At 36.5% G+C, this 72,089-nt stretch overlaps 2 protein-coding genes, 1 non-coding gene and 2 pseudogenes across 3 annotated transcripts; 4 read left to right on the forward strand and 1 right to left on the reverse strand.

The window, feature by feature from the left end:
* Window positions 1-1,520: 1,520 nt before the first annotated feature.
* On the forward strand, window positions 1,521-1,627 carry LOC146930316 (small nucleolar RNA R71). The gene has a single exon (XR_015009058.1). It is a non-coding gene; the product is annotated as a small nucleolar RNA R71 (small nucleolar RNA).
* Window positions 1,628-9,564: 7,937 nt separating this feature from the next.
* On the forward strand, window positions 9,565-31,269 carry LOC146930317 (uncharacterized; annotated as a pseudogene).
* A 2,882-nt stretch (window positions 31,270-34,151) lies between these two features.
* Window positions 34,152-35,629, reverse strand: LOC146930318 (uncharacterized). Its single transcript, XM_085708297.1, has 5 exons — window positions 35,484-35,629; window positions 34,957-35,038; window positions 34,771-34,866; window positions 34,572-34,685; window positions 34,152-34,416 (listed from the first exon to the last, which is right to left on the reverse strand). Exons 1-4 carry the CDS (start codon window positions 35,540-35,542, stop codon window positions 34,587-34,589), a joined length of 336 nt encoding a protein of 111 aa, XP_085564423.1. The 5' UTR covers window positions 35,543-35,629; the 3' UTR covers window positions 34,152-34,416; window positions 34,572-34,586.
* Window positions 35,630-52,412: 16,783 nt separating this feature from the next.
* On the forward strand, window positions 52,413-52,871 carry LOC146930319 (uncharacterized). The gene has a single exon (XM_085707528.1). The coding sequence runs from the start codon at window positions 52,413-52,415 to the stop codon at window positions 52,869-52,871; it is 459 nt and encodes a 152-aa protein (XP_085563654.1).
* A 9,642-nt stretch (window positions 52,872-62,513) lies between these two features.
* On the forward strand, window positions 62,514-65,777 carry LOC146930320 (uncharacterized; annotated as a pseudogene).
* Window positions 65,778-72,089: the final 6,312 nt, after the last annotated feature.

The following is a 72,089-nucleotide window of genomic DNA, read 5'->3' on the forward strand; positions in this document are numbered from 1 at the left end:
TTCATAACATTTTCCAACTCAAATCCTACCATTGTATCACTCACTTGAAAGACAATCCTACCAAGTTTAACATCTATAAGAGCTCCTGCAGTGGCTAAGAAAGGTCTACCTAGGATTATCGGGACGTCTTCGTCCTCTTTAATGTCAATGACTATAAAATCAGTCGGGATGTATATCCCTTCTATCTTAACAGGTATGTCCTCAACAAATCCTATTGGTTTCATGGTAAAACGATCAGCTAACTTTAATTCTATCTCGGTAGGTTTCAACTCTCTTATTCCCATCCGTTTAAAGAGGGACAAAGGTAACAAACTAACGTTAGCTCCCAAGTCACACAAGGCATTGTCAACGGTCTCACTCCCAATCATACAAGGTATGACAAAACTACCTGGATCTCTAGGCTTAGGGGGTGTCTTTTGGATGATTGCACTAGTGTCCTTAGCCAAAGCTATTGTCTCATTATGCTCTATAGCCCTTTTCTTTGAAAAAATTTCCTTTAAAAACTTGGCATATAGAGGCATCCTAGACAAAGCTTCCGCAAGGGGATTTTAATACAAATTCTTTTAAGAATGTTGTCAAACTTATTGAATTGACCCTCTAATTTAAGATTAGCAATATTTAACGGGGAGGGAGCTTGGGTCTTATCAAGCGGTTTCTCACTCTCTATCACAGTTTTCTCACCTAAAAGCTTGACATTTTCTTTCTCGATGTTTTAAACCTTAGCAATAGTATCTCCTAACTTACTACCCTCAAAAGATATGACATTAACATGAGCTTTAGGGTTGGCTTCGGTTTGACCAGGAAAGACTCCCGGTGCTTGAGAAAGAGTGGACACTTGTTGAGCTATTTGGGAGATTTGTGTTTCAAGCATTTTAGAATGAGTAGAGATAGAATCAACTTTGGTATTGAGCTTGGAAAGAGAATCATTCAGAAATCCAGTTTGGTTTTTGAGTTCTTGAAGTTGTTTGTTTTGGTTGGCAATAGAATTTTCCAACAAAATTTCCAAATTAGATTTCTGAGTGAATCTCTGGTTGTTTGCGTAACCGGGTGGTGCTACTTGTCCATAGTGATTTTGGTTTTTATAAAAATTTTGATTTTGTCTCATCCCTTGGTTATATTGAGCATAGTTCATTTGCTCAACACCGTTAATAGCACTACCTAGTTGGCAATCAACACTAGCATGACCAGTTATACCACAAATTTCACAAGAAGGAGTAAAAGCAGAATTGATAGCACTAACATTGAGTTTTTCAAGTTTTTCAGTTAGTGTATCAATTTTAGAAGCAAGGTGATCATAGTTAGAGACTTCGTACATACCTGCCTCCTTTTTGGAGGATGAAGAACTAGTGATGGCTCTCTCGTCGGTCCATTTGTAATGATTTTGAGCCATGTCTTCAATCAAGGCATATGCCTCCGTATAATTCTTGTTGATGAGAGCTCCACCTGCAGCTGCATCAACAGACATCTTAGTGGTATAAGTCAAGCCATTATAAAAAGTGTGGACTATAAGCCACTTCTCTAGGCCATGGTGGGGACAAAGTCTTAGCATTTCTTTGAAACGCTCCCACGCCTCATAGAGAGATTCCCCATCTTTTTGGTTGAACCGAGTGATTTGGTCTCTAAGTTTAGCGGTTTTAGATGGTGGAAAGAATCGGGCAAGGAATGCTTGCCTCATCTGATCCCATGAAGTAATGGAACCGTCTTCGAGGGAATGGAACCAAGCGCTAGCTCTATCCCTTAAGGAAAAGGGAAAGAGTTGAAGTCTTACGGCCTCTTGGTTCTCCTTCATGGTTCCACTAATTCGTAGGAAAACAGATATGTGAAGATTGGGATCCTCAGTGGTGTTATACCCTAATTTTGGACCTAAAAATACAAACTCAGTCTTTCTTTTCTTGTATTTCAAGTCATGTGAACAGTCTCTGATCAATTACATCTTTCTCTGCATTTTATTTCAATATTATTTGCAAAATTCATGAAAAAGGGCATTTTAGTCATTTCCTATGTTAAAATTTCTTTCAATCTTTGAAAAAATTGTTTGAGTCTTTTCAAATAGTTTGAATAAGCCCTTATTTCAATTCTATGACAAAATCCATTTCAAAAATTGCATTTGAAGTCATTTTGAGTCAGTTTAGCCCCTAGGGGCATTTTAGTCTTTTCATGTGTCAAAACTCTGTTCAAATCTTAAAAATTGTCTCTGAGTCTTTCAAATTGGTTTAATTAAACTTTTGTTTCAATTCTCTGTTAAAAAATCCATTTTTAAATTTCATCTGAGTCATTTTTAGTCGTTTTAGCCCCAGGGGCATTTTGGTCATTTCACACGAAATTTCGGCAGAGAGAGGTTACTTTAAAGTACCTCATTTAAGCCATTGGTTCATTTTAGTCCGTTTTGTCAAATTTTAATCGTTTCACTTTACGTTTAGTCAAATTGCCATTTTTATTCCAATTTTATTTTTTAATTTTTTTTTTAGTCCAAAACTTCCAAAAATTGCATCCAAGTCCTTTTTCTAATTTCAAGTTTTATTTTTAAGTCCTCTTTTGATATTTCGAAACTTTATTTTATTTTTTTTAAATTGCAGATTAGTCTTTTTTTAAATTTACAGATTGGTCCTTTAGTTTTTAAAAATTGCAGAAAGGCCCATGTCCAAGTCATCAGTCCAGCACAGGTGTCAAAAGCTTATTGGGTCACAAGTCATAAGCTGGCCTATAAATACCAGCCAACTCATCCATGTGTCAGAGATCACCATTCAATTTCGGCCAACTCAACAAACACAATTACATTTTCTCTCTCCCAGATCAAAAGGATCAAACCCAGAAATTTCACAAGAACACGATGAAGGTTTGAACAATCTTCAAACCCTAACCGTTTCTCAACAACACAATCCAACACAAATTCACGAAAGATTCATCACCAAATACACCATTCAACAACAAATTTCACCAGAAAACGAATCAACAGCTCCAAATTTCCCAATTAAGTTGAGAATCATTTCGATTCTCAGATATCTTCAAACGAAGACTTCATCACTGAATCGTGTCTTCTCCCTGCAATTCGAACAATCAAGTGATCACAAGAAGAAGACACAGAGAGAAGAGGAGAAGAAAGAACGAAGGATCTCCAAACCCTGCAATTCGAACAATCAAGTGATCACAAGAAGAAGACACAGAGAGAAGAGGAGAAGAAAGAACGAAGAATCTCCAGGTAAACTCATCAAATCCTCTCGCCTTTTTGTTATAAATCATCATCGAAGATTTGATAACGTAAATAAACGGTGAATCGAAGCAAGAATCATGAAAACATTCGAAAAACATCAAAACCGAAACCCTAAAAGTGCAATTCGTGAGGATCAACCGTTTATTTGCGAAAATTGAGTCCAAATCCATAATCAGTGAAGAAGATAGAAAGATTAGGGTTTCGTTTCATGAGATTCAAGAAGCTTTGAAGATATAGGACCGAACGATTCAATCCTAGATCTAATCTGATCTAAGCTCTTTTTCAAGAAAACGTTTTCGAAATCATAAAGAGGATAGAAAGAGCTTCAAGAAGATGTGCTTATTTTTCAGATCGGAGTAGGTTGAAACTCCGACGCGGCGGCGCCGCCATGGGCCACCACGTCGGAGGAGGAAGGTCTCGTCGGAGAAGAGAAAGTCATTTGCAGACTCTCTCTCTCTAGTTTCGTTTTAGAGAGAGAAGTGGAGAGGGGAAGTGAACCAGAACCGGTTCAAGGCGTTATATAGGCCAACGAACCGGTTCGACCCATGGTTCCAACCCTAACCCGCCTCTTAAGCCCATTTCCCATGCCTGTGTGACTTTATGCTATGCACACCCCCCTTTCTTGCATGCTTTACTGATCTCTTGCTAATTGCACCCCTGCATGTTCAAAAAAATCCTTTAAAATTTCTAAAAGATTTTCCATGCATTCTTGATTGTTTTCTTGACATTTCTGTGGTATTGTTATGTGCTAAACCTTGATCAAAAAATAAAGAGTATTTTCTTGTAAAAGGTTTACCATTTTTGTCAAAAATTGTGAAGTTCTTGAGCCTAAAACCTTTAAAAATTCTAGAGAAATTTTCATATACATTTCTTGATAACTTTGTAGTGTTTTTGTGATGAGTCTTGCATATTAAAATGGTAAAGGGTAATGTGTTAATTCTCTTGCTATTTTGTGGTGCTTTTGTGTAAAAAATTGATGAAAATTTGCTTGATTCCAATTCCAATTTCTTGATGAATACTTGTGACCTATACCACTTGATTTTATGGAGTTTTAGCCACTGTTTGTGTTTGATATTGCTGCATGAGTGTGAACCTTGATTAGTTACTTAGTTTACAAGTTACTTGTGTAAATAAATAATGCAAATATGCCTAAGTTTGCTTCCAAAATGACAAGTTCACCATGTTGCCTTAATTCCCATTCTAAAATCTGATTCTAAACCTTTAAAAGTGTGTTGGAATGCGAGAATTATAGGTCATATGGCTCTTGCATTTTATGGTCAAATTTTAGTCATGTTTTAGCACTCATTTTGCCCTTGTTTTGGGTTGTTTTCTATGCTTTATGTTATAGTGTTTCTCTTGCTTTATTTCTTTTAATAATACCATGTGTTACTAACCATTTCATTTCATGTCTCATATATTTCATAAGCATCCACATTCCACCCCATATTCATCTCCATTTCTCTTGCGATTTAATTTGTACCAAGGCTTAGAATGTAAAGACTTAGGAGCTTTTGTAATATTTTTCTTATGCATTTTTAAAATTCTTGCAAGACCATAGAATGTATCTAGGCCAATGATGTAAAGGACAATGGACTCTAATAATGTACACCGACACAAGCACCGACACATGCACACACCTCACTTTAGGTATATAGCTAGATATATGCATGTTTAGATGTATGTTTAGGATTGTATGTCTAGATGAATGTTTAGGCTTTATACTTAGAAAAATCAATTTTCCAAAAAAAATATGAACAAACTTCACTCAAACCATTTTCTAAATAAACCTTGGGATCAAAATCCCATTGTAATTTTCCCTTTTATTTTCTTAATCAAATTTCAATGAACTTTAATCATGCTTGACTTCTTTTGCAAAATCACTAATCAAACCTCACCTTTTCTTAAATTCTCATGCCCTTGAGGCCTCTTTCTATTCTTCAAATTCCAATTTTCAAACTTAAAATCAACCAACAAAAACAAAAACATTTTTGGAAGAGAACTACGGTGGATTTGATCCCTTAAACGGGTACGTAGGCAAGGAACAAAATTCCTTCAATTCAAATAAAATAAAAATTCAAACACATTCTTCTCCCTCCAATTCTTCACTTAGAAATTCTTAGATTTAAATGAACATTTTCAAATAGCATTTAAAAATAAAGCGCGCGCGTAGAAATTAAAGACGGTTCCTATAGGTTACTATAGTCGTTATGGGTGCCTAACACCTTTCCGTAGCGAAAACAACTCCCGGACCTCGATTCTCAAGGGTTTTGCTTACTTTTTCCCTTCCCAAGAAAAAATAAGATATCACCGGTTTAAAAGGTTCAAACGTAATCAATGTTTGACACCCGAAAACCAAGATAAAACAGCTGGCGACTTCACTGGGGAGATTCGAGGGTTACGCCTAGTCTTTATTTCCACGCTTACGCTCTTTTTACTTGTTTCTTTTACTTGCTTTCCTATGTGAATAAATGTTGAATCTCTTGCAAACGTGTGGGGTGAGAATATCAAAAGTCCTGCACCCGGACTGAGTGAACTTAGGATTTAGGAGGGATATAATCGACAATTCATTCCGGGGGTTGCCTCGTGTTTTGGATTATGCGATCAATCCCACATAGCTGAGGCATTTTGGGGGTGATGTTGTCGGCGCGTGTTGTCGCGTTTAGGCACTTTACTTCTAATTGTTCTATGACGCTATGAACCGTAGATAACCGAACCCATCCATGGCCATTTTCTAGGATGTAGTGCGGAGGCTAAACCGAGTGTTGTCTCGAGTTTTAGTCGTCACGCAATACTACACTCAAGTTAGACCTTCCGCGGATAATCTTGGAGCGAGTGTTGTCTCGTGACACCATGATATACGTCGGAGAGGTTGCAACTTGGGAACTTTTTTAGAACCCGGTTACTATTTCCTAAAACCCTAGTTTCACCGGACGCCGTGTCCACCCATGACTCCTCGACTTTGAACTTCAAACCCACCATGTTTTCTCCGAACTTGAACATAATCATGCATTCATGCATACATGCATAAACTTTTTTCCATGCATTGTTATCGAAGGGCTTAGACAAGTTGAATTTGTAAACATTGTAGGAATGAAGAAAACTAAGTCCTACAAGTTCAAGGAAGTGGATTTGGCTAGTTTGAGAGATTTGGCACTCAAGATCGAGGATCCGACTGGTTTCCGACGCCGTTATGGGGCTTTACTTACTATTCTCCAGACTAATGTGGATGAGAAGCTTGTGCACACTCTAGTGCAATTCTATGATCGGGACTATCGGTGCTTCACTTTCCCCGACTTTCAGTTGGTGCCTACTCTAGAGGCTTATTCTCACTTGATGGGTCTATCTATTGCTAAGGGGGTACCCTTTGCGGGACTTGAGAATCCTCCTACTCCATTGGTTATTGCTAAAGATCTCTATCTCAAGACCACCGATGTCTCCAAGAATCTTGTCACTAAGGCTCGCATCCGAGGGTTCACTTCAGAGTATCTTCTTGGGAAAGCCATCCTCAATACCACTTGTCAGGACACTCTTGAGGCTATTCTCGCACTTCTCATCTATGGGCTTATTCTCTTTCCGAATCTTGATGACTTCGTGGACATGAATGCTATTATGATCTTCCACTCCAAGAATCCGGTTCCTACCTTGCTAGCTGACACATACCATGCTATTCATGATCGTTCCGGCAAGGGTCGTGGATACATTCTTTGTTGTGTGCCTCTCCTCTATAGGTGGTTTATTTCGCACCTTCCGGAGTCTTTCCATGACAATCCGGAGAATTGGTCTATTTCACAGAGGATTATGGCTCTCACTCCTAATGAAGTGGTTTGGCTCACTCTCGCTTCTAGGGTTAAGGAAATCATCTTTGGTGGTGGTAAGTTTCTTAATGTACCTCTTCTTGGTACCCGGGGTGGAATCAACTATAACCCGGAGCTCGCCTTGCGACAGTTTGGTTTCCCGATGAAAGAAAAGCCCATCAATCTTGCTACAGCTCCTTACTTCTTTCACTACTCCAATGCTCCCACGGGAATAAGAGAGGATTTCATGGAAGCTTGGTCTAAACTTCGAAAGAAAGAGGTGAAGCATATGGGTGTAAGGTCCGGTGTTACTCATGAGGCCTATACACAGTGGGTGTTAAACCAAGCTGTGGAGATTGGTATGCCTTACCCCTCTATGAGATATGTGTCTGCATCTATTCCTACCATGCCTTTGCCTCTACTTCCACCTACCCAGGAGATGTATCAGGAGCATCTAGCCATGGAGAGTCGGGAGAAGCATCAGTGGAGGGCTAGATACTATGAGGCTGAGAACTTGATCATGACTTTGGATGGAAAGGATGAGTAGCAGACTCATGAGGTCTTGACACTGAAGAAAGAGTTAGCTAAGGCTAAGAGAGAGATTGAAGAGAAAGATAGGTTGCTTATGAGGGACTCTAAGAGGGCTAGGGGTGCCCGTGACTTCTATGCACGATACTGCAGCTATGAGTCTGAGTCTGAGGATGATGCTTCCACTTCCTATGCTTAAGGATTTCTACTTCCTGTTGTTACTTCCAGTTGTTTATGTTGTTTTACATTTCAAAGTCCATCCCTTGGCTCCTGTAAAGCTATATGTTGGTTGTTTGTTTCCCGTTTATGTTAATTGTTGTTTAGTAATGTTTGCAAATTTCTAATTTGTCTAAAATTCTTCGATAATACAAAAAAAGAGTCTTTTTGCATATGCATTAACACATTTCATGCATCATATGCATTCATTGGGCATAAAAAACTTCTCTCGTGCTCATTGCCTCCTGGTTTTGTCCGCCGCAGCCTGAAAAGTGGCTCGTGTTCGCAAAGTCTACCAACCAGATAGAATTCATCAAACAAGATTTCACAAGAGAAGGATTATGGCTAACTTTGAAGAAGAAAATGCTCAGCTCCGTGCCGAACTGGCTGCTATGAAAGAAGACTTGGCTAAGGCCCATGATGCTATGTCCGCTATGATGGCTGCACAAGAACAACCAGCCACATCTATTCCAGCTGCTACTGAAACAATTCCATCTATCCCACTGTCTACTGTGGCTACTGATGCTCGGTTTGTTATGCCCAATGGGCGTCCTTATGGACTCTCGGCTTACTATTCTCCTAATACTGCTGCTGGTGTCTCTGGTGTTGCTGGTCAAGGACAGATTCCCGTATCTACTGCTATGCCTCAGGTGACTACTGTTACCGACCCTATTGTCCACACGGTGCAACAGGTGATTGATGTCGATACTCCGCGTGGACCAGACCCTGTAATGGAAGCTATGAAACGACAGATAAATGAGTTGGCTGGAGAACTCCGTGAGGTCAAGGCTAGCCGTGGAAACAATGTCTCTGCTAAGGCTCGTGATCTATGCTTGGTATCCCGATTTGAGATTCCTAAGAAGTTTAAGGTGCCAGATTTTGACAAATAAATGGATCTTCCTGTCCGCATAGCCATGTCATTCTGTACGTCCGAAAGATGGCCAATTATGCAGATAATGATGCACTGATGATACACTGCTTCCAAGACAGCCTAGCAGAGGATGCGGCAGATTGGTACACTGGTTTGAGCAAAGATAATATCCATACTTTCGAGGATCTTGCTGCTGCTTTTGAAAGTCATTACGAGTTCAATACCCGCTTGAAGCCAAATAGGGACTCTCTTAAGTCCTTGTCTCAGAAGTCAGATGAAACTTTCCGTGAATATGCTCAGAGGTGGAGAGGGGCAGCTGCCCGTGTTTCTCCTCGACTCGATGAGGAAGAATTAACACAGACATTCCTGAAGACTCTGAAGAAGGAATATAAGGAAAGGATGATAGTCTCTGCTCCAAACAATTTCTCCGACATGGTTACCATGGGAACTCGTCTAGAAGAGGCCGTCAGAGAAGGCATCATTGTTCTTGAGAAGGGTGAATCTTCAGCCAGTGCACCAAAGAAGTACGGTAATGGCCACCATAAGAGGAAAGAATCTGAAGTAGGGATGGTATCTGGCAACCCATCCGCAGCTGCTACGCAATTACCTTTGCCCTATCAATACATGCAGTACTCTCAACATCCTTTCTTCCCACCATTCTATCAGTAATATCCTCTGCCACCGGGTCAACCACCAGTGCCCGTTAATGCCATTGCTCAACAAGTACAACACCAGCCTCCTGTTCAACAACAACAGCAGCAACAACAGGGTCCCCGACCCAGACCTTCTTTTCCACCAATACCTATGCGGTATGCTGAGCTGCTCCCAACTTTACTTGCTAAGGGTCACTGTGTCACTAGATCAGGCAAACCTCCACCTAATCCTTTACCTCCCAGGTTCCTCATGTTCTTGACAATCCACTTCCAAACCATGCCGCTGTTAACATGATTGAGGCTTTTGAAAGAATTCATGTTCCTCAGGAGGGTCCCATGCTGGATGTCCACAACATTGTTACTCCCTTGGTACCGCTACATGTCAAACTTTGCCGAGCTTCTTTATTCAATCATGATCATGCTTCTTGTTCAGAATGTCTTCAAAATCCTATGGGCTGTTGTGTGGTGAAAGATGATATCCAGAGTCTGATGGATGACAAGTACTTGATTGCCAGTGTTGTATGTGTGATTGTGCCAGTGTTTCATGATTCTCCTGTTGAAACGGTATCTCAAACAAGGAATATTGAACCTTTGGTGATCAGGTTACCTGGTCCTGTACCTTACGCTTCTACAAAGGCAATCCCTTACAAGTACAATGCAACCATGATTGAGAACGGAGTAGAAGTGCCTCTGGTATCCCCAGCTACAGTTGATAACGTTGCTAGTGAAATTACAGCTCTGAGAAGCGGGAAAGTCCGTCCACCCTTGTTTCAAAAGAAGGTGGTTACACCTATTGCCACGGTAACTCCACCAGTTGCTCCTCCTATTGACAAGAGTCCCGGCCCAACAGGCCAATCTATTGACGAGTCTAATCTGGATGAAATTCTAAGGCTTATTAAGAAGAGTGACTATAAAATTGTTGACCAGCTGCTGCAAACTCCGTCAAAGATATCCATCTTGTCTCTGCTTATGAGCTCAGAAGCTCACATGAAAGTGCTGATGAAAGTACTGGAGCAAGCTTATGTTGATCATGAAGTCTCTGTGGATCAGTTTGATGGAATAGTGGGTAATATTACTGCCTGCAACAACTTGGGGTTTGGCGACGATGAACTCCCCGAAGCAGGGAAACACCACAATTTGGCTCTGCATATCTCAGTACACTGCAAGTCTGACATGATATCCAATGTGTTGGTAGACACTGGATCATCCTTAAATGTAATGCCTGAATCCACACTAAGACAGTTGAGTCATCATGGAATCTCTCTGAGGGGAAGTAGCTATTTGGTTAAAGCTTTCGACGGATCTCGCAAAGATGTTCTTGGGGAAGTAGACTTGCCAATTACCATTGGCCCCGAGACATTTCAGATTACTTTCCAGGTCATGGACATCAATGCTTCTTATAGTTGCCTCCTCGGAAGACCGTGGATTCACGACGCTGGAGCAGTAACTTCTACTTTGCATCAAAAGCTCAAGTTCATGAGGAACGGTAAGATTGTCACTGTGCATGGTGAGGAAGCATATCTGGTTAGCCAAGTATCATCTTTCTCTTGTGTTGAAGCAGGGTCCGCTGAAGGGACGTCATTTCAAGGCTTGACTGTTGAAGGTGCGGAGCCTCGAAGAGCTGGTACTGCTATGGCCTCATTGAAAGATGCCCAGAAGGCTGTTCAGGAAGGGCAAGCTGCTGGCTGGGGCAAAGTGATTCAGATTTTGGAAAACAAGCGTAAAGAGGGCCTTGGATTCTCCCCAACCTCTGGTGTTTCAACAGGAACTTTCTACAGTGCTGGGTTCATCAATGCTATTACTGAAGATGCTGCTGAAAATAGTTATGTGCCTACATTTGTTGTACCAGGAGGCACTGTGAGAAATTGGGAGGCCATTGATGTTCCTTTAATCATGCATGCTTCCATGTAATGTGTCTTGTTGCTCATGTTTTTCTTTGTTTTCAAAATAACAATCCTTTCGCTCTGCCCAAGGCGAAAGTGATATCATTGTAAGGGCGTGTTTGTTTCGGCATTGCCGTTATTAATAAAAGTTGTCGTCTTTTTCCGCGACTCTTTGCTTTTTTACTTTTTAGTGCCTTTTTCTTGGAAATAATGGTAATGCCAAAAAAACCAAAACATCTGTATTTTCTTATTAATTTCAAAAATCTGCATAAAAACATTTTTTCTAAAATCATCCCAATCATATTATGCAGATTGAACCATAATAAACCCGTTGAACACAGTGACCCTATGGTTCCTCCAAATTTTGAATTCCCTGTATATGAAGCTGAAGATGAGGAAGACAATGAAGAGATACCGTATGAGATCACTCGACTACTTGAGCAAGAAAGAAGAGCCATTCAGCCTCACCAGGAAGAGATTGAACTCATCAACCTGGGTACTGAAGAGAACAAGCGAGAGATCAAGATTGGTGCTGCACTCGAGCCAGAAGTGAAAAGAAAGATTATTCAGCTCCTCCATGATTATCCAGATGTCTTTGCATGGTCCTATGAAGATATGCCAGGTCTAGATCCCAAGATTGTGGAACATCGGATACCGACAAGACCTGAATGTCCTCCTGTCAAGCAGAAATTGAGAAGGTCTCGTCCAGACATGGCTCTTAAGATCAAGGCTGAAGTACAAAAGCAAATTGATGCGGGTTTCCTCATGACAGCTGAATATCCTGAGTGGATTGCCAACATTGTGCCAGTACCAAAGAAAGATGGGAAAGTTCGAATGTGTGTTGATTACAGAGATCTGAACAAAGCCAGTCCGAAAGACAACTTCCCATTGCCTCATATTGATGTGCTTGTTGACAGTACTGCTCAATCCAAAGTGTTCTCCTTTATGGATGATTTCTCTGGCTATAACCAGATACGGATGTCTCCTGAAGATAGGGAAAAGACGTCCTTCATCACTCCGTGGGGAACGTTCTGTTATAAAGTGATGCCATTTGGCTTGATAAATGCCGGTGCTACCTATCAAAGAGGTATGACAACTCTATTTGATGATATGATTCACAAAGAGATTGAAGTATATGTTGATGATATGATTGTGAAGTCAAGTGATGAAGAGCAGCATGTTGTGTATTTGAAAAAGATGTTTGAAAGACTGAGAAAGTACAAGCTGCGGTTGAATCCTAACAAGTGTACGTTCGGTGTACGATCTGGAAAGTTGTTTGGCTTCATTGTCAGTCAAAGAGGCATTGAAGTTGACCCTGACAAAGTCCGAGCCATCAGAGAGATGCCAGCCCCTCAAACTGAGAAGCAAGTCAGAGGTTTCCTCGGGCGTCTGAATTATATTTCAAGATTCATATCTCACATGACTACTACCTGTGGACCAATTTTCAAATTGCTCAGAAAGAATCAGCCTGTTGTATGGAATGATGAATGTCAGGAAGCTTTTGATAGCATTAAAGAATACTTGTTGGAGCCACCTATCCTTGTCCCACCAGTGGAAGGAAGGCCTTTGATTATGTATTTGTCCGTGTTAGATGATTCCGTGGGTTGTGTTCTCGGTCAACAAGATGAGACTGGAAAGAAAGAACATGCTATCTACTATCTGAGCAAGAAGTTCACCGATTGTGAGACTCGATATACAATGCTTGAAAAGACTTGTTGTGCTTTAGCTTGGGCTGCCAAACGCCTGCGTCATTATATGGTGAATCATACAACTTGGTTGATATCCCGAATGGATCCGATCAAGTACATCTTTGAAAAGCCTGCTGTTACTGGAAAGATCGCACGTTGGCAAATGTTGCTGTCTGAATATGATATTGTGTACAAAGCTCAGAAAGCAATCAAAGGAAGTGTCCTTGCCGAGCATCTTGCTTGTCAGCCTCTTGATGATTACCAGCCAATTAAGTTTGATTTCCCAGATGAAGAGATTATGTATTTGAAAGCGAAAGACTGTGAGGAACCACTGATCAATGAAGGGCCGGACCCCAATAGCAAGTGGGGGTTGGTATTTGATGGTGCTGTTAATGCTTATGGTAAAGGAATTGGGGCCATCATTGTAACTCCGCAAGGTCACCACATTCCTTTCACTGCTCGAATAACCTTTGAATGCACAAACAACATAGCTGAATATGAAGCATGCATCTTGGGCATTGAAGAAGCCATTGATCTGAGAATTAAGCACCTTGACATCTATGGAGATTTTGCGCTTGTTATTAATCAGAGAAAAGGTGAATGGGAGACTCATCATGAGAAGCTCATCCCTTACCGTGACTATGCAAGACGTCTGTTGACATACTTTACAAAGGTTGAGCTGCACCACATCCCTCGGGATGAAAATCAGATGGCTGACGCTCTTGCTACTTTGTCTTCCATGTTTCGTGTCAATCACTGGAATGATGTGCCCGTAATTAAGGTGCAGTGTCTTGATAGACCCGCTCATGTGTTTACTATTGAAAATATGCCGGATCAAGCTGATAAAGATGCGAATAATGGAAAACCTTGGTATTACAACATCAAACAATTCTTGCAGAATCATGAATATCCACCTGGTGCTTCCAACAGGGATAAAAAGACTTTGAGACGATGGGCTAGTAGATTCTTTCTGGACGGAGAAATCCTATACAAAAGGAACTATGACATGGTCTTGTTAAGGTGTGTTGACAAACAAGAAGCTGAGAAATTGATGCATGATGTACATGATGGTACTTTTGGGACCCATGCTTCGGGCCATACCATGTCAAGAAAACTGTTAAGAGCCGGCTATTACTGGATAACTATGGAGCGTGATTGCCACAAACATGCTAAGAGATGCCACAAGTGTCAAATTTACGCTGACAAGATTCATGTGCCTCCACACGCTCTCAATGTTATATCTTCCCTATGGCCTTTCTCTATGTGGGGCATTGACATGATCGGAAGAATTAAACCAAAAGCTTCCAACGGACATCGTTTCATTCTAGTGGCAATTGACTACTTCACCAAGTGGGTCGAGGCTGCTTCCTATGCAAATGTGACCAAGCAAGTGGTTGTCAAGTTTATCAAGAATAACATCATCTGTCGATATGGTGTTCCCAACAAGATCATCACTGACAATGGTTCCAATCTGAACAATAGCATGATGCAAGCTTTATGTGAAGAATTCAAAATTGAACATCACAACTCTTCTCCTTATAGACCTCAGATGAATGGTGCAGTTGAGGCCGCTAACAAGAACATCAAGAAGGTTGTTCAGAAGATGGTCACTACTTACAAAGACTGGCATGAAATGCTACCTTTTGCCTTGCATGGTTACCGTACTACAGTGCGCAGTTCAACCGGGGCAAATCCTTTCTCTTTGGTATATGGTATGGAAGTAGTTCTCCCTCTGGAAGTGGAGATTCCATCTCTTCGAGTAATCATGGAAGCAAAGTTAACTGAGGCTGAATGGTGTCAAAGTCAGTACGATCAATTGAATCTGATTGAGGAAAAACGTATGGATGCTATGACTCATGGACAGTTGTACCAAGTACGAATGAAGACTGCCTTTGACAAGAAAGTCCGACCTCGAGAATTCAAGGAAGGCGAACTTGTATTGAAAAGAAGAATAAGTCAGCAACCCGACCCAAGGGGCAAGTGGACACCTAATTATGAAGGACCTTATGTTGTCAAGAAGGCTTTCTCTGGTGGTGCTTTGATTCTTACACACATGGATGGTGTTGAACTCCCAAATCCTGTTAATGCCGATATAGTCAAGAAATACTTTGTCTAAAAAGAAAAGAACAGCGTGGTAGGTTGAAAACCCGAAAGGGCGGCCTAGGCAAAAATGCGCTTCCCGGTGGATCGAAAACCCGAAAGGGTGATCCAGGCAAAAGTTAGGGACAAAAAAAAATGAATATGAAAAAGCTCGCTGAGATTGTACGCAACTCAGGCAAGAATGAGCGCCTCGATGAGCCGAAAACCCGAAAGGGCGGTTCATGTAAAAATGAGGTTGATAAAAGACAAGTAACTATATCTGGCAAATCACCATCACCCCTTGGGGCATCTACAACTGTCAATGATCATCTTCATCAGAAGCTTCTGTACTTGTGAATTAAAAATTTCTATGAAATGTAGCGTTCATCGTGTTCAATGTATCACCAACCAATAAAATTATCATTTCCCAAGCTTTGTAAATCCGTGAAGTCATGCCCTCGGCTGACTCTCACTCTTCTACATCAATTTGAGCCCGTGCTTTTGTTTGGAACTCTATTTTTCTTTCTACCCTCAATGCTATATACAAAATATTTTCTTTCCATTTTGATAATGTCAATGTCTGAAACAAACATTTTTGAAAACTGAAAAACTTTTTTTTCCTGTCTATTTTGAAAGCAAACCTGAGCAATAGGGTACATTTCAATGAAACATGCATGAATAAATGAGTGTCACTATCTATTTCAATACATGTTACAAGCAGGTTACTCCCCAGGATGATCTGTGGTCAATGGCAAGAATGATAAAAACATAATGAAAATGAAAGTGAAAAATGAAAGATGCAAATAAGAAGCTCGCTAAGTTGAAAACCCGAAAGGGCGGCTTAGGCAAAAATGAGCACCCCGCTGATTGACAACCTATGAAGGCAATTCAGGCAAAAATGGGGCAATGAAAGGAATTTTATTCCCCGGTGAATCGAAAACCCGAAAGGGCGGTTCAGGCAAAAATGGGGTTGAAAAATGAAAGAATGAAAGAATGAAAATGATATGAAAAGCATTGACCACAGGTGCGAACATCCAATGTTTACCCAGCACTGACACGCCTAACAACGGCGACCTGTATCCAAGAATCTTCCAAGGATCCCTCCTCTACAAGTTTATATTGCCCTCAGCCATGGTTTCGATACGTCTCTCAACGACAGTCTCTCCAAAGAGGTTTTCCCTGTGAATATTTTGCAGCACGAGCCACTACGTGGCCAATCTTCCAATGTTTTGTCTGTCTCTGTGAAACTTCTCTGTCAAACTACGAACCAATCATGCATTTCAAGCATTCATACATGCATAATCATGCATTTTATGTGCTCATACATTCAATAATCTTGTTATGCCATACATACATGCTGCATTTCCAATTTCCACTTCCAATTCCAATCTCAATTTCAATTCCAACTGTCAAATTCGATGCAATCTCCAATCTCAATTTCAATTCCAACTGTCAAATTCGATGCAATCTCCAATCTCAATTTCAAATCATTTCAACTGTCAAATTCGATGCAATCTCAACTCTCAAATTCCAATGTCAATTCAATCCAATCCTAATTCGAAGCAATTTCAATTTCAATTCGATTCAATGTCAATGTCAATTTCAATTCAATTCAATCTCAATTCGAAGCAATCTCAATTTCAAGTGCCAAATTCGAAGCAATCTCAATTTCAAGTGTCAAATGCGAAGCAATCTCAATTTCAAGTGTCAAATTCGAAGCGATCTCAATTTCAATTTCAACCCAATCTCCAATTTCAATCCAATTTCAATGCCAATGTCAATTTCAATCCAATCCCAATGTCAATTTCAACTCTCCAATCCAATGTCTATGTCTATGTCTCTGCTCAATCTCAATTCTCAATCTCTCTTTCAAAGTCAACTTTCAATACAATTCAAGTCAATGTCAATTCACTCTCAACTTGCTTTTGGGCCAACAAAAATGGTCATGTTTATCTTCAAATCAAGTCAATGACAATTTACCCTCAATAGGTATCTTGTCAAATCAGACTCCCAACATGCCTTATTATCGGTCAAGTGACTAGTTCGATCTAAAGAACAACTTGTACCCACTTATATACCTATACTTCCGGACAAACGACAAGTTCAATCCAAAGAACAGTTTGTACCCAGCTTATGCTTTGTTATCGGTCAAACGACAAGTTCGATCTAAAGAACAGTTTGCACCTACCCACATGATGTGGTGATAATCCAGCGTCAAGTTCGATCCAAAGAACAGTTTGTATCTACCCTTTTGTCTATATCTCCAGCCAAACAGCCCGTTCGATCCAAAGAACAGTTTGTGCCTGTCTATCTGTTTGTATTTTCGATCAAGTGTCAAGTTCGATCCAAAGAACAGCTTGTATCTGCCTATTTGTCTGTGTTTCCGGTCAAGTGCCAAGTTCGATCCCAAGAACAGCTTGTACCTATCTCTTGTCTTGTATTCCTTGGACAAGTGGCTAGTTCGATCGAAAGAATAGCTTGTACCTTATTTTCGATCCCCTGGTTTGTCTACCCTGTCAATGTCCACCTGGATCCCCAGTGACATGACATGTTCCATAGACTCCAGTTGTTTGTCTTGCATTCATAATCAAAGTATTGCATGGCATTCATGTGTTTGAAAGTCTGAAAACGTATTTTTATGTCCAAAAACAGTGCAAATGTTAATATTTAAATGTCTTCGTCCTGTCAACTCTAAGACTCCGTCTCTTGACTCTCCGGACAAAGAAACTTAAATAGGGGCAGCTGTTATACCCTAATTTTGGACCTAAAAATACAAACTCAGTCTTTCTTTTCTTGTATTTCAAGTCATGTGAACAGTCTCTGATCAATTACATCTTTCTCTGCATTTTATTTCAATATTATTTGCAAAATTCATGAAAAAGGGCATTTTAGTCATTTCCTATGTTAAAATTTCTTTCAATCTTTGAAAAAATTGTTTGAGTCTTTTCAAATAGTTTGAATAAGCCCTTATTTCAATTCTATGACAAAATCCATTTCAAAAATTGCATTTGAAGTCATTTTGAGTCAGTTTAGCCCCTAGGGGCATTTTAGTCTTTTCATGTGTCAAAACTCTGTTCAAATCTTAAAAATTGTCTCTGAGTCTTTCAAATTGGTTTAATTAAACTTTTGTTTCAATTCTCTGTTAAAAAATCCATTTTTAAATTTCATCTGAGTCATTTTTAGTCGTTTTAGCCCCAGGGGCATTTTGGTCATTTCACACGAAATTTCGGCAGAGAGAGGTTACTTTAAAGTACCTCATTTAAGCCATTGGTTCATTTTAGTCCGTTTTGTCAAATTTTAATCGTTTCACTTTACGTTTAGTCAAATTACCATTTTTATTCCAATTTTTTTTTTTAATTTTTTTTTTAGTCCAAAACTTCCAAAAATTGCATCCAAGTCCTTTTTTCTAATTTCAAGTTTTATTTTTAAGTCCTCTTTTGATATTTCAAAACTTTATTTTATTTTTTTTAAATTGCAGATTAGTCTTTTTTTAAATTTACAGATTGGTCCTTTAGTTTTTAAAAATTGCAGAAAGGCCCATGTCCAAGTCATCAGTCCAGCACAGGTGTCAAAAGCTTATTGGGTCACAAGTCACAAGCTGGCCTATAAATACCAGCCAACTCATCCATGTGTCCGAGATCACCATTCAATTTCGGCCAACTCAACAAACACAATTACATTTTCTCTCTCCCAGATCAAAAGGATCAAACCCAGAAATTTCACAAGAACACGATGAAGGTTTGAACAATCTTCAAACCCTAACCGTTTCTCAACAACACAATCCAACACAAATTCACGAAAGATTCATCACCAAATACACCATTCAACAACAAATTTCACCAGAAAACGAATCAACAGCTCCAAATTTCCCAATTAAGTTGAGAATCATTTCGATTCTCAGATATCTTCAAACGAAGACTTCATCACTGAATCGTGTCTTCTCCCTGCAATTCGAACAATAAAGTGATCACAAGAAGAAGACACAGAGAGAAGAGGAGAAGAAAGAACGAAGGATCTCCAGACCCTGCAATTCGAACAATCAAGTGATCACAAGAAGAAGACACAGAGAGAAGAGGAGAAGAAAGAACGAAGAATCTCCAGGTAAACTCATCAAATCCTCTCGCCTTTTTGTTATAAATCATCATCGAAGATTTGATAACGTAAATAAACGGTGAATCGAAGCAAGAATCATGAAAACATTCGAAAAACATCAAAACTGAAACCCTAAAAGTGCAATTCGTGAGGATTCACCGTTTATTTGCGAAAATTGAGTCCAAATCCATAATCAGTGAAGAAGATAGAAAGATTAGGGTTTCGTTTCATGAGATTCAAGAAGCTTTGAAGATATAGGACCGAACGATTCAATCCTAGATCTACTCTGATCTAAGCTCTTTTTCAAGAAAACGTTTTCGAAATCATAAAGAGGATAGAAAGAGCTTCAAGAAGATGTGCTTATTTTTCAGATCGGAGTAGGTTGAAACTCCGACGCGGCGGCACCGCCATGGGCCACCACGTCGGAGGAGGAAGGTCTCGTCGGAGAAGAGAGAGTCATTTGCAGACTCTCTCTCTCTAGTTTCGTTTTAGAGAGAGAAGTGGAGAGGGGAAGTGAACCAGAACCGGTTCAAGGCCTTATATAGGCCAACGAACCGGTTCGACCCATGGTTCCAACCCTAACCCGCCTCTTAAGCCCATTTCCCATGCCTGTGTGACTTTCTGCTATGCACACCCCCCTTTCTTGCATGCTTTACTGATCTCTTGCTAATTGCACCCCTGCATGTTCAAAAAAATCCTTTAAAATTTCTAAAAGATTTTCCATGCATTATTGATTGTTTTCTTGACATTTCTGTGGTATTGTTATGTGCTAAACCTTGATCAAAAAATAAAGAGTATTTTCTTGTAAAAGGTTTACCATTTTTGTCAAAAATTGTGAAGTTCTTGAGCCTAAAACCTTTAAAAATTCTAGAGAAATTTTCATATACATTTCTTGATAACTTTGTAGTGTTTTTGTGATGAGTCTTGCATATTAAAATGGTAAAGGGTAATGTGTTAATTCTCTTGCTATTTTGTGGTGCTTTTGTGTAAAAAATTGATGAAAATTTGCTTGATTCCAATTCCAATTTCTTGATGAATACTTGTGACCTATACCACTTGATTTTATGGAGTTTTAGCCACTGTTTGTGTTTGATATTGCTGCATGAGTGTGAACCTTGATTAGTTACTTAGTTTACAAGTTACTTGTGTAAATAAATAATGCAAATATGCCTAAGTTTGCTTCGAAAATGACAAGTTCACCATGTTGCCTTAATTCCCATTCTAAAATCTGATTCTAAACCTTTAAAAGTGTGTTGGAATGCGAGAATTATAGGTCATATGGCTCTTGCATTTTATGGGCAAATTTTAGTCATGTTTTAGCACTCATTTTGCCCTTGTTTTGGGTTGTTTTCTATGCTTTATGTTATAGTGTTTCTCTTGCTTTATTTCTTTTAATAATACCATGTGTTACTAACCATTTCATTTCATGTCTCATATATTTCATAAGCATCCACATTCCACCCCATATTCATCTCCATTTCTCTTGCGATTTAATTTGTACCAAGGCTTAGAATGTAAAGACTTAGGAGCTTTTGTAATATTTTTCTTATGCATTTTTAAAATTCTTGCAAGACCATAGAATGTATCTAGGCCAATGATGTAAAGGACAATGGACTCTAATAATGTACACCGACACAAGCACCGACACATGCACACACCTCACTTTAGGTATATAGCTAGATATATGCATGTTTAGATGTATGTTTAGGATTGTATGTCTAGATGAATGTTTAGGCTTTATACTTAGAAAAATCAATTTTCCAAAAAAAATATGAACAAACTTCACTCAAACCATTTTCTAAATAAACCTTGGGATCAAAATCCCATTGTAATTTTCCCTTTTATTTTCTTAATCAAATTTCAATGAACTTTAATCATACTTGACTTCTTTTGCAAAATCACTAATCAAACCTCACCTTTTCTTAAATTCTCATGCCCTTGAGGCCTCTTTCTATTCTTCAAATTCCAATTTTCAAACTTAAAATCAACCAACAAAAACAAAAACATTTTTGGAAGAGAACTACGGTGGATTTGATCCCTTAAACGGGTACGTAGGCAAGGAACAAAATTCCTTCAATTCAAATAAAATAAAAATTCAAACACATTCTTCTCCCTCCAATTCTTCACTTAGAAATTCTTAGATTTAAATGAACATTTTCAAATAGCATTTAAAAATAAAGCGCGCGCGTAGAAATTAAAGACGGTTCCTATAGGTTACTATAGTCGTTATGGGTGCCTAACACCTTCCCGTAGCGAAAACAACTCCCGGACCTCGATTCTCAAGGGTTTTGCTTACTTTTTCCCTTCCCAAGAAAAAATAAGATATCACCGGTTTAAAAGGTTCAAACGTAATCAATGTTTGACACCCGAAAACCAAGATAAAACAAGTGGGGGATCCCGAGAATTGGTTTTGCTGCACCAAGTTAAGTAGGGCAGGCTTAATTTCAAAGTTATCATCCTCAACCGTTGGGTACACAATAACAGCTTGTGGCTCAGCCGTAGACGGCGTTGCATACTATTTGAGAGTGCGATTAGCCATGGCGGTGTTATTTAGTGCGTCTCTCTTTCGTTTATGCAAATACCTTTCGATCTCGTTGATTATTACAACTCGATTCCTGGTTTTTCGCATAAAAAATTGAGAACCCAAGAAGTTAATGATAACAGAAAAATAAAATAAAAAGGAAAAGAAAGAGAAGAAGAGACAGGATTCTAATCACTAAAAAAAAGTTAATCAAATTAGTTAACTCCCCGGCAACGGCGCCAAAAACTTGATAGGGCCAAACTGCAAGTGCACGGCCTATTGAAGTAATAGTAGTAAGTAGAGTATCGTTCCGCTAGGGAGTTGTTCAATCTAATTAACTTTTTAGAAAATGATTAGAGGAGAAAGAAATAAGAAGTTTGAGAGTGCAGTTGTTTGAAAGTAAATAACAATAATAATAAAGAGCCATGGGATCATTGGGTTATCATAATAACGAATCTTTTCACAAGCAAGCCTTAAACTTTATAATTCTATGTTAATTTTAATTTCTAAGGACAAGTTTCTCTTTAGCATATCACAGCTTCTCTCGAAGTCAGTGAGTGTATCCCTCCAACAACCACACCTATTCTCATGGGTGATTGCCTTTGGGACCCTTGAAGATCGAAACTTTATGTGTCCCAAGGTTTGCTAGACTATTCTCATGTTTCGCAAACCTTGTCTAAATTCACTTGTTCGGATATCAAAGCTCCGCGTTCGCTTTATGAATTGATATCTGTGATGATGAATTAACCATTATCAAACCCTCCGCGTTCGCTTTCACAGTTTGATAATAATTAATTCATGTTAAAACGGTGAATTTAGATTAGGAATTAAGGTAACATATAATTAGGGTTTAAGGCTTGGCTTGATCCGGATTACGTCATTAGACTTATCCAACAATCCCAAGACAAAGAAGTCTACTCACTCATGTTCATCGTAGACATGGGGGAAGAAGAGAGAATGCGATAAAGTAAATTGCGAGAAAAGAAAGTAAAAGGAAATAAAGACTTTATTGAAATAATACTTGAAATATTCAAAGTAAAGGTGAATGTTTATGGTGGAGAGATACTATATTTATAGCTTTACAATTGACTTAGAAACTAAGCAACTAAAAGGGCAAAACAGTAAAGCTGCAACAGGGTAACTTGGGCTTGAAGAAAAAGCAGCAAAAGTGGCCTCTGGAGGTGGCACGGCCGTGCCAAGCTTCTGACTTGGTGGGAACATATTTTTGTTCCGTATGTTCGTATTTTCACACTGTATTTGCTCCAGTCCTCTTTCTTTTGCTCCAAGACACCTTCCACCATATATTCGTTCCTAAAATATAATAAAAAGCAATTTAAAGTAAAATATTCAAAAAGGAAATAAATATGCAATAAAATCAAATCAAATCTTTATAAAACTAAACTAAATAATGCATTAAATTAGACTAATCATTCACCGGCATGATGGAGTTGTTATTATATTAAGTAGTTTTTTTTTTTTTTTTTTAGGTTTAGGTATAGGCTTAAATAGCTAAATAAATAAATTAATTATACACAAAAAATAAATAAATTATTTATGATATTATATAAATATGTATATGCGGGGTTGCGGGCCTGGGCAGTATAGTACCCTTACCCGTGCCCATACCCATTAAAATTTGTGGGTATTACCCGGACCCTTGCCCAAACCCATGAAAGCGGGGTTTTACCCTACCCATTGTGGGTATTTTTTGCGGGTACCCATTGGGTCTGGGTCCAATTGCCATCCCTAGTTGAACATAGTATATTTTACATCATGAACATCAAAGGGTCATAATATTGACATTAATATAAACATAATTTGACCATTAAGGACCAACATCAAGAGGAAATTTTCCGGGAAAACAAAAACTACTTGTTGATTTATGGACTAAAATTAAAATTCGATATATTTTTAGGGACGAAAAACTTATTTAATGTTATTATATATCCATCTAGTCCCTTGATTCCCTTTCAAACAATAAGAGAGAGTAATAACTCATTGACTATATATCTTGATGGATTAAAAATAACTTAGAGACCGCTTCTTTTACTTTTATAGGCCAATAACTAAATTAAATTAAAGTGATGGTTTAAAAAAATGATTATTCACAAATCAAAATACCGAATATGCATAAAGCACTGCGGAGATTGGTTGGGGCCTAAGTTTTTTTCTTTTTTCAAAAAAAATAAATAATAGATAACCATCTAATCCAACATTGAACGAGTGAAAGGGGTTGAATCGTTTCCTAAATCCTTTCATTTCATTTTCATTTTCATTTTTTATTTCTTCTATATATCCTTACGATCATAACTCTTGTCCTTTAAATTCAAAATGAACTATTAGAGTTCGTCAATTTTTATGAAGCCCATAGAAATTTAAATTATAAAATTTGCAATTTATTGACACCAAAATTATAGAAGCAGGGGGACAGTAAGAAATTATGTATTAGATTATTTCATCATCTATAGTTCAAGTAAACATTTTAAATCGCCGATTGCATGTTTTTTCATTGGTTTATTAACTTTGGCTTGTTATTGAGTTCTAGCGCGTGAAAGTTATGAAAAATTTCAAGAGGAGGACAATTAATCTTTGGGATCCTAGATCTCGTTGCATCATACAATAACACAATTTGCAATAGCTAATGTCGTATATTGAAAATAAAAACACAACTGCGTATGGTTGCATACCGATACACATCCAATGGCAATAGCATAATGATAAATGGATTTTTCATTTTGCCCCTTTGATTTAAAGTTGTTTTGATGATGTTTGTTAGACTAGGTATATTGGTGATGTTTTAATATAGTTGTTGTTTACATTTTCATGCTAGTTAGCTCATATGTTCAAGCATCTTAGTCATCCATGATCTTATAGTTCTCTACATTGTGTCCAATGCTAAAGCAGTGTTTAAGGTGGTTCTTGTGAGTCAAATTTTCATAAAATTACTTTTTAAGCCATTTGATTCGATTCATGTGTCTTTTGAATCGTATCATTTGTGTCCTTGGGCTCTCTTCTTGTTTGTTCATAAAATATGAATTGATACATCTAACCCCTCTGCCCTTGTGTTTAGCCTGTTTGATTCATATCAATGTTCTTTTAATTGACTCAATCTTCATATGAGGTTTAATGATTCGATTCAAATTCTTACCTATGTAGTTTTGAATAATTTCAATCTTTCATCTGGAAAACCATTGAATTGATTCATATGTTCATTGAATCGTATCATTCTTCGTAGCTTCAAATCTCTTTGTTTTCAACTATCTGAATTGAGTCATACTTAGTTAGAATCGATTCATGTCGTTGTTTTTTGTGCTAAATTTGCACCTATCGCTCATTTCTATATATACCTTCACACACACACACACTTTTCAATTATTGAAAAATTTAGCAAATAGGCTTTGAAATCTTCAAACACTCTCTCTTTACATCTTCTTCAGATTAAACACTTTTTCTAAGATCTTTAAGTGGGAGGTCTAGATTGGTAGGGTGCTATATGAATTGTAGTTTTATTTCACTCAAGGGTATTGGTGGAATATCAAGGACCTGAAGAAAAGTAGGCATTTTTCACCTCCAAAGGTCTTGGGGGTTGTTTCTCAACTACACAATGATTCAAGGGGATCGAAGCTTCGGACATAGCAAAGATGAGTTCTTGGAGTAGAAGTTCTAGGGATTGCATCGAAGCTTGAGATTCAAATATCTTGTGGGTGTCCAATTTTAAGAGGACTTGAAGATTGGATCTTGTGTGATTGACTAGCATGAAAAATCAGGGGATGTAAGGAACACTGTGATAGAGGCGTTTTCTATCACGAAGAGAGGACATACCCCTAGCAAGGACAAAAAAGGGGTACCTCTATAAATCTTTGTGTTCTTCTATTTCCTATCCTTTTAGATTTTCACATTATAGTTGTATATGAATTTATTGTGTGAAGTTATCTTAATTTGATTGTGAACTCATTTGTTTACTTTAACCTAATCTCAGTTACTTCAATTGAGATTCTTTCAAATCAATTATCTCAACAATCAAAGTTGAAAATAAGCTTCAAGCAATTGATTCATATACTTTGTGTTCGTTATAGTTAGTGTGATTTGTTGTTAATAGGTTTGGTTTCAGATAGTTTAGTTTTGCAATTTGTATGTGTGTATTGATTTTTGAATTTCTTTATATGATTCGTTGTTGAACCTCTCAATTCACTTTTGAATCTTTGATTTACTTCATTGTCTTAGTTTTGTTATCATCCTTCAACACTATTTGTTAAAATGTACTGCATATTTCTAGAATTCTCTAGAATGCATTACTAACTTATAGAATGTTAAGAATTGATGTACATGTCTAGATTTCTCTAGAATAGTTTAGTATATTTTAGAGTTAATTAATACAACACATGTAGTAAGAAATGTCATGAAGAATCTAGAAGGAAGCATCTAGAATATGACATCCACACTATAAATAGGCAAGCATGTACTCATTTGTAATCAATCCAAATCAATCCAATTTGGAGAGCAATACAATCTATTCTTGCTCTAAGTCCTCATACTACTTACTACCATGGTTATCAAAATCCCGACTTAAGTCCCAAAATCTAGGTTTTTGCGACTTTGCGTAGCTTCAACGACTCAAATCCATAGCAAAGTCCCAAAAACAGACAAAATCCTATCAAAATCGCACAAAATCGCACAAAATCGTGAAATCCATTCAAAATCGCAGGATTTTGATGGATTTTGAAGGATTTTGTTCATTTTTTTTATAAGAGTCAATTTTTGATCCGGTTAGTCAATTGACCCGATTTGAATCCATGACCCGGTGCTATAAACACCCAAAAGGTCAAAAATTGTAATTCTTTCACTTCCCCCACACTTCCTCATTAGTTACACGGTTCATCTAGTTCGAAATGAACTAAACCTAGGTTGTTTAGCATTATTATGACTACTAAAGAATATTTGTATCTAGGCTCTAAGTCATTTATGTATATGTATTTTGTGGACTTTGAACTTTAAGTCATGTATGACTCATGCAATTTATAACATATATTTAACATTATTTTTGTTTTGGTAGAATCCTCGATTTTGATTGCGATTTTATGAGTCTCGATTTTGCTATCCTATATCGATTCTACAAAAGTCCTTGAGTAAAATCCTTCGATTTTGATTGCGATTTTACGAGTCCCGATTTTGCTATTCCCTTTCGACTTGAAGTAAAGTCCCGATTTTGACAACCTTGCTTACTACTATATTTATATTTCAACTATCAACTATCAACTAAAGCCTTATTCACTATCCAACTACACTCAAAACTATCACTACTACCTAAACTACTAACACTATTCAGTAGTCATAAAGTTTTTTAATCAACGCTTTTGCAAAATCTTTTGAAAAATGAAAAACGTTTCAGCGCGCGCTTTCCGGTTCATCATATGAACTAACAATTTTTAATCAAAGGCATGCGTGTAACTTCACTTAGGTTGTATTTGACACTTGTCTAACTCATCACATGTCTAATAACATATTACGATATTTATCAAACCTAACAATCTATGGGCGTTGAAACTAACATGATGCAAGGTAAATTGTCATGTTATGCAACATTTTTACCTATGCATGAAATTCCAAGTCTTTTCCCCAACATAATACTCCCTCCGTCCCTTAATGTAACCTTCCTTTGCTTTTTTCACATTTCTTAAGAAAAGTTGTCAGTGTAATTATTTTGTATGTTTTGTATGTTAATATTACCATATTGTCCTTTGTTTGTATATGTATTAAATTTGACTTTTTAAATTTTAAGATAAGTTAGTAGTATTAATTAGGGGTATGTTTAGGAAAAAAATAATAAATGCATCTAGTAATTTGAAAAGGGGTTTAGATTTAGGGACAAAAATAAAGTCAAATGAGTGGTTAGATATAGGGACAGAGGGAGTACCATGCATGATATTGTACATGTAGTGTCATTATTATGCTTCAAAAAATTTAGTGAGAAAGGGACCTGGATTATTTGTTGATTATGTTGTGTAAACTTTCTGATACCTCTATAGCATTTCTATTAAAAAATTAAATTTCTAAGTATGTTTGTAACTTCTATACCCATGCAACTTCTCCTCTTCAGCTAATGATAAGGTTCAAATATCTTCATACACTTCATTGTGTTCCTTTTCGTACTTTCAAATGAATTTGTTATCATCATGAATTTTATGGTTTATACAAGTCACACCAGAGTGCAATGGCTAGAATTGTATTATTAAAGGTCTGCAGATTTTATATCTCGAACTTTATGATTGCAATATTGTAATTTAGATTTTTCTTTGTTTGACTTAATGTTTTCCAATGCAATGCATCAAAGATTCAACATGTTTTACTTTATAAAAATTAGCATTGAATTGTATTATGTAATTTTTTCCTAGATGAAAATTTTTCTAAGAAAATGTTTCAGGTTATCTTAACAATCTAGAGGCTACAAGATTTGAGTTTAGATAAAGAGGGGCCGGTTCATATAGGAGATCTTGGATATTTTGACGAGCTTGGGCAACTTTCTGTTGTCGTCGACCAAACCAAAGAATTGGTAAAATACAAAGGCTATCATGTGTGTAATATTTTCATCTATGAATTATCGAAAATCTTACAAAAATCTTTGTCGTTGTTAGGTTTACTTGAGCATTGGAAAGATAGTTTTGTGTTGGTTGCATTAAACAAATGTTTCATGCCCCAAAGTAGTATTCTTAATGTGTCAATTGTAGTAACTTTACTCATTTACTAGTGCATATCCTCCTCTGTTTGGACTTTGGATGATTATTTGTTTATAACCTTTTTCTTATGTGTGACAACACTTGTTTTTGTTCACGAGTTTTTCGTTATGTGATATTTATCTCATTGTTGAAATTAACTAGGCTGCACCGGCAGAACTTGAAGACTTTCAAATACAATATGTTGTTGTTGTCCCATAAGTAAAACTTTGCATGATAGTTTAATTTTAAGCATCTTATCTATTATTGATAATTCATGTTTGAGTTACTTCTTTTTTATAGATTTTCTGATGGTGAGGTTGGTCAGGTTCCCATTGCCTATGTTGTTTGTTCACCCACTGACCAGGGAAGAAATTCACAAGTTTACTTGGTTCTTGTTCGACAAGTAATTCATGCAGATAAGTAGCGTCATCACTTGAGATCAGAGGGTGATATTCAAGAACACAAGAATTATATAGTATTTGTTGAAATCAAATGCTATAGGATAAACATGAAATCGAAGTTGAATCATCTCATACTTTTGTCGTGGTGGCAGGAACTTGACATTCAAATGAGGACAATTTTGTTTTTCTTTTGTTACAAAAGGAGCTATCCTCAGGTTTCTTTCTGTTTATGATTGAGGCTTTTTCTAATCTTATATATATTGTTATAATTGTTACATTTATCTAATTTTTTATTGATTATATATTGGCAGACCCGCAAAGGATAAGAAGGGCAAATACAGGTGCTGTTGAGAAGGCTATCAAATTCACACTTGTTTAGCATCACAACTCGGTTTTAATATGCAACTAAAGCAGCGTTGGAACAAGACAGTGGAGGGTTTAGGAGGTTGTGGATCAATGGAGGAACTAATAAACCCTCTCTGTCTTTGTCTCTGTCTTCGACTTCGTCTCATCCTCTTCTTCATCAGTTACTACACATACTATCTTTCCCCGCATATTTTTTTCATATTTTTATGCTTGGCTATATGCAGGATTCTTGAAAGTGGTAATTCATCTGGAGGGACAGTGAATCGTTTCCAGACATGACATAACAGTAATTCAGCTAATCGAACTTCAGAATCAGTATGTATCAATCAGATGACCTCAAAACCAGTGCCTTCAACTAGTTTTCCAACAGAGGCAAATATAAGAAGCAGCAAAAGAAGATTAAAATCTGGACATTTTTCAAGTGAAACTAGATATTATTGAACTTGATGAGTTAGAGGTGCTAGCAACTTCGATTCTGAAACGGAAATTAGATTTGTCAATTCATATTATGACCATTATCTTCCTTTACTGCTTCGACAAATTCAGACTGTGACAATCAGTTTTTCAAGTTTAATAGAACCGTTTCCAAAAAATAAATTGGAATGTTTTCGCCCTCACAACATTTTATGTTTCATTTTTTTATCTCTATTGAGCATAATATAAAAGGGTCATAATATTGACATTAATATAAACATAATTTGGCGATTAAGGACCAACAACAAGAGGAATTTTTTTGGGAAAACAAAAACATCTAGTTGATTTATGGGCTAAAAATTAAAATTTGATGTATTTTTAAGGACGAAAAACTTATTTAACCTTATTATTTATCCATCTATAGTCCCTCGATTCCCTTTCAAACAATAAGAGAGTAATAACTCATTGACTATCTTGATGGATTAAAAATAACTTAGAGACTGTTTCTTTTACTTTTATAGGTTAATAACTAAATTAGAGTTAAAGTGATGGTTGGAATAAATGTTAGAGAAATGCTAGCAACACACATTCTAACACACACTTTTTAACACACTCTCTTTGATTGGTTGAAATTCACATGAGACCCACCAAATTTGTATGGGATCCACATGATTTGGTGAGACCTATGTGAATTTTAACCAATCAAAAAGAGTGTGTTGAAAAATGTGTGTTAGAATGTGTGTTGTTAGCATTCCTCAAATTATTATTCACAAATAAAAATATCGAATATGCATAAAGCACTATGGAGATTGGTGGGGGCCAAAGTTTTTTTATTTTTTTGAAAAATAAATGATAGATAACCATCTAATCCAACATTGGACGAGCGAAAGGGGGTGAATTTTATGAAGCCTGTAGAAATTTATATTAGGATATTTGCGATTTGTTAACACCAAAATTATAGAAGTAGGGAGACGGTAAGTAATTATGTATGAGATTATTTCTTCATCTATAGTTCATGAAAACATTTTAAATCGCTGTTTGTGTGTTTTTTCATTGGTTTATTAACTTTAGCTTGTTATCGATTTCTAGCGCGTGAAAGTTATGAAATATTTTAAGAGGACGAAAATTAATCTTTGGGGTCCGAGATCTCGTTGCATCATACAATTACACAATTTGCAATTTCTTAGCACTGATACCCTAGGACTAGGAGTGCGACGATGGTAAGAAATTAGGTATGAGATAATTTCTTCATCTATATTTCAAGTCTATATTTTAAATCGCCGATTGCATTTTTTTTCTATTGTTTTATGAACTTGAGATTGTTGTCGAGTGCTAGAGCTTGAAAGAAAAGAATCATTTCAGAGAAGGAAAATCAACCTTTGGGTTCCAAGATCTCGCTGCATCATACAATTTTCAATTTATTAACACCAAAACCCTAGGAGCACGACAAAGGTAAGAAATTAGGTATGAGATAACTCATTCATCCACATTTTAAGTCAGGGTTTTAAATCGCCAATCGCATGTCTTTTCTATTGGTTTATGAACTTGAGATTGTTACGAGTTCTAGAGCGCGAATGCAAAAAAAAAATATTACAAGAGAAGGAAAATCAATCTTTGGGGTCCGAGATCTCGTTGCATTGCACAATTACATAATTTGCAATTTCTAAACACCAAAACCCTAGAAGCACGGGATGGTAAGAAATTAGGTATGACATCATTTCTTTATCTATATTTTATGTCTGTATTCTAAATCATTGATTTCATGTTTTTCTATAGGTTTATGAACTTGAGCTTGTTATTGAGTACAAGAGTGTGAAACAACTGAAATATTTATACTAGCATCTTATTTGGATTTTGAATTCACACAATCCAAGTTATAATCATTCCACACCCTAGTGGTAACTTTGGGTTCATAATTGATTTCATCCAAAATGTAGAAGGTTTATCTCATTTACAATTTATTCGATCTAGATTGTCTTTTCAACACTTCATGTATGTTTGTTATCACATTGAGTTTGTCAAAATCGTGATAGCTTTTACAAAATCAGGGCAGTTTACCATAATTTTGCTAGACCTATTGTGATGTCAAACATACACTTTGAGGGTGCATGACGACCATTGTTTAGTCTACTTTCCACATTATTAACCAGCAAATTAGGATAATGTATTTAATATCTAAAACACATATTTTAGTATGACTTACACATGATATTTTAGTTTCTGTGAGATTGTCTTCATTATACAAATCAGACTGACTTATACATGGCTTACGAATGAAGACAAGGTTATAAAAGAGCTGATATACGAATTTTAATTCATTTTTTTAATAATACAATAACAATTGAGTCTAACTAACAAAACCAGACATAATATATGCAAGGTCCGGGGTTCGAATCCTGGCCACCACAACTAACAAAAACCAGGCAATACAATTAGACATGATAATGATCTTATTTAGCTAATTTTAAAATTGAATATATTAAATATATGTTAATGTGTGACTTATCTTATTAATGTGTTTTTAAATATCTTATTTAGCTAATTTTAAAATTGAATATATTAAATATATGTTAATGTGTGACTTATCTTATTAATGTGTTTTTAAATATGAATTTTAAATATATAATGTACATCATTGTTTTGAAAAAAATAATGTAAATCATTTTAATATTCACTAGGATAACAATCAATTGTTTTCCTAAAGAAGCATCAATTGTATAAGTTTTCTTCACCTCAATTTTCATGTCTCTTTTCTCCTTATAGAATACATTTTTTTCTATTTTTAATTTGATTTTTTGAATTGTTTGTTAATTCATTAATTATTTTATTTTAATGTGAAATCCATAAATGATTGGTTGTAATGATTTTCAATTTTTTTACCTTAAAAATATTAATTGTTTTTACCTTAAAAATATTAATTGTCATGGTATAAAAAATTAAAATTATTTGAAAACAAGCTAAATTTTAAATAGTTTTAAAGGTGGCATTATATTTCAATGGACGTTAATGGAAAGCTAATTTACCTTGAGAAAAAAAATTGTGCGCATATACACAGTCAAAACATGTAGTATAATAAGACCGTTAACATGACGGTTGTTAGTGCAACCTCCAATATTATTTAAATTTACACCATATCAATTTATAATATTTTAAAGTAGCAAAATCAGAAATTCTTAAGAAACAACCATGAAGGGATTTTACATTAAAAGAAAAAAGTTTATGGTTTATAAACATTTTAAGAATCAAATTATGAATAGAAAAGAAATTATTTCTAGAAGGATCAAATGGATTTGTAAATTGGTGAACAAGAAAAGAAATACAATGAATGCTTAGTTAATGCTTACACACCAAAAACTGTTGACTAATGTGAAAACATAAATTTTTAATGTTTACCTTTTTAGACGTGTCGGTGACATATTCAATTCACATGTTCATGGGTTAGAATTTAGTATAAATAGGACCCTTACTCCCCCCCAATTAGAGGCATGCTTTTAAGGTTAGAACCAATTACTTGTGTAATTGCACTCAAATATAATTTCTTAACCTTGTCTTTGTTTTTTGGTTTTTTTTTTGTTTTTTAATTTTTAGTTTGAATTATTGTATTTTAGTTTGATTTGGCTTGAATATATTGAGATTTGCAATTACTAATATATTTTTTTTGATGGAAAAAATATTAGAAATTGCAGATCTCAATTTATTTATTCTAAATAATGGGTTGTCCCGTAGTTACATAATTCGCCGACATGATTCAAGATTAGGGGGTATCATAACCCAAGATTAGGGATTTTTTAGAATAATATTTGATTTTATTTATTTTGAAAGCGAAATATGATTTGATTCTATACATAATAAATAAAAGTATGATAATATGGTTATTAAGTGGTTAATTTGAATTTAGTTGTAGAAATTCGTGCTTAATTGTGATGATATGATTATGCACATGAATTGAATGATAATTGTGTTGTTGTTGTTGAATTTGTATGCTAAAATGGGTAGTTATGAACATGATGGGTTTTTGTATGAAATTGAGGATGAATAATGTTGTGGTTGCTAGATTGATGATGAATTCATGTTCCAATGTTATTGTTGTTGTTGTTAAATATGTTGTTGTTGAATTGATGCATTGGATATCATGAATTTGGTGAATTGAGAAGTGTTGTTGTTTCAATGAAATTTGTTGTTGTTGTTGTTGAAAGTTGAGAAGTGTTGGTGAATAGATGAATTTTTGATGTGTTGATGTTTCAATTTCAAAACTTATGCATGTTTAAGTGTTTTGGAACATACACTACTACAAAAATGAGCTTATATAGCGCTTTTTTTTTGCTTTAGATAGCGCTTTTGAAGCGCTACTGTAAATGGCGCTGGTAAAAGTAATATAGCACTTTTTTTATGTATAAAGCGCTAGCTAAAGCATGGTTTATATAGCACTTTATGTCAAAAAGCGCTAGCAAAGAGTCTCCTTAGATAGCGCTTTAAAAAAAAACGTCATCTAAGACAGGTTTAAAGACAACGTTTTTGTTTTAAAAGCGCTATGTAACATTATGTTTAGATAACGCTTTATAAAGGAAAAAAAGCGCTAGGAGAAGCATTTATTTTTTATTTTTGTCAATTTTTTTTTCCTTTGCAGATATCGTTTTTTTATCAGTTTAAAGTATAATATATATAAAATCAGGAATTTAACGGGAAATATATATAATTTTGGCACATTATAATTGGGACTATTATTTATCAAATAAAACTTAACCATATCATAAAAAATGTATGTACATATAGCATAAAAGTCAGAAATGTATAGCCTATAATATGGTAACATAGATATCTCTAGGAGTTACAACTAATTAGTTAACGTAAACATCAAAATCTTCTATGGTATCATGCAGTCTTCATCTATCTTCTTGATCTTCTCAACATTTTTATCCAAAACAAGCAGACAAATCATCATTTATTTCCAAATTTCGTTCACTCTCCTCCACTTGAATCCTCCACCTGAATATATACCAGAAAACACCATTAAGCAATAATACTATATTATATTAAAGATAAATTCAAAGTACTACTGATCATGAGTACAAATTAAAGCAAGATTATAAATTAAAACAACTACCACTTCTAGCAAATATATTGAGAAACATGAAACCCACCTTATCATAAAAATATCATATAACTTTTAGGTTGTGCATGAAAGGACTCCATTCTTCTTGGATTTCTCTTAGTTTATCTTTTGAGTATGTCACACACTTGAAATCATCAATGTACTGCATATATTAACAAAAAATAACCATGTTACTTAATAAACTTAATTATATACAAATATTATACTTTAATATAAAAATAACATACCAGTTTTGGAATCTCGTTTAGTTTTGAAATGAGAATCTCTTTCATAAACCTCATCACAAAGTACCCGCAATCTATACCATTTTCTTGGCGAGGACACTACAAAAAATAAAGTAAGTTTGTATCAATCAAATTATTTATATTATTCATACACTAATTTTTTAAGGTTGTTATGTTATATTACTAAACCTGTACTTGGACCCATGATATGTTGTTAAATTTATTCTTTGATACTTGAGCGCCCCTTGCAGAGCGAAATACTTGTAGAACTCTACAAAATATAAATGTAATCTTAGATTACATACAACTAATCATATATATATATATATATATATATATATATATATATATATATATATATATTGTTTTCATATACATCAATATATAAATTTATATATACCTACGTGTCAAACATATTCACTAAAAATTAGATTTGGATTATAATTCATGTTAATTAGATATGAATAATTTATTTCATATGCACTATCGATGTAAATATTTTTTAGATTGTCAATCAATCGTATTTGTCAGACAATCTTCTTCAAAATAAAAAATACTGGTCAGATGATTAAGAATGTTTGACTTGAATCATAACTACTTAAATCAAACATATGATTGGTTATGATTTGTTAACAATGTAAATTTTACATTAACAGGGTCAGATGTTGAAATTAAACTCATGAGATGTATGTTTTAAAAGTAGAATATAAAATAACCTGGACAGGACTGGCAGCAACAAGCGGTCCACCAACTGCTTCACCAAAGACGCGGCCATCAGAACCAAGAAGGGAAATACTTAGTCCACCATCTCGGTTCCGAGAGGAGCCATTTTCGGTAGGCACGTAACAGCCTGACATGCTCATTATCTGAAAATGTCCCTAACAAAGCCAAAGAAAAATAAAAACACATAACAAATTGAAGCATTAAAATTAGATTTGGATTATAATTCATGTTAATTCCTTTATTTGCCTATCTAAAATGTTACACCAAACACAATAATCCCAAAAAACATTGTTTCCCACGACCTATTCATTAATACTGACATCACATCGCTATTTTGCCAAATTAAAATTTCCAAAACCCTAAAAATTTGATTCATGAAATTCCTAATTTCACATATTGTAGTTAGGTTTTCATCAAATAAATCATTCAAATAAATTGTAATTCTTTTCAAAATCAATATACCATGGAAGGATTAAAGGGTGTGATTACTCACCTGTTAAATCTAGACTGAATTGAAACCAACCAATACTTCTCTCATCATCGACCTAGTGGTATTCGCCTATAGTTTCCCTTGTTTTTTCTACGTGTGGCCTCTAGTTAGCATCCTTTTGTTTTATTTCTGAGAGTGCTTTGTATAAATCCAAACTACACATTAATAGGTAACTAACACACGGTTCCTTTGATATTAATTTTAATTTTAATTTTATAGTATAACAACCATAGTTAACCATCCCTATAAGATAGTTGATTCAGTTTCCCATTTAAATGATATGCTTCAAGTTGGATTTCAACCGATCATTTCCATATTCTTTCAAAAAAAAAAAAAAACATATCATTTCCATATAGTCTAGCTTCTACTACTAATTTTATTTATAGAACAAATTCTTAAAAAATAGTTATAATACAATAAATGTAAACTTAAGTTATCATACATTGTCTTATGTTAATTAAGATCATCAATCTAATTAAATTTAATCTTTTAAAAGTACTAACGTGAAAAAACTGTGAGAGAGAACTTGAAGCCAATTTTTTTTTGCGAGGATATGATTTATTTATGGAAAAGTAGGATTTAGTGGGATCTGGAAATTTTGATTTGTTTTTTTAGATTTGTTTTTTTAGTTTGGATTTGTTTTTTGGAAAAATTTTGGATTTGTTTTTTTGGAAAAGTTTGGATTTAGATTGTTATATATTTGATTTGTTTCTTTAGTGTGAATTTGTTTTTTTAAAAAAGTTTGGATTTGTTTTTTTCGAAAAGTTTGGATTTAGTTTGTTATATATTTGATTTGTTTTTTTAGTTTGGATTTGTTTTTTGGAAAAAGTTTGAATTTGTTTTTTTTGAAAAAGTTTGGATTTAGTTTGTTATATATATATATATATATATATATATATATATATATATATATATATATATATGATACAAATATTAAAAAAAAGGTGTGCTTTGTTACTGCAATCCATTTTTCATTAAAATTCAAAAAAATAAATTGAAATATGTTAATTAGGGGATCGAACAGGGGACCTGTTAGTTAATGTACATTAAATCACTTTATAAAATGGCCCTTTTTTTAAGCTATAAGCGCTATCTTTCTCAAACATACAGTAGCGCTTTTTTTAACTTATAAGCGCTATTTAAGGTTGATTTATATATAGCGCTTTTCATAAAAAGCGCCATATACGATTAATCATGTTTTTTATTTAAATATCTTTTATTTTTATTTAATCTATACTGACGCTTTCAATACAAAGCGCTATATATATACTTAAAAGGATAGATAGTGTTTTTTTAAAAAAGCGCTAGCTAAGACCTCTGTGTTTTAATTTATAGCGCTTTCGTGTTAAAAGCGCTATTTATGAGGCGCTATATTTTCCCAATTTTGTAGTAGTGATATATGACCTATAAACATCTTTGGGATTAAGTTTTGGGGTTTGAAATGATCAAAATTGAAATTTTGGGGTGAAAAGGGGTAGAACCCGTAACATTTTTGCTGCAGAACCATGAAGGTTCGCTTAAGCGAACGCGTAAGCGAACCAACATGTTGGTTCTGACTTGAGTTCGCTTAAGCGAACAGGGACTTCGCTTAAGCGAACCTGCACATGTTCAGCCACTTTTGATTTTTCGTTTCATGCACTTGGGGACCAATCCGAACTTTCTAAAATGTTTCTTTTGACTTGTTTAACCTCTGTTTATACATTTAATCCTACTGGAACTTCATTTGAATTGAATTGGACTTGGTTTGTGAATTGAACTTAAACTTTTGAAAAATGGTCCAAGAACGCCGATTTTCCGAAAATTGAAGTAGGATTAAGGTTGTATAACGTTTATATGATTTCTAAAAATGGTTGTGATTGGTTTCATCAAGTCTTAACATGTTTTTGCTTTGAAAATGGGATTCTTTTGTAAAAATGACAAAGAGAGACGAACTTTGGGAATTTCATGATTTCGTCGTGTTTAGTCGGTGAAACGTAATTGTATGATCTACTGCACTTATTTGTGGTCTAGAGGTTCATCTCCTATTAACTCGCCCTCATTTCCTAATTGGAAATAAACTTCTAACTTAATTATCTTGTGTTTTTACTCACCTTTGTTTCTTCTATTAGCTTGGAACTGAGTCTTCTATTTCATCCTACTTCTTCTCGTAAATCAGAGTTCGCTACTTCCCTATTTAAACTACCTAGCCCACTTCATACTTTTATTTTATGCTCATTTTCTTTCTCTTATCAACTTGAAATTAATTCGCTTGTTATCTTACTTTCTATGTCTTTATTTTCTTCTATGAAGTCGGAACTAGGTGAAGTCGGAACTAGGTCTTCTGCTAAAATTTATTCTTTTACATGGGTCTATTTTGTCTTTATTCTAATCTATTGCCATTAGTCCATTAAGGAACGCCTCCACTGTGACCTTTTAACAATACTATACATTACTTCTGCCACGGGTACCTAGAGTAGTTAAATAATTTTCCTAATGATAGATTTGTTTTACAATCCAATTTAATAAATATAACTAATCTGATAAATATAATTACAACTGTACTACTCTCCTTTCTTTTCCTATTAGATTAAAACTAACTCTTTCCCTTAGTTATGTTGGAACTATATTGTTGTTACCTTGGTGTTGTGTCATTGCTCTGTGATATTAATCCAGAAATTTAAGCCAATGGCCATAGAAACTCAAGCAATTCATCTTCATGATCAAAAGGTATGATGATCAAGGTTTCTCAACATGCACTAAATGCTACTAAAGTTAAAGGGACATATATAATAAAAAGCAGAGATATGTTGCCATTTGCTGTTAGATGTAACTCATTTACGCATGAATAATGGAAAGATAGAAACCTGAACGATCTTCTTTAGAATGACCTTGTTCCATCCGTGCGGCGCGGGGTTGTAGCCAGTATGTATTTTGAGTGTTGATCTGAGTACCTGCATCTACTCCATGAAATCTGATAATATTAAAGCTGAACTGCTTTGTTAGCCGAATTCTTTCCTCATTAATAGGATACCCAAACCCCCCATGATAATATTATATGGGCTTCCTTAAACAAAACAACCAAGTGTGTTGCTTAATGCTACTTTTATAATAGCATAGCTCCTTCAAATTAAAATACCTGGAGTACTAGTTCCATAACTTATGGGAATAAACCCGTATATATCAAATAAAAGTGACCATATTCATGCCAAACAAAATTCAGAATTAAAGCATGAAAGAAAAATTGAAAAACACATGTAGGAACTATATCGAATATATTTAGGATTTGTTTCAAGCTAAAATTTAAGAAATAAATCGGTTTATACTGATTACATATATTGAAAATAAATTCAGGTATTAGATCAATTCAGTCTGGACAATGGACGATAATATTTGGAAACTAGGACTGGAAAAAATAGGTAAAAAAGCCATTAGCGTTCAATTTTTTGCTGGTCCTTGTTATTTAATTTCACCTTTTTCATATATATTTTTAAGTTGATTAATATTAGAGGTCATAGCAGGCCCGATTAGAAAGCTTTATCTATCTGTATAAATAGTTGATTAAACTACTCGTGATGATCCAAAATTTGTCCACTCTCATATGTAACTAATCATATGCAATTAGACACATGAAAACAAGATTTACTTGTAGAAAATTGTGTAATAGAGAAACAATTCATTTGTGGGTTACCACAAGTAAGCTACAAAAGGCTACTGTGAAGCGTTGTTCTAGATTTTGGTTAGGTGGGGGTACTTGTCATATACATGATAAATTTTCATTACCCTTATCTGTCAAAATTAAGGTGCAAAATCTGTGCAAATCGGAAATTCAAAACCGATACGTGTGATCATGAAAATAAGCCAAATAAAAAATTCATATAGTTGATTTCAAGCATTCGGATCCGGAAGGCTGAAATTTTTAGTCCTTTTTTCTGAAAAACTCATTACTCGCAAACAAAAGTAAAACTGATTTTGTAGTGAGATTATTCCATATACACTTGCCACACTGTATTTTGGGACATCATATAAGCTACAAATTAAAAAATGCTAAAGCTAGATCGGTGATGGTGATTCGGTCCGATGATGATGATAATTCAAGGTGAGTTAATTATACATGAATAGTAGAAAGACAAAACCTGTATCCATAGCTGGTCTTCGCCGGCATCGTCTTTTCGAGATCGCCTGAAGATTTTAGGTTTATGAGTGTGGCTAGGTTTGTTTTACCGAGGTTCCCACAGACGGCGCCAACTAATATTTAGAATTAGGGTTTTGAACTGTTTTTCATCCCTTGAGAAGGCTCTCAAGGAGTGTATTTATAGCATGCCATGGGTTTGGTTTTTCCATGACTTATACCCTAAGTAATGTGGGCTTTAAGTGTTTTTACTGAGTTCCAGATGCTTCTAGAAGATAGCTGAGGCGGTGCCTCTGGAAGGGCGCGCCTAGGCCTCGTGAGCCCTTCTGGAGGGCACCTAAGGGCATTCGAGCCCTTAGGAATATATTGATGGTCCAGGTTCAAACATCTTCATACACTTCATTATGTTCCTTTTCGTACTTTCAAATGAATTTGTAATCATAATTCATTTTATGGCTTATACAAGTCACTGCAGAGTGCAATGGCTAGAATTGTATTTTAGTACAAATCTTGCAGTTTTTATATCTCGGACTTTATGATTGCAGTATTGTAATTTAGATTATACTTTGTTTGACTTAATGTTTTCCAATGCAATGCATCAAAGATTCAACATGTTTTACTTTATAAAAGTTAGCATTGATTTGTGTTATATAAATTTATACTTGATGAAATATTTTCTAAGAAAATGTTTCAGGTTATCTTAACAATCTAGAGGCTACAAGATTGACTTTAGATAAAGAGGGGCGGGTTCATATAGGAGATCTTGGATATTTTGATGAGCTTAGGCAACTTTCTGTTGTTGACCAAATCAATGAATTGATCAAATACAAAGGCTATCATGTGTGTAATATTTTCATCTATGAATTATCTAAAATCTTATAAAAATCTTTGTCGTTGTTAGGTTTACTTGAGCATTGGAAAGATAGTTTTGTGTTCGTTGCATTAAACAAATGTTTCATGCCCCAAATTAGTATTCTTAATGTGTTAATTGTAGTAACTTTACTCATTTACTAGTGCATATCCTCCTCTGTTTGGACTTGAGCATTGGATGATTATTTGTTTATAACCTTTTTTCTTATGTGTGACAACACTTGTTTATGTTCACGAGCTTTTCGTTATGTGATGTTTATCTATTATTGATAATTCATGTTTGAGTTACTTCTTTTTTATAGATTTTCAGATGATGAGGTTGGTCAGGTTCCCATTGCTTATGTTGTTTGTTCACCCAATAGTTCACTGACCAGGGAAGAAATTCACAAGTTTACTTGGTTCTTGTTCGCCAAGTAATTCATGAAGATAAGTAGCGTCATCACTTGAGATCAAAGGATGATATATTCAAGGACACAAGAATTATATTGTATATCTTGTGGATTCTCTATCTTTGTATTTTGACTAGATGACTTAAATGAGTAATCTCATGAGGGAATCATTTTATCAGTATTATTCTATAGCTCACTTGAGTCATCAATGAATAATAGAGATTTATCAAGGAAACTGAAACATCAATTACTGTAATTCACAATCATATCTATTTGAGTTACACTGAATTTTGTGTATAACTTAGCATGCATTTTCATAGATTATTTAATAGTTATCATACTATATCTCTCGCCTAGTTGTGTCTTTGTCTTCTTCCTGTGTTTTTTTATCTCCATTTGGATTGTTTACTTCATTCACAAGTCTCAGTTATTGTTTGGAATGAATATGTTGATAAGGTTATATTCCAGCCTTCTGCGTATGACCATAACTGTTTGGCAGCCAAAAACAAGTAGAATCAAATGCTATAGGATACACATGAAATCGAAGTTGAATCATCTCATACTTTTGTTAGTGGTGGCAGGAACTAAGAATTCATGATATTCGAATGAGGACAATTTTGTTTTTCTTTTGTTACAACAGGAGCTATCCTCAGGTTTCTTTCTGTTTATGATTGAGGCTTTTCTAATCTTATATTGTTATAATCGTTAAATTTATCTAATTTTTTTATTGATTATATATTGGCAGACCCGCAAAGGATAATAAGGGCAAATACCGGTGCTGATAAGAAGGCTATCAAATTCACACTTGTTTAGCATCACAACTTGGTTTTAATATGCAACTAAAGCAGTGCCGGAACAAGACAGTGGAGGGTTTAGGAGGTTGTGGATCAATGGAGGAACTAATAAACCCTCTCTGTCTCTGTCTCCGACTCCATCTCATCCTCTTCTTCATCAGTTACTACACATACTATCTTTCCCCGCATATTTTTTTCATATTTTTATGCTTGGCTATATGCAGGATTATTGAAAGTGGTAATTCATCTGGCGAGACAGTGCGTCGTTTCCAGACATGACATAGCAGTCATTCAGCAAATCGAACTTCAGAATCAGTACGGATCAATCAGATGACCTCAAAAGCAGTGCCTTCAACTAGTTTTCCAACAGAGGCGAATATAAGAAGCAACAAAAGAAGATTAACATCTGGACATTTTTCAAGTGAAACTATAGATATTATTGATCTTGATGAGTTAGAGGTGCTAGCAACTTCAATTCTGAAACAGAAATTAGATTTGTCAATTCAGATTCTGACCATTATCTTCTTTTACTGCCTCGACAAATTCAGACTGCGACAATCAGTTTTTCATGTTTCACAGAACTGTGACCAAGCCTGTTTTATCCGAATAAACCGCTTCTCAAAACTAGTTTGAACTAGTGATAAGTTTGACAGATCGTTTCCAAAACTATTTGGTTTATTTGCCTTTGTTACTGCTGGCTTTCTGAAATCTATTTATCAAAACTTTCTTCGTTACCTAAAATGTTGGTTCAGAATGGTGAAAAAACCATCTTAGTATAAGATTTGAAGCTTGTTGCCGTGGCATTTGACTTGTCGTTTAAGGCCTTGTATATGATCACCATCAGTAGTGTTCCTAAGACGGCTTTAGGAAAAATTCTTAAAGATAACTTATCACAAAAGTACGATCCAAAATATAAGTTGTTACAAAATTTTGGTTGATCTTTATGATAGAATGAAATTTCAAGGTGTATTGTGTATGTTCAAAATTACAACTGAATATAATTTAGGCTAAAGTCCAAGCCACCATCATAAGGGATTTATTCTTGAGAAGGTTATTATTAAGCGTTAAATAAGTTTTTTTTCCTTAAAAATATAGAAAATTTTGATTTTATTCCCTAAAAAATAAATTGGAATGTTTTCACCCTCACAACATTTTATGTTTCATTTTTTATCTCTATTGAGCATAATATAAAAGGGTCATAATATTGACATTAATATAAACATAATTTGGCGATTAAGGACCAACAACAAGAGGAAATTTTTTCGGTAAACAAAAACATCTTGTTGATTTATGGGCTAAAAATTAAAATTTGATGTATATTTAATGACGGAAAACTTATTTAACCTCATTATTTATCCATCTAGTCCCTCGATTCCATTTCAAACAATAAGAGAGTAAAAAACTCATTGACTATCTTAATGGATTAAAAATAACTTAGAGACTGCTTCTTTTACTTTTATAGGTTAATAACTAAATTAGAGTTAAAGTGATGGTTTGAATAAATGTTAGAGAAATGCTAGCAACACACATTCTAACACACACTTTTAACATACTCTCTTTGATTGTTTAAAATTCACATGGGACCCACAAAATTTGTATGGGACCCACATGATTTGGTGGGACCTGTGTGAATTTTAATCAATCAAAGAGAGTGTGTTGAAAAGTATGCTAGAATGTGTGTTGTTAGCATTCATCAAAATATTATTCACAAATAAAAATATCGAATATGCATAAAGCATTGTGGAGATTGGTGGGGGCCAAAGTTTTTATATTTTTTTTGAAAAATAAATGATAGATAAGCATCTAATCCAACATTCGACGAGCGAAAGGGGGTGAATCTTTTCCTAATCCTTTCATTTCATTTTCATTTTTTTCCTTTATATCCTTACGATCGTAGTTCTTCTTGTCCATGAAATTGAAAATGAACTATTAGAGTCCGTCGATTTTTATGAAGCCTATAGAAATTTAAATTAGGATATTTGCAATTTGTTAACACCAAAATTATAGAAGCAGGGTGACAGTATGATATTATGTATGAGATTATTTCTTCATCTATAGTTCATGTAAACATTTTAAATCTTCGATTGTGTGTTTTTTCATTCGTTTATTAACTTTAGCTTGTTATCGAATTCTAGCGCGTGAAAGTTATGAAATATTTTAAGAGGGGGAAATTATTCTTTGGGGTTCGAGATCTCGTTGCATCATACAATTACACAATTTGCAATTTCTTAGCACTGATACCTTAGGAGTGCAGCGATGGTAAGAAATTAGGTATGAGATAATTTCTTCATCTATATTTCAAGTCTGTATTTTAAATCGTCGATTGCATTTTTTTTTTCTATTGTGTTGTGAACTTGAGATTGTTGTTAAGTGCTAGATCTTGAAAGAAAATAATCATTTCAGAGAAGGAAAATCAACCTTTGGGTTCCAAGATCTCGTTGCATCATACAATTTTTAATTTATTAGCACCAAAACCCTACAAGCACGACAAAGGTAAGAAATTAGGTATGAGATAACACATTCATCCATATTTTAAGTCAGGGTTTTAAATTGTCAATCGCATGTCTTTTCTATTGGTTTATGAACATGAGATTGTTGTCGAGTTCTAAAGCGTGAATGCAATATATATATATATATATATATATATATATATATATATATATATATATTACAAGAGAAGGAAAATCAATCTTTGGGGTTCGAGATCTCGTTGCATTGCACAATTACACAATTTGCAATTTCTGAACACCAAAACCCTAGAAGCACGGGATGGTAAGAAATTAGGTATGACATCATTTCTTTATCTATATTTTAAGTTTGTATTCTAAATCATTGATTTCATGTTTTTCTATAGGTTTATGAACTTGAGCTTGTTATTGAGTATAAGAGTGTGAAACAACTGAAATATTTATACTAGCATCTAATTTGGATTTTGAATTCACACAATCCAAGTTATAATCATTCCACACCCTTAGTGGTAACTTTGGGTTCAAAATTGATTTCATCCAAAATATAGAAGGTTTATCTCATTTACAATTTATTCGATCCAGATTGTCTTTTCAACACTTCATGTATGTTTGTTATCACATTGAGTTTGTTAAAATCATGATAGCTTTTACAAAATCAAGGCAGTTTACCATAATTTTGCTAGACCTATTGTGATGTCAAACATACACTTTGAGGGTGCATGACGACCATTGTTTATTCTACTTTCCACATTATTAACCAGCAAATTAGGATAATGTATTTAATATCTAAAACACATATTTTAGTATGACTTACACATGATATTTTAGTTTCTGTGAGATTGTCTCCATTATACAAATCAGACTGACTTATACATGGCTTACAAATGAATACAAGGTTATAAAAGAGTTGATATACGAATTTTATTTCATTTTTTTAATAATACAATATCAATTGAGTCTAACTAACAAAACCAGACAATACAATTAGACATGATAATGATCTTATTTAGCTAATTCTAAAATTGAATATATTAAATATATGTTAATGTGTGACTTATCTTTTTTTGACAAGATGTGTGACTTATCTTATTAGTGTGTTTTTAAATATTAATTTTAAATATATAATGTAAATCATTGTTTTGAAAAAAATAATGTAAATCATTTTAATATTCAATAGCATAACAATCAATTGTTTCCCTAAAAAAGCATCAATTGTATAAGTTTTCTTCACCTCAATTTTCATGTCTCTTTTCTCCTTATAGAATACATTTTTTTCTATTTTTAATTTGATTTTTTGAATTGTTTATTAATTCATTAATTATTTTATTTTAATGTGAAATCCATACATGATTGGTTGTTATGATTTTCAATTTTTTTACCTAAAAAATATTAATTGCCATGGTAAAAAAAATTAAAATTATTTGAAAACAAGCTAAATTTTAAATAGTTTTAAAGGTGGCATTATATTTCAGTGGACGTTAACCGAAAGCTAATTTACCCTGTGAAAGAAACTTGTGCACATATACACAGTCAAAACATGTAGTATAATAAGACCGTCAACATGACAGTTGTTAGTGCAACCTCCAATATTATTTAAATTTACACCATATCAATTTATAATATTTTAAAGTAGCAACATCTGAAATTATTAAGAAACAACCATGAAGGGATTTCACATTAAAAGAAAAAAGTTTATGGTTTATAAACATTTTAAGAATCAAATTATTACTAGAAATGATGATTTCTAGAAGGATCAAATGGATTTGTAAATTGGTGAACAAGAAAAGAAATACAATAAATGCTGAGTTAATGCTTACTCACCAATTAGAGGCACGATTTCAAAGTTAGAACCAATTACTTGTGTTATTGCACTCAAATATAATTTCATAACCTTGTCTTTGTTTTTTCGCATTTTTTTTTGTTTTTTAATTTTTAGTTTGAATTATTGTATTTTAGTTTGATTTGACTTGAATATATTGAGATTTGCAATTTCTAATATAGTTTTTTAAGGAAAAAATATTAGATATTAAAGATCTCAATTTATTTATTCTAAATAATGGGTTGTCCTGTAGTTACACAATTCGCCGACATGATTCAAGATTAGGGGATATCATAACCCAAGATTAGGGATTTTTTAGAATAATATTTGATTTTATTTATTTTGAAAGTGAAATATGATTTGATTCTATACATAATATTTAATTAAATAAAAGTATGATAATATGCATATTAGGTGGAGGGTTATGAGTAAAATAGGTTGACATGTCGGTATTCCATCAACATTGATCAAGTGTTGACTAATGAAAATTTAACTTAAATACCTAATTAGTTAAATATAAACTAGTTCAAAAAATGGTTTTTTAATTTTTAGTTTGAATTATTGTAATTTAGTTTGATTTGGCTTGTTTTTGTTGTGTTTGATTGAGTTTTTAATTGGTGGTTTAGATTAAATGGATCAAATTAGTCATTTTTTTATTCTTGATGTTTGAATTGAGTTTTTATTTGTCTTCAATTTTTGGGTGCTAATTTTGTTGATCTAAGTGATTTTTTTTTAAAAAAAAAAATTATTTAATTTTGGGGGTATTCTTGTGGTTTGGTTATACAATTTAGATGAGATTGGTGAATGCTAAGCTTTGATGCCAAAGAGGTGTGAGCTCTCTGATAAAGCTTGACTCTGTAACCTCAACGGACATGGTTCAAATCATCCCACCAGAGGGAGTTGTAAAAGCACCTGACTTTGACGTATGATATATTTTTTTGTGCTTACTCACCAAAATTTGTTGACTAGTGTTTCAGTGACGTATCTTATTCACCTAGTGGGATTGTTTGATGTTTATGTTCGTGAGTTAGAATTTGGTATAAATAAGACCCCTTACTCCCTTAATTAGATACATAGTTTTAAAGTTAGAACAAATTACTTGTGAATATGTTTAGTTTGTGTTGCTCCACTCATGTATAATTATGGCTTTGTCTTTGTTTCTTGGTTTTTTTTAATTGTTTTTTAATTTTGAATTTGAATTATTCTAATTTAGTTTAATTTAGTTTTTATTTTTTTCATTGATCTTGTAATTGATGATTTGGATTAAATAGAGGAAGGTAGTTTTTTTTTTTTTTTTTATTCTTGGTGTTTGAATTGAGTTTTTATTTTCATCAATTTTTCTGATTTTGATGTTAGAGGATATTTTTTTTTAAAAAAAAAAAGTTTTAATTTTGGGGGAAATGTTGTGGTTTGGTAATAATTTTTTTTGGATGAGATTGGTGAATGCTAGACCATGTTTTAAAAGAGGAGTCAACTATAATAAAGAAGCTTGACTCTGTAAACCTCAATGGACATGGTTCAAATCATCCCACCAGAGAGAATTGTCAAAAAGTTTGACTTGGTCCTATGATACATTTTCTTATTTTGTGTTTATACCTCCCATATACATTTTATCTTTTGAGCTTCTTCTTATGGGTTTAATCCTATATCATTTCTCTTTATTACCCTCCCTCAGTTTTATCAAACTTGATCTTCTTGGTTTTATTTGTTTCTTGGATTTTATCCAAGTGCTTCTCTTTAATGAATGTGAAGTCCATTGTTCGTCCTTTTCAATGTCTCATATTTCACATTGTATTCGGACTACTGTGATTATATAGAAATATTTGTCTTTTGGCTTTAATTTCTGCAATTATACGTCTATAACCTGCATGTTTATGAATTTTAATGTTTCAGTAAGCCATAGATATGATTAATCTCCATGGTATACTTATTCCATTTATTTTTTTCATATTAAACTCAGACGTTGAACTCACATCGTAGGGATTTAATCTCTTTTCACATCACCGTTGATGATTGTGAATTACCTATTGTTCATTAATAGTGTAACGTCCACACTAAACGTATCTAGAAAGTTTAGCATGTGCATCATCTTTAGTACTGGATACATTAAAATTTACAACATTAAGTCTTCGAATGAATAATTATATACATTAATACGCGTTCCTACAATCAACAATACAATACTATTCGTCCAAAACATGTAGTATAATAAGACCGTTAACATGCCAGTTGTTAGTGCAACCTCCAATATTATTTAAATTTACACCATATCAATTTATAATATTTTAAAGTAGCAAAATCTGAAATTCTTAAGAAACAACCATGAAGGGATTTCACATTAAAAGAAAAAATTTTATGGTTTATAATTATTATAAGAATCAAATTATTACTAGAAATGATGATTTCTAGAAGGATCAAATGAATTTGTAAATTGGTGAACAAGAAAAGAAATACAATGAATGCTGAGTTAATGCTTACTCACCAAAAACCGTTGACCAATGTGAAAACATAAATTGTTAATCTTTACCTTTTTAGACTTGTCGGTGACATTCAATTCGCATGTTCATGGGTTAAAATTTAGTATAAATAGAACCCCTACTCCCCCCCAATTAGAGGCACGATTTTAAAGTTAGAACCAATTATTTGTGTTATTGCACTCAAATATAATTTTATAACCTTGTCTTTGTTTTTTTGCTTTTTTTTTTGTTTTTAAATTTTTAGTTTGAATTATTGTATTTTAGTTTGATTTGGCTTGAATATATTGAGATTTGCAATTTCTAATATATATTTTTTTTTGATGGAAAAAATATTAGAAATTGCAGATCTCAATTTATTTATTCTAAATAATGGATTGTCCCGTAGTTACATAATTCGCCGACATGATTCAAGATTAGGGGGTCTCATAACCCAAGATTAGGGATTTGGGTTGTCCCGTAGTTACATAATTCGCCGACATGATTCAAGATTAGGGGGTATCATAACCCAAGATGAGGGATTTTTTAGAATAATATTTGATTTTATTTAGTTTGAAAGTGAAATATGATTTGATTCTATACTTATTATTTGATTAAATAAAAGTATGATAATATGGATATTAGGTGGAGGGTTATGAGTATAATAGGTTGACATGTCGGTATTCCATCAACATTGATCAAGTGTTGACTAATGAAAGTTTAACTTAAATACCTAATTAGATAAATATAAAATAGTTCAAAAAATGGTTTTTTAATTTTTAGTTTGAATTATTGTAATTTAGTTTGATTTGGCTTGTTTTAGTTGTGTTTGATTGAGTTTTTAATTGGTGGTTTAGATTAAATGGATCAAATTAGTCATTTTTTTTTATTCTAGGTGTTTGAATTGAGTTTTTATTTGTCTTCAATTTTTTGGTGCTAATTTTGTTGATCTAAGTGATTTTTTTTTAAAAAAATTATTTAATTTTGGGAGTATTCTTGTGATTTGGTTATACAATTTTGATGAGATTGGTGAATGCTAAGCTTTGATGCCAAAGAGGTGTGAGCTCTCTGATAAAAGAGCTTCACAGCTTGACTCTGTAACCTCAACGGACATGGTTCAAATCATCCCACCGGAGAGAGTTGTAAAAGCACCTGACTTTGACGTATGATACATTTTTTTCTACTTATTCACCAAAATTTGTTGACTAGTGTTTCAGTGACGTATCTTATTCACCTAGTGGGATTGTTTGATGTTTATGTTCTTGTGTTAGAATTTGGTATAAATAAGACCCCTTACTCCCTGAATTAGATACATAGTTTTAAAGTTAGAACAAATTACTTGTGAATATGTTTAGTTTGTGTTGTTCCACTCATGTATAATTATGGCTTTGTCTTTGTTTGTTTGTTTTTTTAATTGTTTTTAATTTTGAATTTGAATTATTCTAATTTAGTTTTTATTTTTTTCATTGATCTTGTAATTGATGATTCGGATTAAATAGAGGAAGGTAGTTTTTTTTTTATTCTTGGTGTTTGAATTGAGGTTTTATTTTCATCAATTTTTCTGATTTTGATGTTAGAGGATATTTTTTTTTTAAAAAAAAGTTTTAATTTTGGGGGAAATGTTGTGGTTTGGTAATAATTTTTTTTTTGTTGGATGATATTTTGGAGGATATTTTCATCAAGTGTTGACTCCATTGTTCGTCTCCTTCAATGTCTCATATTTCACATTGTATTCGGACTACTGTGATTATATAGAAATATTTGTCTTTTGGCTTTAATTTCTGCAATTATACGTCTATAACCTGCATGTTTATAAATTTTAATGTTTCAGTAAGCCATAGATATGATTGATCTCCATGGTATACTTATTCCATTTATTTTTTTCATATTAAACTCAGACGTTGAACTCACTTCACAGGGATTTAATCTCTTTTCACATCACCGTTGATGATTGTGAATTACCTATGTTCATTAATAGTGTAACACCCACACTAAACGTATCTAGAAAGTTTAGCATGTGCATCATCTTTAGTACTGGATACATTAAAATTTACAACATTGAACCGTCATAATATTTCTAAGGGCATAGAAGACCTCGAGAAAGGCTCTAAGACCTCCAAAAAGGCTCTAAGACCTCCAGAAGGGCTCAGGCGCCCTCCAGAAGGGCTCCTGAGGCCCAGGCACGCACATCTTGAAGCAGCGCCCTTCTGGGCTTCTAGAAACCGCCTAAAACCACCTAAAATACGCAAATACCCCATGTTGCTTGGGAACCAAGCAACCAAAAATCCAAGCCCATAGCATGCTATAAATACCACCCTTGAGAGCATCCTCAAGGCATCCAATCATCAGTCTAAACCCTAGCATACGATTTTCAACCCTAGAATCCCTTACCGTACTTTTTGCAAGTACAGTTGGCGCCGTCTGTCGGAAAAGGTAAAACTAGCATTGACCACGTTTTCTGGATCGCAAATCGCGATACTGGAACCCTCGAACTAAACTTCAAAATCGTAAGCCTCTTTTGTGACTTGGAAACCCTAACCCTTTTTTCAAAGCAACCTAGGTCGGACCCCACGTACGATCTAGAGAAAAGCCTCTCATGATGGCCACACCGGAAGAGTTGGAGTCCCTGCGAACCCAGCTCGCTCAACTCAAGGAGCATAACGAGGCCCTTCATGCCTCGATGGAGACCATACAACAGAAGCAGCTAGAGGAGAAAGATGAATCCAACCACGGCGAGATGGATGACCCGTAGCCACAGCCCTTGTCCACCGAAATCTGGGGAGCGCCAGTACCGGAGAACTTCAAGCTCCCTCATCTCTCCGTTTTCGACGGAAAGAGCGATCTCGTGGAGCACATCACGGCTTTCAACACTCGCATGGCTGTGGTCGGAGCTCCGGATTCCCTCAAATGCAAGTTGCTGGCCGGGACCCTCTCAGACGCCGCCTTACGGTGGTACATGAACCTCCCACGCTTCTCCATCCTCAACTATCAAGATATGACGAGGAAACTTATCCAGCAATTTTCAGCAAGCCGACATTGCAAAGTTTCTGCAACTAGCCTTTTCAATGTACGCCAGGGGCAAAATAAGTCTCTCCGAGATTACCTGGCAAGGTTCAATGACACGATCATTAAAGTAATCAATCCCAATCAAGAAGTGTTTGTGGGCGCCTTCCAGAATGGTCTGAGGGCGGGGCAATTCAATGAATCCCTGGCTCAAAAATGCGCCGATTCCATGGAAGAAATAATCGCGAGGGCGGATTGTTACATCAGAGGAGAAGAGAGCAATGCACAAAAGAAGCTAAAGGATGCGAAGGAACGTACGTCCAACAACACGGAGCGGCGAGCTTACCAACCAGCAGCAAACAAGGACCGTGCTCCCTACAGGAGACTCGAAAGGCGACCTTATACGCCTTATTATCACAAGCCGCGCCTAGAAGATTTCACCCCCTGAACACCAAACCAGAACAAATCATGAAGGAAGTTTACAAAACAAAGTTAATCCCAAAACCGATCCCGTCACGTTACCCCGTGATGGGAGCAGACAAAAGCAAATGGTGCAAGTATCACAAAATAAGGGGACATGACACCGATTCCTGCATTCACATCTGCCAAGAAATCGAGAAATTGATACAAAGTGGAAAGTTAAGGGGATACGCCCAGGAAAGAAGGAGTGGAAGCGGACGTGCAGATGACAAAAAAGAGGAAGTAAGTGAGGAAAAGAGACACACACTGAACACCATCTTAGGAGGATTTTCGGGTGGATGGGAATCAAGCTCATCGCGAAAGAAGTACGTAAGACAAGTAATGTTGTGCCAAGAATACGGGGAACGGATCCCTGAACATGAACCCGATGTTTCCTTCACATCCAGAGACTATCGAGACGTCATTCCACATGACGACGACCCCATGGTTATCACTCTGCAAATCTTCAAGTGGGATGTAAAGAGGGTATTGATAGATCCAGGAAGTTCTGCTGATATCCTATACTGAGACACGTTCGATCGAATGGGTTTGGACCCAGAACAGCTACAACCCTTCAAAGGAACGATGGCGGGCTTTACGGGCGAGCAGGTTCATGTACGGGGTTACATCACTCTCAAAACAACCTTTGGTAGTGGATCTCAGGCAAAGACCATTTGTGTCAGGTATCTCGTAGTAAACTCGCCAATCTCGTACAACATCATTATCGGTTGCCCTGCTTTCAATCTTTTGGGAGGTTTCCTATCTACCAAGTACTTAGTCATGAAATATCCTTTAGACGGGGGGAAGATCAGGACCGTCTGGGGCGACCAGAAAATTGCGAGAGAGTGCTATCACAACAGTCTACGACTGCAGAAAACCAGGAAGAAGTCTAGTAACGAAGTAATGCACGAAGTCAACATGATAGACCTTGACCCCCAGAGAAGATTTCCAACAAGAACGCCTAGAACTCACTGAAGACTTAAAAGAAATCTCCATCGGTCCTGAAGTTCATCAGACTACTAAGATTGGTACGTCTTTAAGCCCCGACGAGGAGACCACTCTTATTAATTTGCTACGAAGAAATTTATATCTTTTTGCCTGGTGCCCTGCTGAAATGCCTGAGATGGATCCCGACATTGCCTGCCATCACTTATCTGTCAAACCTGGCATGAAACCAGTCGTTCAACGAAAAAGGAAGATGGGCGAGGAAAGAAGAAAAGCCGTGGATGATGAAGTAAAAAAATCAGTGGATGCCCGTTTTATCAGTGAAATAAAATATCCCACATGGCTGGCCAATACTGTCCTCGTCAAGAAAGCAAATAGGAAGTGGAGAATGTGCGTAGACTACACTGACTTAAACATGACATGCCCCAAAGACCCATATCCACTCCCAAATATTGACCACCTGATCGACAACGCCTCAGGATACCAAACCCTGAGCTTCATGGATGCCTACTCTGGTTACAATCAAATAAGGATGGACCCCCTGGACACCCCTAAAACGGCCTTTATGACCAATACCAAAAACTACCACTATGAAGTCATGTCTTTTGGTGTAAAAAACGCAGGCGCCACCTTTCAAAGGTCTATGGACACTGCCTTTTCTCAACAAATAGGACGGAATCTGGAAGTGTACATTGACGACCTGGTGGCAAAGACAAAAGAGGGACGTAGCCACGCAAATGACCTAGAAGAGATTTTGGGACAAGTAAGGAAATATAAGATTCGGCTGAACCCTACAAAGTGCTTTTTCGGAGTGTAGGTGGGAAAGTTTTTAGGTTTTCTCTTAACAAGGCGGGGTATCGAGGCAAACCCCGACAAATGTCAAGCAGTCATCAACATGAGGAGCCCTTCTAACATCAAAGAGGTCCAACAATTAACGGGAAGGCTCGCAGCTCTGTCTCGTTTCTTATCCTGCGTTGGCGATAAAACTTTCGCCTTCTTCGCCTCCATCAAAAAGAAAGAGAAGTTCGAATGGACGCTCGAATGTGAGGACGCCTTCCAACAGATAAAAAAAATTCTATCCAGCCCGCCCGTTCTTCAGCGACCGAGTACACACGCTGTTCTTTTCCTATATTTGGCAATATCCGAAAACGCCATGAGCACTGTCTTGGTAGAAGATTCTGACACAGGTGAAAAGCCAATTTATTTCGTAAGTAGAGTATTGAAAGGCACAGAGCTGCGATACCAGAAGATAGAACGCATATCTTTAGCTGTAGTTACAACAGCAAGAAAACTTCGTCCATATTTTCAAAGCCACAAGATTATTGTCAAGTCAGATTATCCCATCAGACAAGTCCTTAGCAAACCAGATCTGGCGGAAAGGATGGTAGCTTGGTCTATAGAGCTTTCGGAATATGACGTCCAGTTCGTCCCAAGAGGAAGTATCAAATCCCAAGTTTTGGCAGATTTTGTTGTGGAACTCACCTCACCAGCCCAGGAGGAACCTCCCTTCGTATGGCTATTGTTTGTGGATGGATCTTCAAACTTGAAAGGCAGTGGAGTGGTTGTGATCTTGGAGGGATCTAATGATATTCTCATAGAGCAATCTCTCAGGTTCGAATTTAAGGCAAGCAACAACCAGGCTAAGTACGAAGCATTGATTGCCGGCATGACATTAGCACGAGAGATGGGAGCTGAGAATTTAAGGGCAAAAAGCGATTCCCAACTAGTAACAAGTCAGATCACGGGCGAGTATCAAACAAAAGACATCCAACTCACCAAGTATCTGGCCAAAGTGCAGGATCTCGCCAAGAGAATTACTTTCTTTGAAGCAGCCTACGTGCCACGAGAGCAAAATTATAGAGCAGATTTATTAGCAAAACTCGCCAGTACCAAGCGACCAGGCAACAACAGAACCGTCATTCAGGAGGTAATTGCCACGCCCAGTACCAGGATTGAAGAAGTGCACCACATCGCCAAAGGCAAAGAAGGCTGGATTGAGCCATTACTCAGATACTTGACTGGATCATTCACACCCACCAATAACGAAGAAGAGCAGACAATCCGGAAACAGACTTCAAAATTCGTTATCGTCTCAGGCAAGCTTTAGAAAAGAGGTCGAACGAATTCTTTATTCGCTGTCTAGGTGAGGACGAGACTCACCTAGTTCTGTTAGAAGTACATGAAGGCGTGTGCGGCAGCCATATTGGCGGGCGAGCTCTAGCAGCAAAACTCCTCCGAGCAGGATACTACTGGCCCACCATGCTTTAGGATAGCTCCAATTTCGTCAGAAAATGTGACAAATGCCAAAGGTTTTCAGATAAGAAGCACGTTCCAGCTCAGGAATTGATTTCCGTTTATTCTCCGTGGCCTTTCCATAAATGGGTGGTTGGCATTGTAGGACCCTTTCATCTCACCCCAGGGCAACTGAAGTTTCTTATAGTAGGCGTGGATTACTTTACTAAATGGATCGAAGCTGAAGCGCTCGCAAAGATAACGGCTGAGAGGGTCAAGAAGTTCTACTAGAAGAAGATCATATGTCGTTTCGGCCTTCCCAAATGCATAGTATCAGACAATGGAACTCAATTCGCAAGCTCGACGGTGATTGATTTTTGTAAACACCTAGGGATACAAACAAAGTTCGTCTCCGTCATCCATCCACAAGCTAATGGGCAAGCTAAGTCGGCAAACAAAGTCATTCTCAACAGAATCAAAAAGAAGCTGGAGGCCGCCAAAGGACTTTGGGAAGAACAGCTCCATGAGGTAAATATAACTTTTCAGTAAGTCAAAATTATTCCATACCTAAAGCTATTATTTGAAAACACAATTGTCTCATATATAAGCGCAACGCTGGTCAACATAAGCACATGTACTATGGTCCTATCACACTACCCTGCATTCCACAACCAAGGAAACGCCATTCACAATGGTCTATGGCTAGGATGCCATGCTCCCTGTAGAAATAGATACCTCCACTTGGCGACAAGAAGCTTTTTCAGAGGAAGGTATAGAGCTTTTCTTTGTTTGACTTCCTAACAATTTTCTTATGCAGGAAAAGTCTTTTGCTCTTTTTAACAAAAACTCACTAAGCGTTGTCATACCCTAATTTTGGACCAAAAAATACTTGCTCAAAATGTTTTTTCGTCTTTGATATGTGTCTGTTACTCTTGAGAGATTGCCAATTTGACAGTGGTTGCCCCGATATTTTACTATGCTTTAGCTGCATGTTTTACTATCTTTGCCTTGAAAATTTTCAATTGTGACTTTGTCTATGTTTTCTTGCATTTTAAACCATCTAAAGGGTCTTTCTTGCATTCCAAGTTATTTGAAGTGTGTCTCTGATCAATTGCATATTTCTCTGCATTTTATTTCAATGTTATTTGCAAAAATTCATGAAAAAGGGCATTTTAGTCATTTCTTGCATTCAAACTCATTTTAGTCCTTGAAAATTGTCTCTGGGTCTTTTCAATTTGCTTGAATAAATTCTTGCTTTAATTCCCTGTTAAAAACCATTTTAAAATTGCATTTGAGTCATTTTGAGTCATTTTAGTCCCTAGGGGCATTTTGGTCATTTCACATGAAATTTTGACAGAGAGAGGTTACTTTGAAGTACCTCATTTATGTAGTTGGTTTATTTTAGTCCATTTTGTGTTTTTTATTGGTTTCACTTTACGTTATTTTCAAAATTACATTTTTTAACCAATTTTATTAATTTTTCATTTTAAGTCTTTTTTTCATTTTTAATTGCAGTTTTGTCCTTTAACCAGTTTTGCATTTTAGTCCTTTAAGTTTTAAATTTTTGTTTTTAGTCCTTTTTCAAAATTGCAGTCTGGTCCTTTAGGTTTGTCAAATTACAGAATGGTCCAAGTCCCAAATTTAGTCCAAATCCGAGCCAAACAAGTCCAGGAACAGGTGTCACAATCTGATTGGGTCTCAAGTCCACATGGCAGCCTATATAAGGGTCATATCATCACTGCACAGTGCCAACAGTCCCATTCACAACACGCCAACTCATCAAATCACAGAAACAGAAAGAGATTTTCTCTCTCTTGGCAGTTAGATCAAAATTCAACAGAATCAAAGAACATTGTTGAAGTTCATCAAGAACTTCATCAATATTCATCATCACCAAACCCTAACCAACTCAATTCTTCACCAAATTCATCATCTATCGCACAAAATCAACGCAAGTTTCCAGAAAATCGAAATCAAAATCGTTTCAATTCGACAAATTCAGTTGGATTCGTACTAGTTCTCAGTGATTTTCTGCGAAAATCCTCATCACCGAACTGTTTTTTCTCTTCTTGTAATTCAAGCGTAAAGCGATCACAAGAAGAAGTTTGAGGAAGAGAAGAAGAGGAATCAAAGAGGAATTGAACCGGTGAAGAAGACGAAGAGTGAGAAGACGAAGAATCTTCGATTTATTTTCGGAGATTGAACCAAAACACTTACCGGAAGCAAAAGCAAGACATCCGTTAATCCTTCTCTGTTTCACAAGTTTCCTTCGCATGAGTGTGATTCCCTCACAAAACGATGTAGATCTACAGTGTTTAAAGCGTTTAGTTACGAGTTTCATTGAAATCTTTTGAAAAGAATTTAAACTGAAGAATTTAGGAGTAGATCTACGTCATTTTGTGGTTTCTTTGTGTTTTTTGGTTGTGGATTTGTGTTCAGTGTAAAGAGACGAGTAGAAATATGTTTAGATCGGGTTTTTTTGAGCTAAAAAGGTGTCTGTTAGGTTTCCGGCACCGGAATCTTCACCGGCGGTGGTCAAATCCGCCGGAGAAGACGACCGGCATTTTAAAGAGAAGGAAGAGCGTTTTAGGGATTAGAGAGAGAAAGAAGAGGAAGAAATGAACTGGACCGGTAGTCCATTCCTTTTATAAACCTTTGAACCGGTCTGGTTCACTTCCGGTTCACTCTTCCTTCGTTTTCCACCCTTAGATCTAGTTTTTGCTATTTTCATACTGCTTGTTTGATATTTGCACCACTGTTTGACTAAAAACCTTGATAAAAGTTCCTAAAGTTTTGTTCAATGTTCTCTTGCTATTTTTGATAAATTTTAATGTGTTTTACATGATAATCTTGATAACAAATACAAGAACATATTTTGTTCTTGGGTAATTCAATACTTTGGTTTAATTTTGTTAAAAATGTTGTTAAAAAAACTTCTAAAATTTTGTGAAGCAACTCTTGTGATTGATGAGGATATTAAAGACTTGGTTCTATGATATTTTAGCATGTTAAAAATCGATAAAGATATGTGTGATTTTGCTTGTGATTTTTGGTGCCTTTTGTCAATGTTTGTGAAGTTTTCTTTGCATATTTTGATTCCAATATTTTGCCTCATGATGTTTGATACTTGATGAATAAATTTTAAGATATGTTTGTCTTTGATTTAGTGTATTTGGTGCTGTTTGTGATGTATGGCATTAGTTTCTTGTTTTACAAGTCATGCAAATAATTGTGTGTGAAAATAAAGTGTCAAATGTGTCTAAAAGTGTGTCATAACTCTTGGCTTGAATATGTTCCTATAATTCCCACATTGTGGCTGCAATAAAATCTTTTGAAAAGTGCTATGATGAGAGAATTATAGGTCATGTGCATATTGAGAAGTTATGGTAAATTTTTAGTGTATTTTGACACTTTATTCTTGTTGATTTTACCACTTTTGTTTAACACTTTCTTGCCTTATTTCTTTACCCTATTATATCTTGTGCTACTAACCCTTTCCTTTCATGTTTCATACATTCCATAAGCATATTTCATCCTTTAGCTTTAGTTTTATTTCTTGCACTTTAATTTTCATGCCAAGACTTAGCATGTAAAAACTTAGGGATTTTTGTATTTTCTTTATGCTTTTAATTCCTTGCAAGACCATACCATGTAAACTAGGGCATATTTAAAGGACAATGGACTCTAATGATGTACACCGACACAAGCACCGACACATACACACACATCACATGGATACTTTAGATGTATGTTTAGGAAATGTATGCTTTAGATGTATGCTTAGAAATCATGATACTTAGAAAAATTCTCTTTTCCAAAAAACATGAACAACTTCGCTCAAATAATTTTCCAAAGAAACCTTGGGATTAAAATCCCATTGACTTTTCCCTTTATTTTCTTAAACAAAAACTTTAATGAATTTTAATCACATTTGGACTTCTTTTTGTAAAATAACTAATTCCACCTCACATTTTCCAAATCTTATGCCCTTGAGGCCTCTCTCTCTTATTCTTCAAAATTCCATTTTCAAAATTAAAATCAACCAACAAAAACAAAAACATTTTTGTGGAAGAGAACTACATGGAGTTTGATCCCTTAAAAGGGTATGTAGGCAAGAAGTCAAAACTTCTCCAAGTCCAATAAAACAAAAATTCAAACACATTCTTCTCCCTCCAATTCTTAACCTAGCAAACCCTTAGGTGTAAATAACACTTTCAAATAGCATTTAAAAATAAAGCGCGCACGTAGAAAGTAAAGACGGTTCCTATAGGATACTATAGTCGTTATGGGTGCCTAACACCTTCCCGTAGCGAAAACAACTCCCGGACCTCGATTCTCAAGGGTTTTTCTAATTTTTCCCTTCCCAAGAAAAAATGAGATATCAACGGTTAAAAAGGTTCAAACTTAATCAATGTTTGACACCCGAAAAACCAAGATAAAACAGCTGGCGACTTCACTGGGGAGATTCGAGAGTTACGCCTAGTCTTTATTTTCACGCTTGCGCTTTGTTTTTTACTTGCTTCCTTTTTTTTACTTGCTTTCTTATGTGAATAAATGTTTAAATTCTTGCTAACGTGTGGGGGTGAGAATATCCAAAGTCCTACACCCGGGCTGAGTGAACTTAGGATTTAGGGGGGATATAATCGACAATTCATTCCGAGGGTTGCCTCGTGCATTGGATTATGCGATCAATCCCACATAGCTGAGGCATTTTGGGGGTGATGTTGTCGGCGCATGTTGTCGCGTTTAGGCACTTTACTTCTAATTGTTCTATGACGCTATGAACCGTAGATAACCGAATCCATCCATGGCCATTTTCTAGGATGTAGTGCGGAGGCTAAACCGAGTGTTGTCTCGAATTTTAGTCGTCACGCGATACTACACTCAAGTTAGACCTTCTTACGGATAATCATGGAGCGAGTGTTTGTCTCGTGACACCATGATATACGTGAGAGAGGTTGCGACTTGGGAACTTTTTAGAACCCGATTACTATTACCCAAAGCCTTAGTTTCACCGGACACCGTGTCCACCCGTGACTCCTTGACTTTGAACTCAACCCACCATGTTTTCTCCGTACTTGAATGTGATCATGCATACATGCATACATGCATAAACTTTTTTCCATGCATTTATCGAAGGGCTTAGACAAATTGAATTTGTAAACATTGTAGGAATGGGGAAGACTAAGTCCTACAAGTTCAAGGAAGTGGATTTGGCTAGTTTTAGAGATTTGGCATTCAAGATCGAGGATCCGACCGGTTTCCGACATCGTTACGAGAACTTACTTACTCTTCTCCGGACTAATGTGGATGAGAAGCTTGTACACACTCTAGTGCAGTTTTATGATCAAGACTATCGGTGCTTCACTTTTCCCAACTTTCAGTTGGTTCCCACACTCGAGGCTTATTCTTGCTTGATGGATCTATCTATTGCCAAGGGGACACCTTTCACGGGTCTTGAGCATCCCCCTATTCCTTTGGATATTGCCCGTGATCTCCATCTCAAGACCTCCGATGTTTCCAAGAATCTTGTCACTAAGGGTCACATCCGAGGGTTCACTTCGAAGTATCTACTTGGAAAAGCCAACCTCAAAACTACTTGTCAGGACATTCTTGAGACTATCCTCGCACTACTCATCTATGGGCTTATCCTCTTTCCAAATCTTGACGACTTCATGGAGATGAATGCTATTGTGATCTTCCGTTCAAAGAATCCGGTTCCTACTTTGCTAGCTGACACCTACCATGCTATTCACGATCAATCTGGCAAGGGTCGTGGATACATTCTTTGTTGTGTACCTCTCCTATATAGGTGGTTTATTTCGCACCTTCCGAAGTCTTTCCATGATAATCCAGAGAATTGGACTATTTCACTGTGGATTATGGCTCTCACCCCTAATGAAGTGGTTTGGCTCACTCCCGCTGCTAGAGTCAATGAAATTATCTTCGGTGGTGGGAAGTTTCTTAATGTACCTCTTCTTGGTACCCGAGGTGGAATCAACTATAACCCGGAGCTTGCCTTGCGACAATTTGGTTTCCCGATGAAAGAGAAACCCATCTATCTTGCTACATCTCCTTACTTCTTCCATTACTCCAACGCTCCTACGGGGATAAGAGAAGATTTCATAGAGGCTTGGTCCAAGATTCGAAAGAAAGATGTGAAACATATGGGTGTGAGGTCCGGTATTTCTCATGAGGCCTATACTCAATGGGTAATGAATCAGGCCGAAAAGATTGGCATGCCTTACCCCGCCATGAGATATGTGTCTGCATCTACTCCATCCATGCCTTTGCCTCTACTACCGCCTACTCAGGAGATGTATCAGGAGCATCTAGCTATGGAGAGCCGAGAGAAGCATCAGTGGAAGACTAGATACTATGAGGCTGAGAACTTGATCATGACTTTGGATGGAAAAGATGAGCAGAAGACTCATGAGGTCTTGACGTTGAAGAAGGAGTTGGCAAAGGCTAGAAAAGAGATTGAAGAAAAAGATAAGTTGCTTATGAGAGATTCCAAGAGGGCTAGGGGGACCCGTGACTTCTATGCCCGATACTGCAGCTATGAGTCTGAGTCTGGGTCTGAGGATGATCCTTCCACTTCCTATGCTTGAGGGTTACTGCTTCCTGTTGTTGTTTCCAGTTGTTATTGTTGTTTTACATTTCAAAGTCTATCCCTTGGCTTAGCATTTCAAAGGGAATTATCTTGTAAGACCTTGTGATGTTTGATTGTGTCGTCTGGTTATGATGTTTCAGTTGTTTAGTAATGTTTACAAATTTCTAATTTGTCTAAAACCCTTCGATAACACAAAAAAGAGTCTTTTTTGCATATGCATTTATACATGTCATGCATCATATGCATTCATTGGTCACAAAAAACTTCCCTCGTGCTCATTACCTCCTGGTTTTTCCGCCACAGTCTGAAAGGTGGCTCGTGCTGGTAAGGTTTACCAACCAGCTAGAATTCATCAGACAAGATTATACAAGAGAAGAAACATGGCTAACTTTGAAGAAGAAAATGCTCAGCTCCGTGTCGAATTGGCTGCCATGAAAGAAGACTTGGATAAGGCTCATGACACTATGTCTACTCTGATGGCTGCACAAGAACAACCAGCCACATCTGTCCCAGCTTCTACTGAAGGGATTCCATCAATCCCACTATCCACTGTGGCTTCCGATGCTCGGTTTGTTATGCCCAATGGGCGCCCTTATGGACTCTCAGCTTTCTATGCTCTTAATACTGCGGCTGGTATTTCTGGTATTGCCAATCAAGGACAGATTCCTGTGACAACTTTTGCTTCTACATCTATGCCTCAAGTGACTACTGTTGTTACCGATCCTGTTGTACACACTGTACGACAGGTAATCGATGATGATACTCCGCGTGGACAGGACCCCATAATGGAGGCTATGAGAGAACAGTTAAGAGAGCTAGCTGGAGAGCTCCGCGAGGTCAAAGCTAGCCGTGGGAACGGTGTCTCTGCTAAGGCTCGTGATCTGTGCCTGGTATCTCGATTTGAGGTTCCTAAGAAGTTTAAAGTGCCAGATTTTGACAAATACAATGGATCTTCTTGTCCACATAACCATGTCATTCGGTACGTCCGGAAGATGGCCAACTATGCAGATAATGATGCGCTGATGATCCACTGCTTCCAGGATAGCTTGATGGAAGATGCGGCAGACTGGTACACTGGTTTGAGCAAAGACAATATACATACTTTTGAGGAACTCACTGCTGCTTTTGAAAGCCATTATGAGTTTAACACCCGTTTGAAGCCGAATAGAGATTCTCTTAAGTCATTGTCTCAAAAGTCAGATGAAACCTTCCGTGAATATGCTCAGAGATGGAGAGGGGCAGCTGCCCGTGTTTCTCCTCGGCTTGATGAGGAGGAACTGACACAGACATTCCTGAAAACTTTGAAGACGGAATATGTCGAAAGAATGATAGTCTCTGCACCAAATAATTTCTCCGACATGGTTACTATGGGAACTCGTCTAGAGGAGGCTGTCAGAGAAGGCATCATCGTTCTTGAAAAAGGTGAGTCCTCAGCTAGTGCGCCAAAGAAGTATGGTAATGGCCACCATAAGAAGAATGAATCCGAAGTAGGAATGGTGTCCGGTAACCAGTCTACAGCTGCTGTCGCTCCTATTAATGCTGCTCAGTTACCTCTGCCCTACCAATATATGCAGTACTCTCAACATCCATTCTTCCCACCATTCTACCAGCAATATCCTCTGCCACCGGGTCAACCACCAGTGCCCGTTAATGCCATTGCCCAGCAGGTACAACAGCAGCCTCCTCCTCAACAGCAACAGCCACAACAACAGGGTCCTCGGCCCAGTCCTTATTTTCCACCAATACCAATACGGTATGCTGATCTGCTCCCAACCCTACTTGCCAAAGGACACTGCGTCACCAGACCAGGCAAGCCTCCACCTACGCCATTGCCTCCCAGGTTCCGACAGGATCTCATATGCGAATTCCATCAGGGCGCTCAGGGCCACGATGTTGAAGGGTGCTATACTTTGAAGTACGTTGTAAAGGATCTAATAGACAGAGGACGATTGACTTTTGAAAATAGTGTTCCACACGTTCTTGACAATCCACTTCCAGACCATGCAGCTGTTAACATGATTGAGGCTTTTGATAAAGTTGAAACATCTCGGGTTCCTCGAGGGGCTCCCACTTTGGATGTCCGTAATGTTGCTACTCCTTTGGTGCCACTACATGTCAAGCTTTGCCAAGGTTCCTTGTTTAATCACGATCATGTTTCCTGTTCAGAGTGTCTTCAGAATCCCATGGGTTGTTGTACCTTGCAGGGTGATATACAGAGTCTAATGGACAATAAGTACTTGATTGTCAGTGACGTTTGCATGATTGTGCCAGTATTTCATGATTCCCCTGCTAGGAGTGTGCCTCAGACAAGGAAGGACGAACCCTTGGTGATCAGGCTACCTGGCCCGGTATCTTATGCCTCTTCTAAGGCAATCCCTTACAAGTATGATGCGACTATGATTGAGAATGGGGTAGAAGTGCATCTTGTATCCCCAGCTGCGGTTGGTAACATTGCTGAAGAAACTACAACTCTGAGAAGTGGAAGGGTCCGTCCACCCTTGTTCCAGAAGAAGGTTGTTACACCTGCTGCCGCAGTAACTCCACTGGTTGCTCCTCCTGTTGACAAGAATGTCATCCCATCGGGCCAGTCTATTGAAGAGTCTAATCTGGACGAGATTCTGAGGCTCATCAAAAAGAGCGATTATAAGATTGTAGACCAGCTGCTGCAAACTCCATCAAAAATATCCATCTTGTCTTTGCTCCTGAGCTCAGAAGCTCACAGGAAAGTGTTGATGAAAGTGCTGGAACAGGCCTATGTTGATCATGAAGTATCCGTGGATCAGTTCGATGGAATAGTGGGTAACATTACTGCTTGTAATAACTTGTGGTTTGGTGACAATGAACTTCCTGAAGCAGGGAAATACCACAACTTAGCTTTGCATATCTCAGTGCACTGCAAGTCTGACATGATATCCAACGTGTTGGTGGACACTGGATCGTCCTTAAATGCAATGCCTGAGTCAACACTGAGACAGTTGAGTCATCATGGAATTTCTCTGAGGGGGAGTAGTTATTTGGTTAACGCTTTTGACGGATCTCGTAAGGATGTTCTTGGAGAGGTAGATCTGCCAATCACCATTGGTCCTGAGACGTTCCAGATCACTTTCTAGGTCATGGACATCAACGTCTCTTACAGTTGTCTCCTCGGAAGACCGTGGATTCACGATGTTGGGGCAGTAACTTTTACTCTGCATCAAAAGCTCAAATTTGTGAGGAATGGTAAGCTTGTCACTGTACATGGTGAAGAAGCGTATCTGGTTAGCCAAGTGTCATCTTTCTCTTGTGTTGAAGCAGGGTCCGCTGAAGGGACGTCATTTCAAGGCTTGATTGTTGAAGGTGCGGAACCCCGAAGCGGTAGTGCTACTATGGCTTCATTGAAGGACGCCCAGAAAGCAGTTCAAGAAGGGCAAGCTGCTGGCTGGGGCAAAGTGATACAGGTTTTGGAGAATAAGCGCAGAGAGGGCCTTGGCTTCTCCCCGACCTCGGGCGTTTCGACAGGAACTTTCTATAGTGCTGGGTTTATCAATGCTATTGCTGAGGATGCTGCTGAAAGTAGTTATGTGCCTATGTTTGTCGTACCAGGAGGCACCGTGAGAAATTGGGAGGCCATTGATGTTCCTTTAGTCATGCATGCTTCCATGTAATGTGTCTTGTTGCTCATACTTTTCTTTGTTTTCAAAATAACAATCCTTTCGCTCTGCCCAAGGCGAAAGTGATGTCTTTGTAAGGGCATGTTTATTTCGGCATTGCCGTTATCAATAAAAGTTGTCGTCTTTCCCGCGACTCTTTGTTTTTGTACTTTTTTAGTGCCTTTTTCTTGGAAATAATGGTAATGCCAGAAAGAACGAAAACATCTGTATTTTCTTATTAATTTCAAAAATCTGCATGAAAAACATTTTTCTAAAATCATCCCAATCATATTATGCAGATTGAACCATAATAAAACCGTTGAACACAGTGACCCTATGGTTCCTCCAAATTTTGAATTCCCTGTATATGAAGCCGAAGATGAGGAGGATGATGATGAGATACCGTATGAGATCACTCGACATCTTGAGCAAGAAAGAAGAACCATTCAGCCCCACCAGGAAGAGATTGAGCTTGTCAACCTGGGTACTGAAGAGAACAAGCGAGAGATCAAAATTGGTGCTGCACTTGAGCCAGAGGTGAAAAAGAAGATTACTCAGCTTCTCCATGATTATCCAGATGTCATTGCATGGTCCTATGAAGATATGCCGGGTCTAGATCCCAAGATTGTGGAGCATCGGATACCGACAAGACCCGAATGCCCTCCCGTCAAACAGAAATTGAGAAGATCTCGTCCAGACATGGCTCTTAAGATTAAGGCTGAGGTGCAAAAGCAAATTGATGCGGGTTTCCTCATGACAACTGAATATCCTGAGTGGATTGCCAACATTGTACCAGTACCAAAGAAAGATGGGAAAGTTCGAATGTGTGTTGATTATAAAGATTTGAATAAAGCCAGTCTGAAAGATAACTTCCCATTGCCCCATATTGATGTACTCGTTGACAGTACTGCTCAATCCAAAGTGTTCTCCTTCATGGATGGTTTCTCTGGCTATAACCAGATACGAATGTCACCTGAAGATAGAGAAAAAACTTCTTTCATTACTCCGTGGGGAACATTCTGTTATAAAGTGATGTCGTTCGGCTTGATAAATGCGGGTGCAACGTATCAAAGAGGTATGACTACTCTGTTTTATGATATGATTCACAAAGAGATTGAAGTATATGTTGATGACATGATTGTCAAATCAAGTGATGAAGAGCAGCATGTTGTGTATTTGAAAAAGATGTTTGAAAGATTGAGAAAGTACAAGCTGCGGTTGAATCCTAACAAGTGCACATTTGGTGTAAGATTTTGAAAGTTGCATGGCTTCATTGTCAGTCAAAGAGGCATTGAAGTTGATCCTGACAAAGTCCGAGCCATCAGAGAGATGCCGGCCCCTCAAACTGAAAAGCAAGTCAGAGGTTTCCTCGGACGCCTGAATTATATTTCAAGAATTATATCTCACATGACTACTACCTGTGGACCAATTTTCAAATTGCTCAGAAAGAATCGGCCTGTTGTAGGGAATGATGAATGCCAGGAGGCTTTTGATAGCATTAAAGAATACTTGTTGGAACCACCTATCCTTGTCCCGCCAGTGGAAGGAAGGCCTTTGATTATGTACCTGTCAGTGTTAGATGAGTCTGTGGGTTGTGTTCTCGATCAACAAGACGAGACTGGAAAGAAAGAACATGTTATCTATTATCTAAGAAAGAAATTCACCGACTGTGAGACTCGGTATACAATGCTTGAAAAGACTTGTTGTGCTTTAGCTTGGGCTGCCAAACGCCTGCGTCATTATATGGTGAACCATACAACTTGGTTGATATCCCGAATGGATCCAATCAAGTACATCTTTGAAAAGCCTGCTGTTACTGGAAAGATTGCACGTTGGCAAATGTTGTTGTCTGAATATGACATTGTGTATAAAGCTCAAAAAGCAATCAAAGGAAGTATCATTGCTGAGCATCTTGCTTGTCAACCTCTCGATGATTACCAACCAATTAAGTTTGAGTTCCCTAATGAAGAGATTATGTATCTAAAAGCAAAAGACTGTGAAGAACCACTGATCAACGAAGGGCCGGATCCCAATAGCAAATGGGATTGGTATTTGATGGTGCTGTCAATGCTTATGGTAAAGGGATTGGGGCCATTATTGTAACTCCACAGGGGCACCACATTCCTTTCACTGCACGAATAACTTTCGAATGCACGAATAACATGGCTGAATATGAAGCATGCATCTTGGGCATTGAAGAAGCCATTGATATGAGGATTAAGCACCTTGACATCTATGAAGATTCTGCACTTGTTATTAATCAGATAAAAGGTGAATGGGAGACTCATCATGAGGAGCTGATCCCTTACCGTGACTATGCAAGACGTATGTTGACATATTTTACGAAGGTTGAGCTACACCATATCCCTCGGGATGAAAACCAGATGGCTGATGCTTTTGCTACTTTGTCTTCCATGTTTCGTGTGAACCACTGGAATGACGTGCCCATAATCAAGGTGCAGCGTCTTGATAGACCCGCTCATGTGTTTACTATTGAAAATATGCCAGATCAGGCTGATGAAGATGTGAATGATAGAAAACCTTGGTATTATAACATCAAACAGTTCTTGCAGAATCATGAATATCCACCTGGTGCTTCCAACAGGGATAAAAAGACCCTGAGGAGATGGGCTAGACGGGGAAATCCTATACAAGAGGAACTATGACATGGTCTTGTTGAGATGTGTTGATGAACAAGAAGCTGAGAAATTGATGTACGACGTACATGACGGCACTTTTGGGACCCATGCTACGGGTCACACTATGTCAAGGAAACTGTTAAGAGCCGGCTATTACTGGATGACTATGGAGCGTGACTGCTACAGACATGCCAAGAGATGCCACAAATGTCAAATCTATGCCGACAAGATTCATGTGCCTCCACATGCCCTCAATGTCATCTCTTCCCCATGCCCTTTCTCTATGTGGGGCATTGATATGATCGGAAGAATCGAGCCAAAGGCTTCTAATGGACATCGTTTCATTTTAGTGGCAATTGATTATTTCACCAAATGGGTTGAAGCTGCTTCCTATGCGAATGTGACCAACCAAGTGGTAGTGAAATTTATCAAGAATAACATCATCTGTCGATATGGTGTTCCCAACAAGATCATTATTGACAATGGTTCCAATCTGAACAATAACATGATGCAAGCTTTATGTGAAGAATTCAAGATTGAACATCACAACTCTTCTCCTAATAGACCTCATATGAATGGTGCAGTTGAGGCCGCTAACAAGAACATCAAGAAGATAGTTCAGAAGATGGTCACTACTTACAAAGAGTGGCATGAGATGCTACCTTTTGCCTTGCATGGTTACCGTACTACGGTGTGCAGTTCAACCGGGGCAACACCTTTTTCTCTGGTATATGGTATGGAAGCAGTTCTCCCTCTGGAAGTGGAGATTCCATCTCTTCGAGTGATCATGGAAGCAAAATTAACTGAGGCTGAATGGTGTCAAAGTCGGTATGATCAGTTGAATTTGATTGAAGAGAAACGCATGGATGCAATGGCTCATGGACAGTTGTATCAAGTGCGAATGAAGAATGCTATTGACAAGAAAGTCCGGCCTCGTGAATTCAAGGAAGGCGAACTTGAAGGTGAGAAAAACACAAGAAGGGGGGTTGAATTGTGTTTTAGAAAAATTCTTCGTTTCTCCTAAAAACTGAACACACTGATCAGAAGCTAAGCGAGACAGCTTCTGAAGTGATAATCAGAATCTAAATGCAGCGGAATAAAACAGAGAGAGAGAGAAGAAGAACGACACAAAGCAATTATACTGGTTCCTTCCACAATCCGGAAGTAGTCCAGTCCCCCTTGCACTTCCAAGGAGATTTCACTATGAGTAATATCTGATTACAAATGCTCAAGCACACAAGCAAGAGACTTCCAATGCTCAAGCACACAAGCAAGAGACTTCCAATGCTCAAGCACACAAGCAAGAGACTTCCTTTGCTCAAGAACACAATCAAGAGACTTCCTGCTCAAGCACAACTGCAAGAGACTTCCTAACTAAACAAAATTACACAGAAAATTGTTTAAGGTTGAACACTTGATATACAATCAGAGGTGCTCACAATACAAATCAGATACAGACTCAATGGACTTAAGAATTTCTAAGATATGACTTTGAGACACAGAAATTCTAAGTGAATGCAGAACAATTTCAGCAGAGGTTTGGTACTTGTGAAAATCTTTGTGAGTCTTTCGTTCAGAGTTCATGCATTACCAATTCTCTAGGTCTTCACTCCTTTATATAGTGGTGTGAAAGAGACGTTGTGAAATTGCCAGCACACCAAAGAGTCGTTGTTGAAGCTTGATCTTTCACCAATAATCTTTTGCCTGATTTGGCTGTTGTCCTATGAAGAACAAATTTGAAATCCATTCCTTATCCAAAGGAACATCTATGCAGGCGAAACCGTATTCTGGAGCTGTTTTCTTGTCCTGTAGCGCGGACACAAAACAGAGTAGTGGAGAACGTGGTTGTACAATTCGTACAAAGTACAATGTCAACGCTTTCGTCCAAATTGCAAACACACGCCTTCAAACACCTTTGAAATGACCGTTGCAAACTCCACTAATCCTTTGTTTGTGTTTTCGAATCCAATAGACAGCTTTTGCATTGATAATTCTTCAATTCTTGATTCTTTGCAAATCCAGTTGATATTCAGCTTCTGGTGAAATGGCTTCTGATGAGGCAGCTTCTGATGATGCAGCTTCTGATGATATGACTTCTGCAGCTTCTGATGACGCAGCTTCTGATGATGTGGCTTCTGGACCTCTTGTCTTCATAAGCACTATTCTTCAGGAGCAGCTTACTTCAGGAGCGCTATTTCTTCAGGAGCAGCTTGACTTCAGGAGCGCTTTTTCTTCAGTAGCAAGTTGCCTTCAGGAGCGTCCAAGCTTCAAATTTTTGTTGTTTCCATAGCTCTTTATTTGCTCATTCAGAACCAATGATGATGTAACTTTATAATTATGGTCCTGTACACTTGAACAAATATTAGCTAGTCCAATTTACAATTTTTAATACCTTGTTATCATCAAAACCCTTTAAGGTTCATTGTTAAACACATTTTGTTCCAACAATCTCCCCCTTTTTGATGATGACAAACAAAAGTATTTAAAATTGATCAATTATTGTTAATCTAATTAACAAGTTGACTATGGGGTTCTGAGGTTTGTAAGCTCAGAATCTGAGGTTTGTAAGCTCAAACTCCCCCTGAGTCTGATAGTCTTTAAGGTGAGGTTTGTAAGCTCCCCCTAAGTTCTATCCAGGTTAATTAAATTCATTTTTCGCGCAATAATATTATCAGAGCTTAAAAACAAAATTGAATCATTGAAAGAATTAACTTATAGATAAGAAGAATGGTTCAATTAATTTTACTTGAATTTTGATACTCCTTCGTTCGTTCATAGCTTATACCAATAAGGTAAAAAAAATGATAGAAGGTTTTCAAAAATTTCAAATGCCATTAATGGGGCTCAGAGCCTTTAAATACTTGTCACATATACTCCCCCTTTTGTCATTATCAAAAAAAAAATTAAAATAAATTTAAGCATAAAAGACAAAAAGATATGAGAAAAACTCAAACAGGAGAGAGTATAAAAGAAAGTGAACTAAATAAGTCAGAGCAAAATATATGAACATGCAGCTAAACAGTCAGAATCAGTAAGCATTCAGAAGCAAGAGAAATAAGACAAGATGGTTTCAGAAGCAAGGACTAAGAAATTTTAAAACAGACAACAAACAAAGAAAAACACAAGGGTGTGCAACTAAGGGTTGGTTTGTTGTTGTTTCTTCATCTCTTCCATTTCTTCAATCTTCTTCTTCAACAGTTCTTCAAGTTGTTGTTGCCTCTGAAGAAGAGCTTGTTCCCTTTCTCTAGCTTCTTGCTGCTGCTGTGCCATCTGTTTCTTCAGAAGCTTACACAGCCTTGCTTCTCTGGTCAAGTAATCCGTTTCAAAGAAGAAAGGTTGGTTTGCCAGGAGCAGTGTAGAACTTCTTACTCTAAGACTCTGATTCACTTGCTCCATTAGCCTTCTGACTGAAGCTTGCTTGACTCTGATGCATTTGGCCTTGATTTCTTCAATAACCCCAGCTGCCCGGTTTTGAAGAGATGCCCAGGAGTCTTCATATGCACCTGTGAGATCAATTGTCCTTCTTTGATCCACCAGATTATGCATCTGACTCAAGATTGTGAGAAGCTCAGAATTAATATATCCAGATTCCAGGATGTTTGTGGGTGGATGATCAAGGGTTTCAAGATCAGAATCACTGATTTCTAAATCTTGAATGGGGTTAGGAATTGGAAAGGTAAGGTGTGTT

Source organism: Medicago sativa, chromosome 4, assembly GCF_051527215.1.
Source record: "Medicago sativa cultivar Bolivia chromosome 4, Bolivia_mono, whole genome shotgun sequence".
Taxonomy (NCBI): domain Eukaryota; kingdom Viridiplantae; phylum Streptophyta; class Magnoliopsida; order Fabales; family Fabaceae; genus Medicago; species Medicago sativa.

What these genes read in the sequence shown, in the direction of transcription:
- LOC146930318 (XM_085708297.1), bottom strand. Translation starts at nt 35,542, where the DNA reads ATGGCCGCGTCTTTGGTGAAGCAGTTGGTGGACCGCTTGTTGCTGCCA. An exon ending in TTGCTGCCAGTCCTGTCCAG is followed by an intron (nt 35,039 to 35,483) that starts GTTATTTTATAT and finishes TATATTTTGTAG; the next exon opens with AGTTCTACAAGTATTTCGCT. An exon ending in TAAACGAGATTCCAAAACTG is followed by an intron (nt 34,686 to 34,770) that starts GTATGTTATTTT and finishes TAATATATGCAG; the next exon opens with TACATTGATGATTTCAAGTG.
- LOC146930319 (XM_085707528.1), top strand. Translation starts at nt 52,413, where the DNA reads ATGGGAGCAGACAAAAGCAAATGGTGCAAGTATCACAAAATAAGGGGA.